Genomic DNA, 60210 nt, shown 5'->3' on the forward strand with positions numbered 1-60210 from the left:
GGGCCCGGGCTGGGCACGGCCGCGGGGACACCTCTTCCCGGGCTGGCACTTACCACACTTTGCAAAGCCTGCAGTGCCCGAGGTCTGGATGAGCCGATGTTCCTCGCGATGCTGAGACCTGCCACCTGGGCACGGTGCTCCAAAATTCACCTTCGGTTTTCTGTCTCAGCCAGGCAATAGATGGGGAAATCGAGACCTTCCCAGTGCTCTTGTCTTGGGCCAAGGGGAAACGTGGTGCTCTCATGGTCTCTGGAGAAAAAAATTTGGTTGCACTGTCTTTATCTTCCTTGGTCAGGGAGGAGGCAAGAGCAATATAGCACTGGGGTGTGTGACACAGCCAGGATCAGCTAAGAGGCACATCAGAAATGGCTCCATCTGCAAAGGGAGGACAGAGAGGTGGTCTTCTCTGTGGGCCTGCAAGATGACTTGCACAGGGGTTCCAGCACACTGTAACTTGGGATGTGAAGATATGGGTGCTCATACCCAGAAACATGTCTGTAGATGTCAAGGGATGCCATGCCCTGACAGGAGCAGAGCTGAATCCCCCCTGAGTTTGCCCTGCCAGCTGTGAGAAAGATGTGACCCTGGGCTTTTTGACAGTCTATTTCACTGGAGATAAAATCATGACAGAAACAAGTTTCAATAGAGGAACTTAGCCTGGAGGCAGCACTCAGCTCTTGTAGGGCTAGGGTAGAACAGGTCAGATCCTGTGGGCAGGAAAAGCTTAGAAGTAGGCAATGAAATTTGGCTTTGGCTCTGGCTCAGGTCTCCCTGGCACTCCCACAATTCTGTCTGTGCAGAGGGGACACCACCTGGATTGGACTAGGGTTTGGGGGAATGGTCCTTGGTTCCTTTTGAGGGCATGGTCAATGCAGAGAGGGCCCCAGTAAGGTAAGAGAGGGTGGGGAGGAATGGCAGTCTCAGACATTGTGCAGGGCAGTCCCGACTGGGAGATGTAAATGAAGCTCAGGCTAATTGCCTCTCCTCAAAGGAGTCCAGGTCCAGGGTGAAAGGGCTTGCAGACACCTTCAAAGAGAGCAGGAGGGCCGTGCTTTGAAGTTACCCAGAGGAGGAGGGTTATCTTGGGCTCTTGCGCATATCCTACGCAGGCGGTTTCCCTTGATGTGTCTGGCATGGCCAACATAAATGTCCCTACACCTAACACAGTAGCAACCAGCTTGCTTCGCTGCTGTCTGGCAGCTCTGATCTCACCACCCACATATACGGACTGCATCTCCAGTCCCACCACATCCCCTGGCCATTGCTCTGGGGGAAGCACTCACATCCTCAGGCAGTTTCCACTCAACATCTGGCAATTGTAATCCACTCTCCCATCTCCCAATGAAGACTGACTTGGTGGGGATCTCAGGCCAAAAGGAAGAGGTCAGCAAGGAGAAGGAGATGCATGGCATCGAGCCATTGAACAGGCAAGTCAGTCTGGACTCCAACAGGGAAGATGGCAGAGCCACTCTCATCCTGACCCTCACCCTCTGCAACGTGAGAAAGATTGAGCTCTCTAAGGCAGCCAAAGTCTTTGAGGTACAGACCTCACCATTCCCTTCCTCCACTGAACCCTTTCTTCTGTCCATGTTGCCTTCACCTCTCCCACTTTGCATGTCCCCCTCTCTCGCCCTTCTCCTGCTGCCTGCCTGACTCATGCCTCCACCTGCTTCCCCCTTTCTTACCGTCCCTGTTTTGCTACAGCTGCTCAGAGAGGTTGGCTGGCCTCTCCAGGTGAAGGAGAGTGCTCTGGAGGGAGGGAGTAACTGGACACAGTCATTTAGAAGAATCATCATTTTATGTAAGGCCTGTTTAGAGCAGATACCAATCTATTATTTCTTTCTAGGAGTTGTGGTGGCCAGCCATGACTGAACAACAGGCCAGCATTTCAAGCACTCAGATTGTGGGGGTGTTAGAAGCCAATGAATTTTCTCTGCATATTTGGCAGGAGATACAGAGAATACAAGAGCTGTAAACCATACAGGCATTATATATTCTGGGCACTTGAAGTATCCCTACCAGGTGCTCACTCTCATCTGTGAAAATGAATGACTCAAAAGAAAAGTATTATATTCGTTACTTATTTTTAATCGTTTGCAATTATTTAATGATTATGGTGTTATTGTACATCAATAGATTTGCTTTCATTCTGCCAGGGTCTTAAGAGTTGCCCAGCCACTCATTTGTTATTTCTGCACAGATGAAATGCTACAGCCAACAGCATCTCATCTTTCATCTCCATCTATCTCTACCTAATTCTACAGTGTTTAATCTTTAGCTCCACCTGTATTTTAGCTCCTTCTAAACTGGACATTATAAGGCTTCATTGCCTAGCATGCACTTCTTGTTAAGACCTCTTTTAATCATCTTTTAAAGACATTGTAAAAGTGTATCTAAACTTACCTGGATTTTCAGTCTTTGGAGAAGCTTCATCATATGAACATCTGGATCTTGCAGATGTTTGAAACTCAGATCCATCACTTGGAAACCAGACGAGCCAAAAAGCCCAAGAACTCTGCTGATGATCTTGACATTTTTGTTGAATGTGAAGTTCACAGTGCTGATGTTAGTATCCTTATCACCTCCTTAAAGAGAGTAGCAGAGGATGTGAAAACTAACAGAGAAGACAAAGGTAAGAAATGTATGCATCTGTTAGCGCTGTTTTGTTTGGTTTCGGAGTAACTTTTTTAGCATTAGCTTCATAATAGTGACTTAATTAGTCTGGAAAGCAGGTGAGTGGGAATTTATTTTTCTTCACTGCATGACGGTTTTCCCTGAATTGGGACCATTCCCACTAGTGTGGAAAGGGAGGCACTTCATCATAGCCACTGGAACTAAGGTGAGAAAAGTGTTCCAGCAAAAAGGGAGATAAGAAGGGTAGAGCAGCAAAACAAGAAGCTGAGGAGAAACTCCTCAGTGACAGGAAGATTGTGCGCTGAGAGCTGTGCAGAGAACTGACGGCTCTGAGGCGAACACAAACACTTGATGGGAATGCAATGATACGGCAGAGGGTCTGAATATTTCATTTGCTTGTAGTGTATTGTGTCGGTTTTGTTAAAGAAGCAGTAGCTGCCTGTTTATGGTGTCCACTGCCATCTGGGTCCAGTAATATTGTCTGTAGGTAGATTGGTCCTTCACTGAAAAAAGCTAAATGCAACCAGCTTGAAGAAGCTTCCAGAGTGCAAGAGGGAGAGAGGGTCAGCAGAAAGCCTGCAGGGTAGGCTGGGAGAACCAGGGGATGAGCTTTTCATAGAGAACAGACCCCCTGTTCTGGAGTAACAGAGCATCAGGCATTTTCCCAGGCACCTGGAAAGCTTGTTTGGAGGTTCTGCAGCTTCAAAGGTTGCACTTTAGGAACAGTATTTCACCTGGTAAAGTGCTGCAAGTGGCTACTCCACTGCCTGGGCTGTATTTGAGTCCCCATTCCTACCAGTCATCAGGATGGAAAGTGAGTTTGCCAGAGATATGCTGGTATTTTTCCTGTTTACAGGCGGGTAGGGGATCGGTGAGTACAACAAGCTGCTGGAGACATTTAATATAATCTTCAGGATGCCAGAAGTGCCCCTGATAGATGAGAAGGCTGAGAGTCCAGCTCATAGGTTGACTCCTCTGAATACAGAATTGCCATGAGGTTTCCCACACTTGACAAGGCCAGGCAGAAATCCCCAGGGCCCTTTTAGCTAATACAGTCCTGTCTGGACAGCTTTGGGTGTTGCTTGAAATTCACCTTCAGGCTAGTGATGAGAGGCAGTCCATGCCAAGCTGTTCTCAGGGACTTAGGGATATCAAAAGGGTATCTCTGTCATCAGGGAAACTGGAGAGCCAAAGAGGGTTTTGGAGCCGAAGAAGCATTTCTTTAGGATTTCCTTGGGACTTGAGAGGTTTGTGCTTAGAAGTAGCAGTTAGTTTCAGGTGTGCTGGGACTGGGATCTACGATAAAAACAAGGGACTGTTAAAAGAGGGTGTGTTTATCGTTAAAGCAGAGGACCATTAGGGACAAAATTTTCTTCACATTTTCCTTTTTCTTATGGTTTTGAACAGTAGTCATAAAAGTAATCAGGCTTATTTTGGATTTAATGATGCTAGAATTAATATACTTGGCATGCAAATGGCCAGAGTCTTTCTACGTTAGCTCAGACTTACACACAGCACTCCTTAGTTTGTAAAGAGTCTTTTCTGGGTGTTTCAGACCCCAGAATTCAACTGCCCTAATCAGTTCATTTGATTTCAAGATGAAAGGATCAGAGAGCTGGTATTTGTGGCCCATAGAGACACCTTAGGTGTAGGCACCAGCAAGAACTGGGGATTTGGAGGTTTTGGACTTAAAGCTCTTCATGGTTTTGGTGAATTCAGGAGTACTAAAGTGTCAGAGGACTTTCAGCTCACCTAGCCCCTAGGTCTAAGGTTGGCTAGTGGCCCATTTTGCTGGTATATCTAATTGAAAGTGACAGTGCATCTTATTGAAAGAGGCTAGCTGCAGCTTCACTTTCTAGTGGGGTTTGCAGATGCCTGTGAGAGCATATTGGTAACTAGGAGATATCTAAGTTGTATAAATATACTTACTGGTCAGCAATTATTTTACTGGGAAGATGCAAATATGTATATTCTGGATACCCCATCACCTAAGCTCCAGCTCCTGGATTAATCTATTTCCCACATGGACTTTTTATTCTTTTCTTCGGAGTTTTTAGGTGAGCCAGACAGGCCTTCCAGGCAGTATGCTGAAGGACAGTGATGGGCAATACCCTGCCCATAGTGGCTTTAACCCAAATTAATTTGGTACTCAGTTGAGAAAAGCAGTGGTTATCTCTGCTTCCATGAAGCAGAGACAGATGCAGCCAAACCGGCATCTGTCAGCACTATGCCTGTTTTATTGGCCAAGAGTTCTGCCATGGTCCTTTCTCACCTCTCCTTTAGCCTGTCTGCCCTCTCCCAGGACTCAGTGAGGGATAGGCAAGATGTGTATGGGGACGTACACTGGAAGACTTATGATCAGGTACAGGTTTTGAGGAGATATGGCCATAAATGGCAGGATAGACATCTTGCATGCAGAACCATTGGTACAGCCAAAGACAAAGGCTCAGCAAAAAAATTCTGGGGTGATGTAAGACATCTGTCACACTAGTATTTCTCCCTTCTTGTCACAGAATTGGCCATGTCTGCATGAAAGAACTGGAATTTCCCAACATCTGTGTGTATTTGTAGCCTTGTACCTTTGTGAACTGGCTGTGCCTGGATATAATAGGGCTAAAGCAAAATTTGCCATTCAGTACAGAGATGCCTGGTCTCTTGTCAAGTATGAAATTAAGGTGACCCCAAATGGACCTTTTCTGAACCGTAACACACTAAGTCTGATCACAGCATCAGTCTGACCTCAGAAAGCAGTATCAACTTTGTCTTTTTTCAGTATTTTTTTAATTCATTGGTTACAAATGCTGGCACTTAAATTAAAATAAGCACACTTTATTTTTATTTTAGTCATAGAATCATAGAATCGTTTAGGTTGGAAAAGACCTTTGAGATCCTCAAGTCCAACCATTAACCTAGCACTGCCAAATCCACCAGTAAACCATGTCCCTAAGCACCACGTCTATGCATCTTTTAAATACCTCCAGGGATGGTGACTCAACCTCTTCGCTGGGCAGCCTCTTACAATGCTTGACAACCCTTTTGGTGAAGAAGTTTTTCCTAATATCCGATCTAAACCTCCCCTGGTGCAACTTGAGGCCATTTCCTCTCGTCCTATTACTTGTCACTTGGGAGAAGAGACCGACAACCACTTCTCTACAACCTCTTTTCCCCAGAAAAGGTCCCCACTTCAAGGGAAGGAAACTGTTTGGAAATTCAGCTCATGATAGAATAATTTCATTGGGAAAAAAAAAAAAAAGAGCCAGAAGGAAAAAACTTGAAGTCAAAATACTTCTTGGCCTGTTTTGTTTCTAGAAATTTCATGTTTTCCTGTTAAAATATTGGTTTCACTTTTAAAGGTATGAAAATTTAAGACTACTTTTTAGACATGATCAAAATATTTTCTTAAATCCAAAATGTAGAAATAAATTTGTTTTGCTGTGTCAAACAGAATGTCTCATTTGGCCTAAAAGGAAATGATTTTGCTTTTAAAAATTGTTTCTACTAATTAAAACTGAGAGATTATCATTGCAAGTTAGTTTCAGTTCATTTTTCATTCAGTTTGCCAGTTTGGTTGGCAAACAAATTCAACTACTGACACGTAGATATGAATATTCTTAGATATTGATGAAAAGAAAGCTTGTAATCTTCAGCAAAATTTTTATTTTCTGTGTCTTTTAAAAATTACTTGATCCTATTTCATTTAACTCTTGCTGCTTTCTTTCCAGTGCCCTGGTTCCCCAGAAGAATCCAAGATCTGGACAAGTGTCACCATCTGATGACTAAGTATGATCCCAGTTTGGACCATGGTCACCCTGTAAGTTTGACATCACTGTTATTTTATTTTTAAAAAAGAAACTCTCTGTAGGAAGGAAAATTTCAGGAGTAAAAAAATACTCATGAAAGGACAGAAAAAATGAAGGATCAAATAAAGGCTGATCTTCAGTGGAATTAGGGACTATAGAATGGATAACTTAATAATGAGAAAAGCTTATGGGTCCTGATTCATCAAGGTGTGTATGATTAACATTAGACACATGTTGAAGTAATTTCTATTCAACATATTCTTTAGCATGAGTTTATATTTCACCATTTAGTTTAAAAACTCCTCTTGTTTATTATTTCACCCCTGATATATTTGAAATATGTCCACTTTGTACTAGCGGTCCACATATCAGTCAAATTCCCCAGCCTTCTGCTTTTTGTGTTTTCTATATTTTGACCTTTCAGATATTCCATATCTGTATTTTTAATTTTGCATATGCCAGGAATCTCATTCAAGTGCAGATATACAGAAGATGGTAATGAGGACAAGCAGCAAAGAGCTAGTCACTAATAAATACCAGATCCTCAGATCCCACAGAGGGGAGTATTATGCTTAAACTTGCAAAAATCATCTAGACAGAAAGTAAGATAAATACATGGCAGCACTGATTAATGGATATAATACCTGAACAGAGATTTAAATGTGACTGGAGAAGCTCAAAAGGTCTAGTGATTTCAGTTGAGGTAAGCATCTAAGTTTAAATAGGAAGCAAGTTGGAAAGATTATAATCCTAATTTACATCTGACTTTTCACAAGGTCTTTGGAGCCAGGATTTTGGCAGTATTTATTGATACTACTTTGCAAAATATTGTTAGAATGTTTGTGATGGGCTTTCCCTTGGATTCGGGCAGTAGGTCTTAGTTATGAGTGGGCCGCAAAAAGGGCTTTACTCATAACAGTTTTGTGTGTGTACTCTTAGCCTTGCCATAAGCAGAAACTCTAAGAGAAGGAAGAGGAAAAATGCACTGTAGAGTCCTGCTCTAGTGATGATAATAGTAAGGCAAAGTACTGGGAACAAAAAAAGAAACACTCGTTTCTCGTCGAAGTTTTCCAACTTTCGTACAGATGAGATATGAGTTAGGTACAGACAAATAAGGGACTCCAAAGGGCCATTTGCTGATTGACAAATAGGTCACAGAACTGTTGTGAAGTGTTCTGCCAAACATCACACAGAAGTGATGCATGAAAAGGAAAAAAAGCACAGACTTTGCACTGAAAAATGCAAGGAAGATTTAGATGCAAGTCAACAGAATCAACAAGATTTTGTCATTCCCTTTTCTAAATGTCTGAATTCTATTTAGACCCTTTTATTAACCTACACAATGTTAGTTTTGTTAGCTATGTACAGTTCTGTGTGGTACAGAAAAACTTTCCAAGACTAACTTCTATTTTTGAGAATCACTTATTAAACTATAATGCTCTAGGAGAACTTCATATCCTCCTTAATCAGGACATCTTTCGTTCTTCCTCACGTCTTTCTGATAGAAGCAATCCAAGTATTTGTCATTTTCCTGAGCTAGCTCTGAGGCTGTTTCTCACAAGATAAATGAATGCACGTTGGGAATTCTTTGAATTGGACTAAGTTCCCCACCTACTTTGCCAAATAGCAGGTATGAGCACTGAAGAGGATGAGAGAAAGCACCAATGGTGCAGAGCTACCGAAGTATCGAGTGGGTATAAATCTACACTGCAGAATGCGGTGCAATGTAGAAATACCTAAACTACCTTGAAACAAGTTAGCTCAGGCACTGAAAATCATTTGTCTGTGGCAGGAGGGAGCACAACGTGGGCTCATTTACTGTGCTGCTAAGCACGGCTCAAAAATGGACGGGTTGGAGGAAAGTACCAAATACACTGATGTACAGGTGGCTCAGCAGAGATTTTGCATATACATTTACTAGCAAATAGGCAATTTGGGCTGTCCATCTCAAGAGCTTCACTCTGTTCTTTACTGTCTCTTTAATGGCCAGACAAGCAAACCAATGACACTGTGACACCAGTCTCTGGGGCACCCTGACACTGGCTGTAGCAGTCCCCTGGGGAGGCTCCTACTGCTCGGAGGGTGGGTACAGAGCCCTGAGAACAGCAAGGACAAAGCTGAGAGGTCACAACATCAATGCTAATCTGGCCCGATGGCTTTTCCACGTGTTTTGCCTTGACTTGTTACAGCCACTGACAAGCAAGGGTGGCATCTGAATGAACACATTATCCGTAACACATGACAAAAATAAACATGCTTTCAGGATCCAGTTCTTTCCTCAGATTCACGCACACAATACTCATTAACTGCAGTGTTACTGGTATTATTGCTACACTGAAAATTATGTGAATAAACCTAAGGGAAAAATTTGGCTTGTAGTATGCAAAGTGGTTCCAGTAAATTCTGAATATTTTAGAATAATAAATATTTGTACAGTGATGCTGATCAACGCTGCTTTATGAGTTATATTAGTAACACAGTGCCAGACTGCAGATTTTATTCCTATTATGAATGATGTAAAATTCAAAGGAATTTGATTTCACATCTCTATTCATATTTAATAGCTGGAGAAGCCTGCTTGAAGCTCAACTTCTAGTAAACACCGAGGGAGGAAAAAGAAAACTCCGGTATTTAATAAGTAAACTGCCCCTTTAAACAGATACCACTGAATCCGTCTTTATCGTAACACAGTAATAAATGGGCAAGGGGGGATTGAGCTGAAAGCCTGTAATTTCTACAGATTCAGTGGTGGCTCTAATGATTTCTAGCCAGTGAGGACCCCTTCTTCTCCCGAAACGCAGGGTACTGTGCAGGCGCAGTGTACTTTCTCTGGCGAGGTGGTACCGTCATGTCCCTCACAGTCCTATATTGCAACCTTCATGCTTGCAGGAAAGAAATGATTCAGAGATTCAGCTCTTCCCCAGCAGAAGTGACACCCCTATTTCAATTCCATTTTTAATGTGATTTGCATTTAAATTTGACTGTAAGTGTAATGGTTTGTGATGTAGTATTTATGAACAACTCCAAAACCATCCCACCAAGCGATGTTACTCTCCTTTCTGGCCCCAAATTTTCATCAAAATGTCATGGATATAACTGAATGCAGGCTTTGGCTTACCCTGCTCATAAGTATTAAGATTCATTGCCTTAGAGAAAACAACCTATCTGAGGCCTAGTTATTCTGAATGTCAGCAAATTTATTTATGCCCACAAATGTCTCTTAATGTAAAACTTTTTTTGCATTATTTTCTAACTCAGGGATATGCCGACCTGGAGTATAAGAAACGGAGGGCATTCTTTGCTGACCTTGCCTTTAATTACAGAGCGTAAGTACAAGGCTGCTGAAGAGAGACTTCAGCAGTTCACATGCGCTTTCAGACGTCTTTGTGTGCAAGAAATACTGGAGACTTAATGTTTTGTCAATGTATCAATGGGGCTATCTTTTAGAAAACAGAATTCAGCCACAGAAGCTTTTACTCCATATGAAATAGACTTTTCCCACAACACAGCAAATATACCTTAAAATAAAAATCTTAGAATTGCATTCACATCTCCTTCAGCACTGCATTTTGTCTTAGCAGAGGTGATTTCTCCATATGGCTCTCACATTCCAATTTTGCGGTTCCTTTTAGGACTAGCTCCTGAGCTGAGGCTAATCTTTTTCAAGGAACTATATGGAACAATGTTTAGGAACATATTTTTGACAAAGAAAAGCAATTTACTATTTTTGTTGTTTGTTTGACAAAATGTCTCTAGCCATGTATATTAGCTACCTAAAAACTTCTCAGGTCTCGTGTGGGTGAGTGAAAATGTTTCTGCCAGAATCACACTGCTGTCTGACAGAGTCAATCAGATGTATAGGTAGAACTGGTTGTGGATTATCAGCCTTGTGGTGTCCAAGAACTGGTGAAATCTCCCATGTCTTGAGAGACTTCTTTTTGAGTACAGTTTTCTCACCACCACCATATATCACAGCTAGTGCAGCACAAAACAGTATAAAAGCACACAGTGAACTGACCCAGAGCTACTGAAGAGGCAACGGTGAGGAAGAGAAGACCGCCCATCAGAGAAGTTAGTGATAGCCATGCAATGTATGCCTGAGCAGCTCTCCGCTGATGAGTTTATGAATCCTTCTCTGTGATGATACTGTGCTGGTCACATCCTCCAGGGATGGACCCTCCAGGCACACACTGCATTTTGGTTGATAGATTGCCTTCAGGTAAGGGTAAGCCTGAAGGCCTCTTTTTTTTTTCTGTAAAGAAGAACATGGCTCCCTTTCTTACCATATCCCTCTGTTTCCTCCCCGCACTGGAACAGAAGAGAAAATGCACACGTTAGAGAGTACCAAGACAAAGAAGTTGTTAATTATGTACTATTTTGCTGTTTCTATCTTCATTACAGCAAATATTCATGCTGCAGGCAAAGAAAATAATACTTGGAAACTGAACTTGAAACCTGCTTTAGACACATGCATTATTTGCTTTCTTCGTTACAGAGGAGACCCTTTGCCACGCATCGAGTACACAGCGCAGGAGACTGCAACTTGGTGAGTTTGTTACTTATACTCTGACTCCTGGGCCATTCCACTGCAGTCCCAGGAAAGACTGGCAATGTGAGAGTTATAACATTTTAAAACCATATTTATCCATCTCAAATTTTACTTCTTGGTTGTGTCACCTTTTTGGTCATTTGTTTTGCAGAAAGCCCTTCTCAGGGCTGGTCTTAACTATTCACTTTCTAGAGCAAAATGCAATTACCATCTCCCTGCCTGCCAATCATATCAAGATATCAGAAGCCAGAAAACATCTGGAGCCTATAACATAACTTCTTTTAACTGACCTCTAATTAACCATAGCTCTGGTGGTGACAGAAATATCACCTTTCTGAATCTGTTACCAGGAGAAAATGCCCACTCGCGAGATAGAAGTTCACTCATAGGATGTGGCTATTCCAATGTTCATAGGACAGACCAACCTTGCTTGTTCTCCTGCAAGTATTCATTGCTTTTAACAGGAATAGGTATCATTCTCTCAAACTGAAGGTAAAAGAAATTTTGGAGTGCCCTTCCAGGATCTATTATTTACACTGTAAAAAGGCCTTTGATGTCACATGAAATGATGGCAAGTTACTTTTACATGGGTGCACCATTTCTTCGCTGGGGCTTTGTTTCTCCTGAAGATTTGCCACTTTAAAAAACAAACAAACAAACCAAAACAAAGAACCCCAAATAAGCAAATTTAATTCAATTCAAAGTATGTTTGCAGACTTTATGTGAAGTATGTGGCAGATTTGAAAGAAAGCAGAGTTCTTATTTCATATACCTCTGTTTCCACTTTCTCCCACTAACTTTAACCAACCTCAGTAAGCAGCAATAATTACACATTTGTGTGATAATACAAACATAAATATGTCCAAATGTCCCAACTAAGAGCAGAGTACCAGGATTGTGCAAGGTGCCACATGTGCACATAATAAGAGAGAGTCTTTGTTCAGAAAAGTTTACAATTTAAATGGAAAGACAGCCTAAAGGTGGGAAAAAGGAAGAATTATGACATTTTATAACTGTGGAAGTGAAAAAGCTAGAGCTTAAGTGATTTGCCCAAAAATATACACAAAGTTTATGTCAATGCCAGCAATTAAATCCATACCCTTGATGTCTCATGCCAGAACCTCAACCACAGGGCCATCCCATCTTTTTCAGTGATTATTTTATTTGAAATAAAATTTACGGTGCCATAGAAAGCTTGAGGGGTGTTGCCCACAATCACATAGAAACCTTGCATCCAACTCATCCAGGCGGTCACATTTTTATTAAGCTCAAGTAGGTTTTTATAATATCTTCCAATTGTCAAAGATTGATGGTCGGTGTCATGCTCATGGTTGCTACCACCAGCCAACAATCTTGGCATGGGATGGTGTGTGGGAATGTCAGTTTAAGAAAATTTAATTTTGTGTTCTTTCCTGTTTTTCCCTTTTGTTGCCAACCTCCGTCATTCCAGCCCTTCTCCACCTAGAATTAGTCCCACTGTGGTAACGGAATAGACCTTTAAAGGAGTATCTGCCCATTTCCCTAGCCAGCCAGCCCCAGCAACCCAGGTTGTCTTGTTATGTAAAGCTGTTTCCAAAATTAGACCTCCCAATGGTTATCACAGCCCCCTGGGGCTGTGCCCTGAGGTCAGCTGCATTACAGCACAACTTAATTGAGCACTGTGCAATTGAACGGGAAATTTGTAGCACAGACTAAATTCCCTTGGTGTTCACTCTGAAGAGTTGTTGGATGCCTTCAGTTTGTAGCAACATGGTTATAAAAATGAAAACTAATCAAGTGAAGAAACATGACTTTCAGAAAACAGAGGGTACAGATGATCTGAGTTTCTGTTTTCAAGCAGGGTTCTTGGAAGGCCCTGAAACTAAGTAGTCATAAAAGACATTTTATGGGTAAAAGCTATATAAGAAAAAAGGAGAATAGAGGACAAAATTATGGGGATACACCTGTCAAATCTTCATAATAAAGCCGAATACCGCCACTTTTTTCTAAAAGAATAAGGAAATTTATGTAAAATATTGTCATTGTCTTTAAAGTCTTCCAAGTGGCTGGCTCCACCCTTCATTATGAGGTTCCTTTCTAGAGTATTTCATAGACCGCACTTTCATCAGCTTCTTTCCATCTCTGGACTGAAGTACCACCAAGTAGCACCTCCATACAGTGAGGCATTACATGTGTTTGAGACACTACATTAGGGCAAGCTAAGTTGTTGTCTGGAAATATCTGCTACTCTATTGACTTTGGAGTGAACTTAAATGATTGCCTAGAGGTACTTAGAGAGGAGGGACACTTAGCTTCAGATAATTCATCACTAGTCTCTGAGACTGCCTACATTTCTGTGGTAGTCAATGTTTGAACACACAGTAGAATGATACTTTGATAAAAGAGACCATATGTGCAGAAGTGTAAACAAGCCTGCTCTCTCTAGACTCCAGTCTGGGGATGAATTGTGTACTGGTTCAGGTCCTTTGCAATCCCACTGAAGTCAGTAGTATTCTGTGGGGAAATAAGCCAGGGCAACACTTGAACTCCAGTCCTCCTCATTTTTTCCTAATTCTTCTATGGAAATGGCCCAGTCTCCTGTGGCTTTTGCAATAGTGACAGCAGCCACTGTTTCCCTCTGTTCTTTTAATTTTTTTTCCTCCTAAGGTTTTCCTCCCTCCCCTTCATTCTGGTTCATTACTCCCACACTGTGTAAGACATTCATACAAATGAAGAGAGCCATTACCAGGGACTGGCTATCACCTCCATAGCAACAATAGCATCACAAAAAAAATACAATACAAAAACAACAAAAGGTCATTTTCTGTAGCCAGCATTTCCAAGAATGATCTCAATTTTTATAAAACAATCTTTATAAAATTGTTAACACCCTAGGGCCATGTCTGAACAAAAATAACTATTTCTATAAGGTTCTTTGCCATCCTATTACTACTTGTTTATTTTGCAACAGCTAAATATATTCCAAACCACAGCTCTAAATCCAAGCACCATCAAGTTTGGGAGAAGCTTGAAGCCTGTGCCCAAATCTGGTTGTATATATTTTTATTCAGCTGGTGTCTTTTCATATAACGGGCTAAATGCTTCAAGAATTTGGCATGTCTTTCAAATACACAGCCCATGCCAGGCATTTTGAGCAAAAGTATGAACCTCTTTGCCTATCCAGATGTTACTCTTCAGTATCAGAAAATGTGCTTTTTTAGGAGGAAGTTTGTAAGAGTCAAATATAGGCTAGGCTTCAGCATGGAGGCCTTTCAAGTTGTACCCCAACATAGAGAGGGAGGCAATACGTGACTGTCGTGGTTTAACCCCACGAGCCGCTCACTCACCCCCCCTCCGGTGGGATGGGGGAGAGAATCGGGAGGGCCCAAGTAGGAAAACTCCCGGGTTGAGATAAAACAGTTTAATAATTGAAATAAACAAAATAGAACAGTAATAGTAACAGTGAGGACAACAACAATAACAGAATATACAAAGCAGGCGATGCACAATGCAACTGCTCACCGACCACCGACCGCGGGCCGCGCACCCCCCCCCCCCCGTTTTTATACTGAGCATGATGTCACATGGTATAGAATCCCCCATTGGCCAGCTGGGTCCACCACCCCGGCTGTGCTCCCCCCGCCCCGTGTGAGCATCACCCAGCAACAGCCAAAGCATCAATGGGCCATCAACGCTCCTTTCATACCAAACCCAAAACACAGCACAGCCCCCAAACTACTGGGAAGAAAGTTAACTCTGTCCCAGCCGGAACCAGGACAGTGACTCATTCCATCCCTGAACTGCGCAACATAGAGAGGGCCACAGCCTCAGCTTTCTCCCTGGGATTTCCCTGGTACATCCAACACCCTTATACCTAAGCAAGAAACACTTCTGAATCAGGATTAGAATCCTATTACATTAAAGGAGGACATAGGAAGGGATAAAACAGATTCGCTGAACGGAACCCACCTTCTGAAGGAAAAGTGAAACAAAAACCCCTTGTGCTTTGCTACACCCACCAAGGCATCAGCTTCCAAGCACCAGCTGTCCTGAGTTCAGATTTTTAGACTGTTCCTGTGCTGGAGGTCTATGCCTCTCTGTGGACCTGTAGATAGGGCAGATAAGTACTGCTTTATGGAGGTGGGTCATGCTATATGGCTTTTGCTTTTCAGGAGAGAAGTCTACAGGAAGCTGAGCAGCCTTTACCCTACTCATGCCTGTACGCAGTACCTGGACGCTTTCCAGCAGCTGGAGAAATACTGTGGCTACCAAGAGGATAACATACCTCAACTTCAGGATGTCTCCAGATTTTTAAAAGGTCAGTCATTATGAACCATGGCTTATTCTAGGGTTCCCTGCATATGTTTGTACACCACATACACACACAAACCATCTCATAGAACCCAAGCTGGTAGGAGAGCTGATTAGCTGTAGAGTTCCCTCATGCAAGATGAGCTGTAGCACAAAGCATTAAAACCAGGCGTATCTAGGGACCAAGCTGTAAGTAAGTTTGTGTTTGCTCTGTGAGTGGCTGCAGTTGGTGTAGCACTAACCAGCTAACTCCAGTACTAGCAGCAGTAGAGTCACAGCAGCACACTGCTCAGCATGACTTCCACACAGGTTTTCTATGGGTTCGGCTGTATTTTATGCATCTATAGCTATGCTGCTAATAAGACCCAAACACAAATGCAGATACCTACGTCCCAAGTCCACTTTTTTCTGATGCGTGAGACAGGATGGCAATGTGTGCTAGAGGAAATGATTTCCAGGAGGTCCTGCTAGTCAGTCAGCAGTTGCCTTGAAACAACACTGCTTCTTTCTGTCTCTGTGGCCCCACTTGCCACATTAAACTCTTTGGTACCTACCGTGTGGCTGACAGGAGAGCAGAAAGGCTGTGGTGCTAGTCTGTAAATGCATGAAGATGTAGCCTTAGATGAAAGGACACATAAGATTGCTAGGTTGACTTACCTGCTGTTAGCTGGGGGCTGACTAGCAAGAGGCAGGAGTGGAAGGGAGCTTGCATCATTTTTATGAGGATGCATGGAATCCCAAGGCCAGGTGCTTTGTGTCAACCAGTTGATTTCCTACCATTATCAAGAATGACTAAAGAAAGGTGGTCTTTAAAGCCTCCTTGCTCCTTCTCAGTGACAAGGAGATGTGCCAGAGAGAGGACAGCTGATCACTATGATGAAATAAATAATAAAAAGTATGGCTTAACTTTAAATAAATTCAATTTAAATACAATATTCAGGAAATCAAGTGACCTGCTCCATGTATCAGTAGGTGAAGCTAGTAAGCTTGAATAAGCTTTCTGTTGCTGAAGAGTTTTCTAAGACATTGCCGTTTTTAGGGAAGATTAAGATGTTCAATGACAAAGTTTTTACTGCACCTGTAGTGTAAGGGAATGGAGGGTTGGCATATGAAAAGCATCTCTCATGAGCACCATCACATCCAGTGGTAGGAATTTTTCTGTGTATGCATTAAGTATTTTCTCATGCATTTTCCCCTCTATTCAACTATCCATCTTACCTCTCTCCTACAGTAACTGGGCTGGTAAATATTTTTTCTTATTAAGTAGTTGATCTCATCTTATCTCATTTACACAGTAGCTGACAGCAGGGAGCTCCAGAAATCCTGTGATGCTGATCTGATTACCACAGATATTAATATTCTTTAAGTGAATCAGGTGATTTCAAAGTGGGAGAATTTAGGATAATGTAAGAATATCCCGTCATAACACTATTTGTATTGCTTATGTTGGTTGACAGGATTTGACTGCCTGGAGTCTGGGCCTGCTCACTTCTTTTGTAGGCTCTGGTTCTGAATTTTCTCTATGCCATACAAATTGTCCTAAGCAAAAAAAAAAAAAAAAAGCAATAAAAATAGTAATTCTGAAAATTCTGCTAATAACTGTTGGGAAAATGTTCACAGTGAGTTTCAACTCATCTACTATAAACACGGGGTGTCTAGTGTAAGCTAATTGTTGAAACTATTCTGACTGGGAATGAGAATCAGGCACTTCAGAGGCATTTTACTCCATTCTGGAATGGGTGTTTAAGGAAAATGGAAAGAATGGCTCTCAGAAGCACTGTCTTACCCTTCTTAAACTGTAGATAAAACCTGGATTAGTTTAGCCTACAGGCTTTGTAAAAGATTATGCATAGATGGAACAAAGTTTGTTCAAAAGAACTGTGTTTACAGCTAAACACAATGGAGATTGAGTAAGCTATTTTAGTCCCATTATATGGGGCTTTGAACTGATATCTTACTTATCTTCAAAGATTCCCTCCAATAAGGTCATTTCACTATGCAGAGTACTTTCTAGAATAGCATGAAGATTGACATTATTGTAAGGTCCCTTTGTAACAAACTCAGTCTGAGTCAGAAGCATCTGCAAGGTCTGTAAAATCTGTGTTAAAAACAGCCTCATGCCAAGCAGCCACTGGGTGAGGAGTATGATTTATAAGGAGTTCTTCTGATTTATTACTAATTTGGGTGGCTTTTACCACCAGCCTCAACAAGGCCAGAATTTTTGCTCCTTACAACTGATCAATCAACTGCGTACTTAGGCTCTTTCCTGTGTTACGTGTGCAGTGCTCAACCAACCAGACCTTAACCAAACTACAGGCTGTGATGTGTCTCCCAAAATTCCTTGGCATGCAATGGATGTATTTCAACTACAGCCTATGTGGAGATGCATAGTGCAGTTCCTCCTGTCACTGATTAGCTCTGGGTAAGCCCCGAACTGTCCCACTCTCCCATTTAAAACATAAATCCCAGCGTGTATCTTTGCTAAATACTGCCCCTAAGGACCGGACCATTCTTTGGCATACGTGGTGATAAGACTTTATATAGAATAGAATAGAATAGAATAGAGTAGAGTAGAGTCGAGTAGAGTAGAGTAGACTATTTCAGTTGGAAGGGACCTACAATGATTATCTAGTCCAACTGCCTGACCAATTTAGGGCTGACCAAAAGTTAAAGCATGTTATTAAGGGCATTGTCCAAATGCCTCTTAACCACTGACAGGCTTGGGGCATTGACTGCTTCTCTAGGAAGCTTGTCCCAGTGTTTGACCACCCTCTCAGTCAAGAAATGCTTCCTAATGTCCAGTCTAAACCTCCCCTGGAGCAGCTTTGAATATAATAAACTATGGGGATACAGAGAGAGAGAGGGATATCCTGGAGAGAAAGTGATCATGTTATAACCAGCCCACACAGCTAGAGAAAATTCCATCTTCTCTTTTACTCAACAGTATCTGTGAACTCAACCAAGCAATTCCTTTTGACTTCAATACAAGTCGAACCACAAGATCTGTCTAGTGTTACCTGGCCTGCTAGTGAGATTTTGAACAGAAATGAACTCTACATCATAAGTAATTCATAATTACTTAAAGGGAATTTAAATGGTTAACCATGTGACCGGTTAACATGGCAAGTATTTTTCTAAAGGGTTAACTACATGAACCTAGGCACATTTTTCTTTCTAGGAAAGATGTTTGGATTTAGACATTCATTGTCCTCCACAGCTGGAAGAAATTACAGCCAGTGAACTCAAGCAAGCTCACACTACAACGCACAGGCCTGTATACATGAGGTTTTTAGGCCAAGCGTTAAGCCTTACAGATCACTTTAGGTCAACTGCTCAAGACCTTCTCTTCAACTCATTTTGATTTCAGAGATCTTTGGGCAGCAGGTCCAATCAGCCACACCCCCAATTCTCTAGTTTGCTTGCTAGTTTTATTGTGCAGTAATGAAATAGAAGTTCAGATTTTGCAGATATTGCCTTCAGCAGATAACTTTTTCCTATGGCTTTTCGAGGCAACTGGCCAAGTCTGTTCCATCAGCAGACTGTCTGATTCACTGGCCTATATTTAAAAGGGCATCTCAGGGAACATAAGCTGTAATTTTCATTTTCCCTCCAGCTCCTCCAACATGGATGCTAAAGCAATATAAATTTCTCTAGACTCTTTCATAGTCCTTCCAAAACTGAGTTACTTAGGGCTTGGTTCTCGTCTAATATATTTTTCAGCTGGTGCAGTTTTCACTTCACTCAGACTCAGAATTTAGCCCAGAGATGGCCAGATTATGAGATTTTCACATTCCTCTGGATTGACTTAGTATGGCATCAGCAGCAAGGGAGTACCCTTCTTGTGCCAGCTCATGGCCAGTGCCTAAGGAAACATAGCTGATGGTCTGTCTATTCCCCCAAACATCCTGCTTTCTTAACTGGGGAGCGGGGGAGAATAGTAAGCTGCTTTACAACCACTTCTGATTCCCTGGTTAACTCTGATGCCTTTGCTCAGCATATAGACAAAGATAAAGACACAATCTCCATAGGTTTTTTGCTGTTGTTCAGCTTTGAGGCAGTTCTGTACCCATTACTTTTTAATTCAGTGGAGCAATAGAAGATAACCATGGCGAATGCTAACCACCTAGTCCCTCACATTGTCAGGTAGAAGCATTCCTTGCTGTCCACTCTTTTTTGTCCTGTATAACTTCAGATGTTTTGTCAATTCTAATTCTTCCAGTGGAGCCTTTTTTTTTGTCTTTTCTTTTCTCTGTCTCTCTTTTTTTTTTTTTTTTTTTTTAATGAGAAAAGTGCTAATAGCCAGACAGAGCAAGACAAGAAACGCTGGAAGAAACATTAAAAACCAAACCAAACCAAATCTTGTAAATGGCTTGGTTTCTGGGTGGGATTTTTTTTGTTTGTTTACATAAAATAAATTAGGTTCCAGGCTTCATGACACAATAGAATATGGATAGAGAAGGGAGAATAAAGCAATTTCTGAATTTTTTTAAAGTGTAGTTTTATGCTTTAAAGAAGATGAAATGTCATTTATGGGAGCTGAGAATGCAACACAGATTTTGAATATAGGACTTCAAAAAGATTATCATTGGCTCCCTTTTAAAGCAGCGATTTTCAATTTTCTTAGCCTTGCAGACCACCAACATGTTTCCCATGGAAATGTAGATTTTGTATTCTGCTGACCGTAGGACTGGTTATTTTGTTAGCTGTCTCTCACAGACCTTTCATAGTAGTGCAGGATGTACTGGGGTAAAACTGATAGCACAATCTGAAATCACGGTGCAAAAGTATTGCATTCTTCTGTCCTGTTCTATGGACACATGCGAAGCAAAATACGTATGATCACATCCCTGGGAGGCTATGTAGTTAGTTCTATACAAACATAATGGTGAAAAAAAACAGAGGGGAAAAATAGGTGAGAGCACTGATGGGAATTCTGGTGTTAAATGGTTGAGGGCCAAATTCCAGCACCCTTATCTCTGATGAGGACCTGTTTGCTCTTTCTCCTGCGTGTTCCCATTCTAAGGAAGTTCAGGCAGAAACATAAAATTGATAGCAAGTTTTACAGTGCTGAGCTAGTTTATACATGTGGAGCACACACTAACAAAGGGAAATGAAGTTGAATAGTATGCTCCAATTCTACCTCTGGGGTATGTTGAACTAGGCCTATTGAGGAACAGAAGAATTGCCCAGACTGGAGCAGACCCATGGTCCACCTACTTCTGTCTTCAACAGTGCAAGCTACCAGGGGTTTCAGTGCAGGGAATAAGAAAGCCTGAAGAAGGGGGCTAAACAGTAACCGAGCACCAGGGAAGAGCCAGGTGCTCTGAGACAAGGGTAGGGGTGGGACATGTCCCATATCTAACTCCTGTTTTCCTTTTACATATGTTATACAGGAAATGAGAGAGGTAATCCAAGAGTTAATAGACTAGCCAGGACTGAAAATGCAGGTTCTGTCCCCTGCTTGATCATAAGGACCATATGTGACCTCAGACACATCACTGACATGCGGGACATAGTAGATAAATGTGTGTAAATGTGCTAAAAATGTAAACTGGGGTAAGCAGTACTCCCATACCTCATATCATTGCTGTGTGAATATGTGTAGAATAGATGGCTAGGTGGTTTGATGTTGCAGTAATTGGACCCATAGCAGTACAGGGGCATGTCAATAATGATAAGCCAGGATGTTCCTACTATGCTTAGGTGGAGGGAGCTACTGCAACAGAGTATGAAGGTCCTCTGAAACTGCTTACCTGAAGTAAGTGTGCCATGTAGTTAACGCTAGAAATGCCTAAATTTGGTCTCACTTTCCTTTGCAGAGAGAACAGGTTTCCAGCTGAGACCAGCTGCAGGACTGCTGTCTGCTCGTGACTTCCTCGCCAGCCTGGCATTTCGTGTCTTCCAGAGCACACAGTATATACGGCATTTCTCTTCTCCTATGCATTCCCCAGAACCGTAAGTTTGATGCCCTGGCACAATCCTGGCCTTCTGAATGTGTTGGGGATGATTCTCTTGGGAACGGCTCTGGAGCTCTATCCAGTAGTCCACAGAATGAAACAATTTGAGAAACTGGTAGCTGAAGAGTTAGAAGGGGAAGTCATGCATGAGAGGGTGTGGGTCTCTCTCTTGCAAAGTCGTCTGGGGAAGGAAAAGACCGGAGAATATCTGGTTTAATCTTTTCATCCTGCCTTCAGTTACCATCTGCTGGGGTTTGATTCCCTGCTGTGAAACTCTCCCAGTAAGTGCTGGCCAGACAACAGCAATTACATTTCATGAGAAATTACAAGTTCGCACAGACGCTTTTGTTGTATGCTGGGACAAAACAGGGGCCTTTCAAAGATGTTGTGACATAGGAGACTAGTGCCCGTGCCATCCCAAGTGAGACAATAGCCAAGGTAGCGGGGGGCAGCTGGCTCCCCATGGCAGAAGGGAATGCTCTGTCACGCTCCCTGCAGAGCCAGGCCAGGTATGGAGGCAGCTACTGCAGAGCAGCCCTCACACTAGCTCCTTTTGGGGGTCTCTCTATCTGCTAAAGTCATTCATGAGAAGTTCATGTAGGGCAGGAAAAGAAACCTTTATTAAACATGAAGGTCACTTGTTTTCCAGAGACTGCTGCCATGAGTTGTTGGGTCATGTTCCCATGTTAGCTGACAAGGAGTTTGCCCAGTTCTCACAGGTAAGAAGCTTATTCTGCTGGCTGTTTAACCAACTGCTCTGGATAGCAGGCCAGATGTGCCTCAAAGGCATGCAGCTCACCGTGCTTGAAATGCTATTTTAAGACTTGATTGTGCCTGAGTCGCAACCTCCAGGGGTGGTGGGATAGCAGTGCCCTGGGAGACATTTACTCCAAGGGAGTGGTAGCACTGCTCCCTATGGACATCGTGTAAAAGGAAGGGCAGGCAGGCAGTGCTTGTGGGACTTCTCTGTGGGAGGGCCATGTCAGTCCGCAGAAGGATGCCAGTGAAGCCTCTGTGGTGCTGTGTGTTTGAGTTGTACTGACTACGCTGTTCCCTGGCTTCCTGTCCTACACCACATGAACCTAACCAGCAACAGCCATCGAGCCCCCAGGCTGGTTCTGTCTCTGGATGTACATTTTTATCTCACATGATACTTTAATTGTGTCCATCACCATGTCATTCATTAGAGTTGTTTTTCCTTTTACAACTCACCAGATTCTCACAGCATTGCTCACACTGGTGAGGAGGCTCCAAAAAGCAAACAGGGATTCTTTGTACAATAAGGGGCTATTTACTATGAACAGTCAGTGTCAGACCCAAGTGAACTCAATGACCTCACATAATTAAAGACTTCAGAACTATGAATGTGCCTCAAAATCGTAGCAGAGGGCAGAAAATAACTCATATTCTCGGCTTATCAATCAGTGGCCAGTGTGGAAACTGTCAATAAGAGCAGAGGGGTTACATGATGTAGGTCCCTGTCAGAATATCTTAAAAAAAAAAAGCCAGTTCACCTCATATAATGTGGTTTATGGTTGTTATCAACTTGGATACATGCCAGTTTCCATTTTGGCCATAAATATTGGTTATTATCAGATTCAGATGAGTAGTACTTAACATATCCTAGTGGTCTATAACTTATTTTGGAAGAAACCTCTTCAGTTCAGTTCAATACCAGAACTGAAGGCAAATTAGAAATAAGAGATTATAGCAATTTCAAAACTTTCAGCTTTCCTCTTTTCCCATCTATAACACAGACTATACAACATGGGATCACATTAAATGAACTTTCACATTTCATTTTTTTTTTTCACAAAGTATTTTCACAGTTGAAATTCACTCCATGAAAATTCTCTTTTGTTCCATTCAACATGAGACGATGAATGGTGAAAATGCCCTAATTTTGTTTGTTTGCTGCATGATATGGCTCCCAGGATAGCTAAGAAGAGACATAGAGATTGCTATTGTGAGAAGAATAATTAACGGGGAGCACAGATGAGAGTAAATAGAATCCTCCCTGCATGGATCTGACCCACTCATAAGGGCTGTCAGAAACAGAGTGAGAGACAGAAAGGTAATGGCAAAGATAAAACCCACCTTGCTGTCCGTCCTTCTCATGCCTCCCTATAAATCTCTGCTAGGGATAGTGCAGCATTAAGGCAAGAGATGGTTAACTTTACACAGAGAACGCTGAGGATTAAACACTCATCTAATGTGGCTCCCAGTGGTATGTAGCTGGGGGCCAGGGAGAGGTAGGCATCCTGGAAGCCATGGAAGGTCATTTTGGGTGACAAAAACAATGAATAGTTCATGCTATTCATGCTAGAAATGATGTGGTCCTCCCCCTTCCCCTCTTTCTCTCCCTTGGGCTGAATAATCACACTAGTGTAACACTGCCTGCTTGCTTATTTGCTTTAGGATATTGGACTGGCTTCTCTTGGATCATCTGAAGCGGAGATTGAGAAACTGGCCACAGTAAGTACAGATGGCAGTTTAATATCGGAGGCAAACCCCAAACGATTCACTGCATATCCCTTACTGTGCAGGGAAGGCTCTTCTCCAGTATCTCAGATTAGCTACGAAAATGGAAGCATCAGCAGGATTGTCTCTTCTCCTTATCCACAGGTTAAGGAGGTGCTGAAGCAGGGGCTGGAGTCCATCTGGGGGAGCCCAGAAGCATGTGATTCCACCTGAGGAAATGCTTATACTTTTTGCTTCTATAAGGATATATTGCTGAAGCTGAGTTTCTACAATTTCAGCCACAGGAGGGTCCCAACTCAATTTCTAGATTCACCTAATAAACTGGATACCCAATGTGATTTCTGCATTTTCTCCTACACAAGGTGCAGGGAACCATCAGAATTTCATTCACCCTGTATTCACTAATCTCACAAAATAGGTGAGCACTTAAAAGCAATTTGAGAGCAGGTACTATCATTTGGTTCTGAGTCACTAGGCTGTATACATCTACCAAAACAACTCATGCAGCCCCTTGCTACCATCTTAACCTGTTCTGAAAGAGGGCTGGAGGCCAGGTGATTTTTTTTCTGATAATGACAGCCGTTTCCCAGTCTTGATGATTTTTTCCAGGGGAGGAGAGGAGCCTTACCCTCCCCCAGCTGGGTGAGGCTCATTCAGGAAAGAGGGTGGATGGGAGGAGACTATCACTCCTGAAATTCCTCACCCAGCCCACAGCCCCACTCATGGTGAAGTGGAATGAGGCACTGTGTGAAGGACTAGGTAAGACTAGCAGTATTTTTAGAGTTCGGAGAGCAAAAGGTACCAGTGCAATTTTTCACAGCATCATACAGGTCCTGGGCTGGTGATGTGAAGGGACTATGTAGGAAGAGGCAGTGACATGTCCACGTTTCCTCTGCAGTTTCCCCTCTCTGGGTCTAGAGAGGCTAGAGGAAGATTAAGATTTATGCCTTTGCTGGGGTTAAAAGAACTATGGGTCCTGGAGAGCCATTTTGCATCGTTACTCAGGTCTTGGTGAGACCGGGTGAAAGTCAGTGGCTTACACAGCATTCCTCTGCAAGCACCCCTCCTGGCCCTGGACTGGCTAGGACTAGATTGGAGATAGGGTTAAGGTCAGAAGCATGATGGGTCTCATATCTGAAATTGTCATAGTATCATCTAGGGTTTGGGGAGGTAGAACAAGGGCACCTTTTTGAAAGGTCTACCTGCAGTTCAGGATCTGTGAGAATACAATTTTGTAAGTGCCATTCAAGTGTTCTGAACAGTAAAAATATTCTGGATTAACATCTCAATCTTCAATTCTCTAAAAGTTAGACATCTCATCTAGGCTTATTGTTTAGGTTCCTTCTTTAGAAAGAGAAGATAAAGATGAACCTGTAACGTATTCGCTATTCTGACATAGATGTCTGACATAAATTCTTGTTTCTCTCTGGACATCCTTGTCACTCTCTGTTCATTATAAAGAGAATGTAGGTAACTAGCTTAGATGACACAACAATATTTAAGCTAACTAGAAGTTTATTTAAAGAATCGCAACTTTGCTTGTTTCTATGGTCTATAATATTTGTAAGACAAACTTTGAAATGCCGTTATTTCATTCAGTCCCTGGACTTCTCAAAGCAGGTGGATCCATGCACAAAAGATGGGAAATTGCCAGAGTTCATGTCATCCACAGAATACCACTAGTACTGTGTCTTGTACCCTGTTAAAACAGTGAGAGCCGAAAGAACCTCTCTAACTAAAAGCCAAATACAGGATATCTAAGGAAACACTAAAAAGAATTCCTCTTCCTCCCATGTCTCATTCTCCAGTCAAAAAGACCTTCTGCAAAATGAGGAGATATTCAAAATACTTTTTCACTGTGAAATAATAAGAATCAAGATTATTAACACAATAAGAATGTAGAATTATTAGTTGAACTGTAAAGAAAGCAGCTCAGGATTCTGGCATACTGTTTCCTTAGCGGTAAATTCGCAGGCTAAAACCAAGTCATCAAATTATAAGACATGTGGAAGAGGGTGGGAGAAAGAAAGAGAAAGAAAATAAGAGGCAGAATAGACAGAACAACATAGAGATTCACATCATTTTACGAACTGCCTGCAGTTCTTTGAGAAGGGTGCTGAGAATGCAATACTTACGGCTAAACTGAAGCCAAGTTCCAGCCCTGTGTATGAGGTAGCAAAGAGCTATGTGTCCCTAAAGGAACCTTGAAGAGTTGTGACACAAAGCCATATTCTTGAAATGCCTCATGTTTTCCATGTTTTTCTTTTGCACAACACCTATCCAGCTGCTCAGAGGTCAGGCTGTGTCCAGAATTGTTCTTCCACTGTCCATTTTCTTAGACGCTATAATAAGGGAAGGGCTAACAGGTAGGCAGAGCCAACAGTTGCTTTTGTCCCACTACTGTCCAGCAGGTAAAGGCAGTATGGTCCTAAGCATGCTTTATTGCAAGAACAGCCCAGAGAGATGTGTCTTTATTTTCTACTGGAGCATGATAAAGATGTAATTGGCATAATCTTAAAGGCCACATTGCTGTTAAGCGATAAGTCATTCTTCAGTTCTCCTGAATACTATCACACAGACAAAGGAGAAGGGAAACTGTCCTTTCAAGTACCTTTCCTAGGGTCTTGAACCGTCTATGGGGGTCTACCTGTCCTTCTGGGGACTATGGGTTGAAATCTGTCAGCTTCCACTGACTATAACGAAGCTCAGGGTTAAGAGGGTGCAGAGTAGTTTGTAAGATCCTCCAAAGAAAGAAGGGGATAGGACTTTATGACTTTATTTACCAATGTAATTATCATTAGCAATTTTTTTTTTTTTTGGGGGGGGGAGTGAGAATGGGAAGGATGGCAAGTTTTGAAAAAACATGTTATAATTTGTGTGTTATGTATGTTGAGAGAAAAATAATTTTCTTAAAATATACAACTATAAAATTTGAAGATACAAAGACACTAAGGAATAAGGATAAAAGAAAATTAAAGGAAAAATAAGAAACTTAAAAATGAACTGCCTGTTGAGACTGTTTTTCACAAGTTTTTCTTATTACCAGCTTTATTGGTTCACTGTGGAGTTTGGTCTCTGCAAGCAAAACAGATCAATCAAAGCTTACGGGGCAGGACTGCTTTCGTCTTATGGGGAGCTTATGGTATGTGTCAAACGTATGGTATTGAAAGATTTCTATAATCCAGTTTTCTGAACTCTCTGGTAAAAGCAAAGTATTGTTTCCTCACATAAAACAGTATGATTTAAAATACGGATTTTTCTTTTGCAAAGAAATTCATTCTCCCTTCCCCGAAGCTACCGAGTAGGGGAAAAACTACTGTGGGATTGTATCTGTCTTCCACTTAAAGAGATGAAATTCGATTAAAACAACCATCTTATAAAGCATTAGATTTGCTTCTTACAGCTCCTGGCCAGTAGTAATACAGCTGACTTCAACATAAAACTCATGTACCTTTCTGAACTACTCACTAGAGGGCAATATTATGCCTATTATGAACTCTGCTACTTTGTCCATGCCATTGCCATTCATGCACATATGAATCAGAAAGGCACTGACTGGACCAAATAAAGTGCGAAGAAAATGTGAATAGCATGGATACTGACAAAAAGAAAATGCTTTATTATTTTACATTCCTAAATACGTTTCAGAACTAATCCCAGCTTGTAGGTAGATGAAAATCTGCGTACACAGGTTTGATACTGCCTGCCTGGACAGATTAACTGTGGAAAGAGGGACTGTACACCTTTCCAGAAAGCTTATGGGTTTCCCCCTCCTTTGGACAAACAGCTGATAGGGGAGATATTAATTTCTCCTCAGTTTCACAGAGCACTGGAGCAGATGATCTGTTTCTAACTGCAAAAGCCCTAAACTGGTATGAGTAGGTCTCAATTGCTTCAGGTCGTGCAGATACTGGATGATTTTTTTTGAATTAGTAAGAGCCAAAAACCACTCTTTTCAAGCATTTTTATAAACCAGAAATCAATTTTTTCAGGGGAGATATACATAGACACAACAGCCTAACAGCCAGCTACATGATACATTCACATGGAACCATGGCTGGATTAGCACAGCTTGGACTCCCACAACTGGAGATAGTTGTATTGTTATGACAATAAACATATTACAAAACTCTCCTAATGGTATACAGGTCAGTCCGCTTCCCAGTTAATTGACAGAAGGAAGAAACAACATGTTGATATATCTCAAGATATTTATAACAGGCGTCCCAACAGAGGGGCAGTTGAGAGTTAACATATAGAAAGGGGAACCCTCCCAGACATCAACCTTCATTTTACCACCTGCTGAGTTAAGCATTGGTTTTTCTCCCAACGCTGGCAATTTGGAGACATTTGTGAGCAAACTCTGTGGTATATGATTTGCAGAGCTTTCTCTCTTCATAAGCTGAGAGATCTGCATGCTTATTAGCCCTCTAGAGAAACAAACGTGCCTTTCTTTCTACATAACAACCTGATCTTGTGCTGACTGCTCATGAACATGAGCAGAAGTGTGCTAGCACTACCACAGCACTCCGCTGTGAAACGGACAGTGAAGCTGTCTTGTTTTGAACAGCAGATCAGTGAGCTCCCCTATAAATTAGGCTCCAGCGCAATGGATTTACTTTACATGTCTATCTGTTCTAGGATAAGGCTGAAGCTACTGTTTTTCTGAGAATCCTTCAGTACTTGCTATATTCACAGCCAACAAACAGGAAACCTAGGCTTGCTTTTATTTACCTGGTAAAACCAAAAAGATCCAATATCAAAGCACAGTTCAAGGCAACATTAATTCTACTCTGCCTGCCTGAATACTTTGTAGTTTTAAATCAAATGCATTTACATGTTAAACAGGATACTAAAGGGCAGAGGTAATTGTGTCTCCGATACTTACGTAGCTTTCACAGTACTATGCACCACAGAATCTATCTGCATGATGTTACCTCCTTTTTCTGTTTAATTTGAACACCGATGAAAGTAAAAGTTGCATCAGAAATGCTCACTTTTGGTGACTGGAGTTGAGCGGGTTCTATGCACTTCACTTTGAGCATCTGAAACTTCTTGTACACAAATTAATTATATCCATGCCCTTAAGTGCTGAAGTTTCCTTTTATGGCTGACTGATTCATCTCACAGATTTTTATTTGGAACAAAACTGAAATACAGAAATGTTTCCATTTAATCATTCTGCATAAACATCTGATTCTAACTTCAGTATAGACAGTGGCAGTGGGAGTAAAGTGCTGAGGTCCTATGCCTAAGCACCTGCTAGCAACTTGAACATGTATACCAACTGTTTCTTTTACAGCTGAAGAGAAGAAATATGTGTAGTGCAGTGCCTATTTCGTAGAAGGGATTTTTTTAGAAATACAGCAGTGGCTAGGCAGTTTTGTTAGAGAAGATCAAGATTGGAAGATAGTGAGGCTCATGATAGCCTTCAGTTTATTGCAAAGCTAATTTTGCAGTCTTAGACTGGCTCTTGAGAAGCTCTAGATAAGTTTTGCTACTGTTTGGGAGAAAGCCATTGTCCATCCTGATAAATATTTGCCAGTCTTCTCAGTATGGGCCCAGACATGGGCCTGTGCATGGAGGCCCCAAACTGAATTCCATATCGTTTAGCTGATGAGCATATTTGGCACAGGCAGACTCACTGCAGCTCACGTGACGGAGGAGACTCACTGTAGCAACCTGCACAAAGGCGGGGTTTCCTCATCACTGAAGGCTTCTGAACCAGGAATAACAGGATGATTTGGTCACTGAAGAGGCAATAAAGGCATGAGTTACTAAGGCTAGGTGGCTGACTACAAGAAGATAACCCCTAACCAGCTGGAGAGGGTGAGCAGCAGTATGCCCAGCTAATGTTATGTGAGAACTTAGCATCAGCAAGGAGCCTGGGAACATCCCTGAACTGCAGCCTGGGCTGACTGTCTGTGGGTGTGTGACTGTAACCCAGGGAACCACATCCTGACTATGAAATCTTCAAAATGTTTTGCTTTTCTCCACAGCACCCACTCTGAGCAGTTTGAACTCAGCTTCAGGTAGTTATTTTCTGTGGATGAGCTGATCCTGCCCAAACTCAAGGCATAAGTTGGGAAAAAGGCAGAGAATGAGAGATAGAGCTAGACGCCCTTTGCATGAGACTTGCACTTGCATCCATGTTATCTAAGAAGTCATTTAGTGACAGCAGCTAGGCATCGGAAGGGACAGGATAACCATACCCAAGTCTAAATTGAACAGTTGTAATGGGTCTGACTGCTGGCCAACCTTGCCTCCTCTGAACTGTAAGAATTCCTCCCCAACAGCTCTTGGTATTGCACTGTTTATTTCACTGTATTCTTTCAGCTGTTCTACATTATCCAAAATGCTTCTCCTGTTAACACTCAGCTGGACTCTGTCCTACATACTGTAAAATCTTACGGCTCATACGACACTTCTGGCAGCACTCAGTGCTACATATGCTTTTCTTGCAGCACAACAAGTACTTAACTTGTAGAGGTCTTTAAGGCCATCCAGTTTCAAGCTGAACTTCCACTGAAATCAATGGGATTTCAGTTCTGCTTCAACACTGACAGCATAGCGGGACCCCTGTCAGGTTTTGAGTTTCTGAAATCTTTTCCCATTAGTCCCCAGAGCTTCTAAGATTATAAGAGCAGCCTCACGTTTGTGTATACCATCCATCTTAGATCGTATGAGTGCTCTCCAAGGTTTATTCTTCAATTACACACTGCAAATGAAGAACAGGAAAACCACCATCTTTTACCATTTTATATTCTTGTTCTTTTTTTCTTGTTTTAAAAGCCCTGTATTAATTTCTGCACCAGGTCTGCAGCAAATTGACCTACCGGTTAAGGCAGGCCTCCAGTGATGGCGAGTTCAGGCTCAGCTCAGAGAAATATCTAAAAATGTGCTTAAGGGTACTGTCTGAATTTTTCCAGTTAGCAGTTTGAGCTGAAAGTCTTGTGCAGCGTCACCCACTCTTACCAGTTATTTACAAGTACCATGGGAGTTGGCATTTGGATCATAAAATAGTGAAGGGAGCCTTCTGAAGACTGGGGAAGAAGAGAGAAAGACAAACAGGCAGATTTCAAAGAAGGGATGGGTACTAAAAGACTGTCCCTAGGTAGATGGGGCTCACTGTCCAGGCTGAAGGTGGAAAGAAGGGTCTCGATGTTGACTGACATGAGTTGCCTTTTTCCTTTTTGTTTGTACCCAGGACACTTCACTGAAGTGGCCATGGCACTCACCAACCTGGCCAACTGGAGGCCAAACCAGCTTTTAGGCACATCTCCGGTGCAGTTCAAATGTCAGTGAAGCTGAGCTAGCTTTAAACTATCTCACTTGGGTTTCAGGGACAGACAAACTGTGCAGGAACTCACTTTAAGCCTGAGCTGCCCTGCCTTCCCAGGACCCTATGCAGGTACTAAACAACCAACACCAATACCTACGCAATCACACTGTCACCATCTCTGCTGCTGGCTGGTTTAATGGTATCTCCAGTATGTGTAAACAAACGATAGATGTGCCTATGGACTGCAGTGTGGACATAAGTGGCTTCCTTAATCCTCCTGTCTGCCTGAGGGGACAATGTAGAAGAACCTGAGAAGAACATATAGAAGAACCTCTGTGGGCCCAAAACACAAACACGCACACACAGAGTATAGTACATATTTATACCTAGGGATTCAGGGAAGCATTTAGGCTGAATGGGAGCTGTGCAGAAAATACCAGGAGTATTCCGTCTGTTCTTCAGTGCAGCAGGAAATGTGAGATTGGTGACATGGGCTGGGGACTTTAAAATAGTGCTGCACAGGACTGTGAATCTTCTACGACACTAGTTGAAAAAAGCAGTATGATATTATTTTTTCTTCTAGATATGCAGATTTTGGGGGGTGGCATAGACTTTCCCCTCCCTGTCTGAGAACGTGGCTATGGTACCCAATTGTACATCACTGTAATACAGGAAATAGATCTTTCTTTTTTTTTCTTTTTTCTTCTTTTTAAAAATTATTTATTATTTGGTTTATTAACTGCTAATTATGAAAAGCAGCTTTCACCTGTGAAAGAACAGGACGTGATACTACCTTTAAAAATTCCGCAAAGAGCATTTCACAGCCCAGTAGGCACTAATTCTTGCTATGTTCATTCACCTGCTCTAACCTGTGTTGTTCCCATTACAAAGTATGCTTTATCAAACAAGCCAGAGTACAAGCCTTTTGATCCAGAAGTGACTGCAGTTCACCCCTATCAGGATCAAGCCTTCCAGCCTGTCTATTTCATAGCAGAAAATTTGGAAGATGCCAAGGTCAAGCTTCAGTAAGTAAAGCCTTTGTGGGTATTTTCAATGAGGGGGGGCATACCGGCTTGAATCCTAATCTCAAATATATCTACCGCTATTGCAATAACCATGCCAGGCTACCTCACTGCGCACTTCATCCGCACAGTGACTTTTTTTGCAACAAAATTAAACGTAAGATTGTTTATCTCAGAAAAGCTTCTTAGAAAATCATAACTATATATTGTTATGCCCTGTCCCATGCTTCATCTTAGCAACGCCTCATTTTAACAACTTCTGAAGTAAATTCTGTAACTGAATAACGAGAGTAGAGTGCAATTCCACAGTTGGGGTGCCTATGTGCTAGTCCACACAATAAGAGGTCATGAAGAACTGATTTACCCAAGGTCACACAGAAATTTTATAGCAGACTCAGGAATTAACATGGATCAGCAGGGGGCTTAAAAACAAGATTGCCTTTCTCCTCTAATTATATCTGCAAGAATGCAGAATCAGCATTCACAGGCAATCTAATTTCTACAAAGTAGCTGACTGCAACCTCAATAACATTATTTCAAATTAGCTTGAGGTGTTTCTAAATGCATTTCTTTGACTGTGTTATGTTATGCAGTAAGGATTTAAAAAAAAAAAAAAAAATTAAAGTAAGCAGGGTTTAAATTCTGGCCTTCATCTCCAACAGTTAGAACAACATGACCAATTCTGGCTAGAGGCAGGAGGCTTGTTGTGGAGCTACTGGGGAGCATGTAGGAGCTGAAATGAGGGATTTATTAGAGGAAGAGAACCTGTTTCTCTTCCCCAGAAGCACTGTCTGCTGGGGTTATAGCAATGACAAATTAGGCCCCTCATCTTAAATCTGAAGGTTCACATTAAATTATTAATGTTTGTAAAAATGTGGCTGAGAACTCACTGGCAGAAGAGAGAGGATGTTCAAGAGCATTTGATTCAGGCAAACCCGAAAAGAACTTAAAAGGACAAGTAATACACCATTCTCAGACTTGAAGTTTTTCATACATTTTTTCAAGATAGTTGCACAGCCAAAGCTGCTCAAAATAACTGAAAGCACAAGAATCTGTCAGAATGGAAAACATAAGGCAATATCAGTACAGGGGGTTCCTTACCAGCATGTACTTAATGGAAACATTGTCGAAAATGGCAAGCAGTCATGTTTTTTTCTTTTAATAGAGACAGCAAAATAGCCCAGGATGCCTAGTATCAACAAGTTTTTAGAATTTTACACGGAAAGAGCTACTCCAGGTTATTTCTTAGAAGTGAAGGTGGCAGACATGCTGTGTTCTTGCATTCCTCAGCTTGTGGTTGTAATAACTCTGAATTGTGTTAACGTAGAGCTGTAAGAGCACAGACGGGTCTGAGCCAGCAACGCTGAAAAGCAGGCACTGCAGATCTTTTGGGCTGCAAGTAGTTCAGCCGTGGGGAGGATGTAGTGCACCAGACAACATTAAGGAGTAACAGTGAGGAGGTGTCACAGCAGCCTCTGCTTCCCTATAAGTCCATGCCTACATACTGAGAAATTAAGTCCTGCAGGTTTTACACTTAGGGAAATGGCTTCTGAACTAGCAGCTCTGTCTTCTTCCCCCACAGAAACTACGCGATGAAGATCAAGAAGCCTTTTTCTCTGCACTACAACCCGTTCACCAGCAGCATAGAGGTTATGAACACACCTCAGAAAGTCAAGAGGGCACTCCGTCAAATGAAAGAGGAACTGAAAAACCTCTGCTTGGCCCTTGAAAACCTCTCTTAAAACTACAGCAGTACATCTTACCTGGCACTGAGATACTTATAGACAGTTCCAGCACTTGAAGATTTAGTGATGAAGTTGTAGTTGCATGCAAAAATCTTTAACCCACAAAACAGCTCTGTCAAGCTAATCTTTTCACTGTAATTTAGGCTGCTGACTTAGCCACATTAATGAGTTCCTATTGAGTATGTTTCAATGATAAACAAGGCCAAATTACTCCCATTTTTGGTAGGTGATATGAGCTACAGATGTTTAAAGTGTATTTATATGTTATTATTCGACTCTTACAGTTTGCTTTATTCACCTACCACCTTTTCAAGTTACCTGTCACAAAATAGCACAGTAACTTTTCAGCCACACAGTCTTTTAGTTGCTGCTTAAATGACATGATCACAATCTTTTAGGTTGGCTAGCTGCCTACAGTTCGCGTAGCAGCTAACTTGCAGCTAGCTCATTTCTGCTAGTAATTACTATGAGCTATTGTGCTCACAAACTATGAACAATGTGCAAAAGCAAGAGTTTGTAAGAGGAACCCTTTACTTCTGCTCACTATTTATTTTTAGGCACTCATCTCATTCAGTAGCCTTCAAATATGGCAAAATAATTTCCTGTCATATTTGAGATCACAGAATATTTGCCCATTGACTAAAAAAAAACCAGAAAATGATAGGCCTATGATACTCTGGCTCTGTCACATACAAGGATGCTTAATTTGAAAGGGAAATTTGGATTCTGGGAAGGCAATTTGGGTATAAGGAAGGATTTTCAAAGAAACCTTTAAGAAATAGAGTCCCATGGGTTTTTCATGGGATTCAGATACTCCTGGAGACCTTTAAAAATCTTTGTTTCTTGTTGATGTCATGATGATTGTAGTAATAACCAAAAGGCTAAATCTACGGAACATCTAGTAGATGTTCCATATAGCAGCCATATAGCCTTGCTATGGAAACAATATCAGATACATGCTCCAACTCATCTTGCCTCCCTCTCCAGTCCCTCTCTGAGATGTGTCTGAAGTTTGTCTATTGTCCGCAGGTCATGTTTCCCAGAATCAATCCCATAATTGCCTTTTCCAGACTTTCATGCTCTTCGTGTCCCCTTCCTTCCTCCACCATCCACAAGCAGACACTAGTTCAGGAAAAGAAGACAAGGTTCATGCCTAGAAGGATTCCCTCTCCTCTTAGCAGCAGTGCAAGCAGGCAGGGTTGGTGCAGGTTACAGGTGTGGCATCAGCAGGGGCAATGTGGATCTCATGACTCAAGCTGTCATCCACAAATGTCAAGGTAGATTTATCCTACACAGCTTAGAAGCTCTAGTTATTTTTTCAAAAGTGTATGTCCACGTGCCAGGCTCTAAAGAAACTGTCTTATTGAAAGTTAATGGGATTTTGTCTCTTAAATCTTCATGTCTATAAGCACTTTGGAAAATTTTCCCATGGGCAGTAATAGAGTATTCAAGATCTAGGGAGCTGCTGCAACTGCTCCATTTTATTAAAATGTGGTGATGCCTGAAAAATTTGGAAATATCTTGGCAAAAATGGCTATGAGACCCCTTCCTCTCAACAGCAGGAACATCCCAAGTTTTTTCTTTTTTTCATTTAAGTCCAGGATTCTTCTATTCTACTCCAGGAGAACACTTGCATATCATAAACCTTATTTTGCTAGAAATTCAGACAGGGAGAGAGCTGAAGTGAGTTCCTTTGCTTCCAGTATATTTCTGCTGCGATGGAGGATGATCTCTCAGCATACTTTTACAGATTTACTTCTACTTATCCTGCTGGTACACACACACACAAATACCATTTCCCTTCAGAGCAATTTGTTTTGTTACATATTGTAATAATTTATCTGTCTACTTCCTGCCAATTGGTGCATAGGCAAAAATGCTTGATAGCTCACAACAGATTGTTTTCAGAAGTATTATTTCCATCAACCAGTTGTTTTACAGTGAAAATTGAACCATGAGCTCCAGTTTTGTGTGTTTTCTTTTTCTCTCTTTTGAAGTGGAAGATAATGCCAGAGCGGAAGAGCTATCAAAATATTTTCTATACATGGACTCTGTAGGCCATAGGGTCTTTTTCATGTATTCCCTCTGAAATGGTTGAATGTGGAGTTTAGGCTTGAGTTTGGCTATTGCTCAAAACAGACCTATATTTGGAAGAAATGAGAGACCTGATGGATTTGTTTTGCCCAAGGCCTCACACTTTCCTTGGAAGGACTCCAGGCCCGCCCACACACCCTTGTCTTTTCCAGTTCCTGTAGCAAGAAGAGAAAAAGAAACCATTTGGAGCCAGATTCTCCCACCCTTACACATGCTGAGTAGTACCTGATCTCTCGAGCAATCCCAGTGACAGTACCAAGCCTATTTAAGGTTCTGTACACAGACAATAACAGCAGGATTATGAAGACCTCTATGGGTGTACTTGCTTTTTTATTGTCTTAATGACAGTCAGCCGACATACACATCTAGGGTAGGCTACAATGAGGCTTAGCAAAGCTTCAAAAGTAATGAATTTGGCTACTTGAACTTTTAAGAAGCATAAATATTTTGCCAAAGGAGGCAAATCTGTCCCTCCTTATTCAGGCAAAACTTACGCAGGACAGCCATGTTTGACACTCCCCTCTAAGGAGGTCCAAATTCTTCTCTTCTGATTCAGTGTAGTGACAAAGCAAAAGCCTTCAGGGTTACATCCTTATGAGGTACACTGGTCATGCTGCTCTTCCAATAGTCATTCTTTCATTTCCTCACAGAAGCCAAGAAGTACCTCATACTCCTGTCAGTCTAAGGCAGGGGTGAAGGGGAAGGCAGTGATGGGGCCTCCCGATGAAAATAATGGCACAGAGGAAAAAGCACCAACCAGTAAAAATATGTCTTTTTGTCAGTTTGCATTTCAGCAGTTTCACATTAATCTTGCACAAGAAGGCTCCAAAGCCAAGTAAAACACATCTTGTGACTTGAAACTGAACTGATGAACTCCCCATGGGTCCTTTGCTTATCCCGATAAACTTATTTTTCCTAGATGGAGTGCATTTAGAACAAAATAGTGTATGTTATTAAATCTGTATTGTGTTGTTCTGTTATACATGGGAGAGTTAGTAAATTCAGTTTGTGGGTTTGGGTTTGTTTTGTTTTTTGGCTAACCAAGTCTGTCCTCTACCAATTTTGGTCCACCTTCAAGCCTCCAGCTGCCTCACTGCTTCCCTGCAGATTTACTAGGGATGCCAAGGGTACCACTGTGTAAGGAGAATACACAGTTATGCAATTTGGGGAATTTGGCAGGACAGGAAGGGGAAATTTAGGCAGGCCTCCCACCCACTCCCATGAGAAATAGTATTGTATTACAAGGCAGAGCTGTCACCCTCAGAAAGACCTTCTCAATCACTTCCCTCTGGTTCCCTTAACATTTCGACCTTTATACTACCTGGTGAACGTAAACCTTACTTAACCAATTAAAGAAATACCAGAGGGGAAAAAAAAAAACCTTCCACGAAAGGAAACTTCATTTCATTACACTCAGTGTTCCTTGTCTTTGCTGATCCATGAAGGAAGAAGCAAACAAAAAAAGGCAAACTTCCATGGAAATGATAGTGTATTCCTGAAGAGACCTAAAACATGAAATTGGTCCGTGTACAACTACTACACACATGGAGATCACCTTACACCTATCACTGAAATGTCATAACTTACCCAGTAAATCATGACCATCAATTAACCACGCACCGAAGTGTTATATGACTGCTTGAGGCTGGAAATGAAGCTCCAGGAAAAACCCTCTGGTAGCTTTGCTTTACACACATACTGCAAAAACAGAAGGTTCTCTGGAGCCTGCTTCTGTAGATATCCTACAGCATGGAGAAATTCCAGCTGGCAAAGAAACAGAAGGGTATATACATACATCGCTAGTAATCTCACCCACCACTAATCAGGAGTTTATACGTGGGCTTTGAGATTCAGTTAGAGGACATTACTTCACAGCATTCTTCAGCTGGCGCATGATCAGAGATTGGCAGAAAGGGTTACTGGCTGTATCGTATTAAATATACATTAACTTTGGGTAACACTGGTGGCTGAGGCCCAAAGTGAAAGCAAATCTCTGGCAGTCTCTCCCACCACAGGAATTCCTCAGGGGAAAGAAAGTCAGACTAGAAAAGAAGTCTGGCTGACAACTGGCAGAGCAAAGGGACAAGGAATGGAAAGGACCAGTAGATAGGCCTAAAACATGTTTGTTTTGCATATGCTGTTTCATTATATTTGAGAAATATTTCCGTTTGAAAGGGAGCTTTTTAGCATACAGGAGGAAAGTTCGTACCTGTAAGAGTGTAGAGGAGTCAAGGTCAGTTAAGACTTTTTAACTGTGCCTGAGTAGTGTTAGCCTTATCTGAGGCATTTACTTTCAGCATGGGGTACAAAGATTGGAAAGTAGAAAGAGGTCTTTGGGAAAAGAAAGCTGAAGCTGACCAGGCCTTGCTGCCCTGCAAGACACAAGAGTCCTAAATCTTAAGTGAAGGCTACCCTAGGCGGGGAGAGCAAGCAGCTGGCCAAGCACTGCCCCTCCAGCAGAAAACTGAAATTATTATTGCTACAGCTGTATGCTAGGTGCTGTCTTTTACTCTGCTTAACTGTTTTCTTTTTTTCCCTTTATTTAAAATGTTATTTATTGATCCCTTTGACTTGTGTTTGCAAATGGGGAAAATTAGCTCACTGAACTTGAGAAAGTTCAAAATTATTTTCCCAGGGTTTTAGGTGGAAGTTGAGCAACAAATGGACCCTCTTAAGCTTAAACCTGGCTCTTGCCGAAGGCAATTAAGACCTGGCAAAATGGTTACATTTAGGTAAAAGAGGTGACGGCTGCCAGTTGATGTATCCAAACCAATTCTCAAACCATCCACAACCAGTAGCGTTAGTCTTCAAGGTACACCTTTCACAAAATTACCCATGATTGATTTAAACATAAACTACTAAATATAAACCAGCACATAACACCTGTCAGGTAGAATAACTAGAAAAATCCTCCAGTTTGGAAGTTCAGTATCTGAACTGGCTGCTTTGTAACAATTATGTGGCCTATTTCAGCTGTCGCTGAAGTTGTGGAGTGTGAGCATGGCATGTAATAAAGCAGGATACGCTGTTGACTTTAGTGGAGGCAGTTTGATCCCACTTACAGACTCTGAATCAACAGCAAAATTTCTGTTGAGCAGGCTAACAGCTAAAATGTGGAAGTAAAAATAAAGGATTCATTTACAGTCATATCACTGTACAACATTTAGTACTTTCCTCTTATATTTACTGACAGAGAAAAAAAACCCAACTATCAGTATTATGGAAATATTCCTTGAAGTGGTAGACTGGCACACTGTAAATACTCTGATATAAATAGACAATTAAAATGAAGTCGTAGAAGGAAAATATCTATTAATTTGTTAATTAACAAATGCTGTCTTTCAAGAACATCTCACAAGATGACACAGATGATCATCATTATGTTTTGTACAAGAGTGTTAGAAACACTCTCAATAGAACCCGTAAAAAAAGAAAAAAAGGCCTGTTTTTAAGTATTTCCTGAACGAATCCCAAAACTGATGGGTTAGAAATGGAATGTGTGTTGGATGATGATATGAATTTTGTACAGTGTTTAAGTCTTGTACTGCAGACATTTCAATTTGGTTCTGACTCTTGCATTAGTTCATATTTCTTGGTCTAAATCTGAGTAAACAAAATGATTTCACTCAATTCTTGTGTCTCTAGTGTCCTACAAAGGCAGGCTTTGTAACCGAATCTGAATTTTAGCCCCCTTTATGAAACATTGTGTTAGCTGCAGGGAGCTTGAGGAGTAGGGAGTTTCGAAAATTAAACTTGCTAGTCACTGTTGCTTGTTGCAACTTTCTTCCAATTACCAATCTTTATCCCTGGGCAGGAAACAAGTCAAAGGTTACCAGAATGGGCTTTCTATTACAAATGTATCATCCAATAGCACTGTCAAGTGCATACACAGTTTCATAATAACTCCACTCCATCACTAATGTGGTGATGGCTTTACGATGATATTGCCTGTTTGGGTTGCAGCCAAACATTCAAGCTCATTTTCTCAGTACTTTGTGATACATCATTAGTTTCTGCATTGCTATCTTACTTGGTTAAATGGAGTTAAAGATAGATAAAAAAACAAATTTGCATGGAGAAAATTGACTTTCCTATTGCCTTGACATCTCTATTTGTCCAGGAACCAGACTGAAAACATGAAGCAAAGAAGCAATGATGTCATTATGCAGAAAACTAGAGAACACCTCACTCTTTACTACTTAAATGGCAAAGATGGGCTGTACAAAGACTTTCCTGATTAATTTCTGCAAAATGTTTTTCACATTCCAGCAGTTTACTAAAGCCTTTAGGTGCTGACTAACAGCTGAAGAAAATAAAGTTATTACAGAGGACTGCTGGGCCCAGTTTGATTCCCACTAATGGCTTAGTTCCGTATCCTAAGCTGATGTAAAATGGTATTACACCACCAGTTTCAGAAGACCTGTCTTAGGCTATGCTACATGGCCCACTATGTTGCCTGAGAATTCAGGAAAGGAAGTTCAGGTTTTGCGCTTTCTAATATATCCGTTTTGAGATTATGGAGTCCTGTTTATATTTGTGTGCAAGACAGAGTAAGATAAATGATATCATTGAGGAAACATGGGACAAGGAGAAATAATTCTTTACATAAGGAACCCGATTCATAGAAGTGAGGAAGAATGTACTCCTGTGGCTGAGGGCACCAACAAAACCCAGCAAGAACTGTTTTGCTCTGAATGCCTCCTACAACACCATCACAGAGTCTTCTGCTAGCAATTTCTCTCCAGAGAAACAGATTCAGCATTTGTCACATTACCAGATTTCCACCCTCAGTAAAGAAGTTGTTATTTTCGGCATGACATGAAAATCTTTCACTAGCAAGATCTCGGTAGATGAAATTAACACATCTTTAAGGTCTTTGGTACGCAACCCATTCCTCTGCTATTTCACAGTATTGATCAGTGCAAGAGAGGAGCAAAAGGACAGCAGGTGAGCATAAATGGGAGAGAGTCCTAGATTCATGGCAGTCCTGTGCTTGAGGCAAGGCAAGGGGTGAGGGATCTAATCTTGAATTAAAGGACCACTTTTCCATAAAGCTGGAGTGGAAAAGCACCTGCAGTGCATTTACTGCCCCTCATGCCCTAAGCTTATCCTGTGCTTCTGCCACACTGAAAAATAATATATATGCTTTGGTGTTTCCCACCTCCTTGTAAGGCAGAAGCTGGGGCCAGAAGGGAGCTGTGACGCTTCAATAAGTTTCTTTGGGCAACAGGAGAAGTAGGGCAGGGAAAAGTACTGAAGAGAGCATGAAGACTGACTCATGTCCCACAATACCTGTGGGCTGAATGTTATCCTGAAAGCAGAATCAAATGATAGAAATGTTTTTCCTCTCTCTGCCAAAAAGGGAACATGAAGTTATACACATGAGCATTGCTCCTATCAGAACTGTGTCTGGAATAATGAACGTGTTGCTGAACAGAATCACAGAGGTTAGAAGTGACCTCTGGAGACTGTCTAGTCCAACATCCTACTCAGAGCAGGGTCAACTAGAGCAGGTTGCTCAGTATTGTGTCTAGTCAGGCTTCGGATATCTCCAAGGACAGAGACTCCACAACCTCTCTGGGCAGCCTGTTCTAGTGTTTGACCACTCTCACAGTAAAAAAAGCTTTTTACATTTAAATGGAATTTCCTGCATTTGAATCTGTGCCCATTGCCTCTTGTCCTTTCACAGGGTACTGCTGAGAAGAGTCCGTCTCTACCTTCTTTACTCTCTCCATCAGATGTTTATATACATTGATAAGATCCCACTGAGCCTTCTCTTTTGCAGGCTGAACAGTCCCAGCTCTCTCAGCATCTCCCTGTATGTCACATGCTCCAATCCCTAAATCATCTTCATGGTCCTTCATTAGACTTGCCCCAGTATGTCCATGTCCTTGTACTGGGGAGCCCAGCACTGGCTGCAGTTCTCCAGATGTGGTTTCACCACTGATGAGCAGAAAGGAAGGATCATCTTCCTCCATCTGCCTGCAATGGCCTTCCTAATGCGGCCCAGGATGCTGTTGGCTATCTATGCCTCAAAGGCAGATTCCTGGCTTATAGTCAACTTGTCCACCAGTACCCCTGGGTCAGCAGGCCTTTTCTGCCAAGCTGCTTTTCAGTTGGTGGATCCCCCCAGCCCACACTGGTGCATGGGGCTAATCGTCCTCAGATGCAGGATTTTGCACTTCACTGAGTTTCCTGAGATTCCTGTTGTGCTATTTCTCCAGCCAAGAAGTCATTGAGTTCCTCAGCCTTTTCCATGACCCCATTCAGCAGCATGCCTAGATTTTGCCCAGTTTTTTGCTGCAGATATATTTGTAGAAGCCCTTCCTGTTGCCCTTTACATCCCTCACCAGATTCAACTCCAGCTGGGCTTTGATTTTCCTAACCTCATCCCTGTTGATATAATGTGTCTATATTCCTTATGGGAGATTTGAAACTAATTCCACCTCTTCCATGTTTCTTTTTTATGTTTGAGATTTGTCTGGAGCTCCTTGTTTCATCCACGCAGGCCTCTTGCCATCTTTCCTTGGCTTCCTGCTTGTCAGGATGAACCACTCTTGAGCTTGGAAGAAGCAATCCTGGAAAAAAATATTCAAGCTGTCTTATGAAAATGTAGAGGATGGGGGAGGTGAGACGGAAGGAAAGAAGAAAGAATTCTACCGCCTACCATTAAGGCAATCTGTAGTCATGTTAGAGACCCAAGTTCATGTGCTTGCTCCAGTGGACACCTAATTTACCACGCAAAGAGAACTACCCTAATAGAAGGCAATTGAGGAAGGCTTTTTCTGTAATATCAAATAAACTGGGTTTTTTGGACATGTTCTCTGGATGTGGAAAGCCTCAGTTTGACTTTGTGTCACATCAGACCACAGAGAGAATTTTGCATCAGTATATCTGGATCAGCATATCTGGATCAGTAAATCTGGATCTCTAGCCTATTGACTAACAGGAGGCTCAGTCCCCCAAAAGCTTTTGCCTTCAGCCATATAAGACCCAAATCAGACCATGCCAATCATCTTTGGCATGTAATTGAGATGTCTGAGTAACACTTGTTTTTCAAATCCCTCTGTGGTTTATGTGTGAGGAAGCACATCAGACGGTACATCTCCTCCTGATCATGCAGAGTTTCAGACCTGCAGGGGGATTCCTTCAGTTTTAGGGAAAAGAATGATAAGGTTTTGAATACACCTTCTTCTCTTGGAATCTGTTAAGTGCCATAGGGCACTTCATACTGATGGGATGAAGAGGTTACCAATAATATTCTTACTAATAACATGTTCAGTAACCGAACTTTTAGGTGGTGTTCTGATTTCTATTATTCCCTGAAGCACAGCATTGAAATGCAAGAGAGCTGCTGTAATCCCAGCATGTGGAGAGAAGACCATGGAGGAGTTGGGACTCCAAGGTAATACACTGCCGAAGGACTTGTCAGTTGAGCTAGCAGGTAGAAGGCAGTGAAGGAAGCTGCAAGTAGCTCTGAGGATTGCGGTTGAGAGCAGGCAGATCAGAGGAGTTGCCTATATAAACGCACTGGTACTCTAGTATCATAGGGCGATGATTTCATTCCTACTTGCTTCTCTCTTTATCCTAGAGGAGAATCAGACTGTCATATCCCTTTGAGGGGTACCCTTCACCTGCTATCACACTTCAGAGCTCCAGCAGATTTTCACAATCTGTTTGGCTTCTGTGGCTGCCCAGATCCTGCTCAATCTGAATCTGGAGGATTCAGACTATACTGTCCTTGTCAGCTAGACTGCCCACAGTCACCTTCCCAGCCAGTGCTGTAATTTCTTCATAGGGACAGTGTACCTGCGTGTCGTTCAGCTCGGTGCTATTTGCCGTTTGTCCACAAGGTGGTAGCGCAGCATTAGCATTAATGTAAACATGGTAGCTCGCTTAACTTTTGCCCAGTTACCTGACAGACTCCTACTACTGGACAAATGGTGACGACCACCTTCCTTTTGCTAACTTTCTAATCAAAGAACAGCGTGATGTATTAGGCCAAAGACATATACACCGGGATAGTAAATATTTGTGAAAATAAAGAAGAGATACAGAAATCTATTCCATGCCCCACAGGACAATTTGGAAAGAATGAGTGGTAGGGATAAAATCAAGTAACCCAGTTTTGAGATTTTGACTTGTTTACAGAACTGGTGAGACCAGATATTATCAAATGCTGCTCAAGGGGATGAAACTGGCTGGGCTGCAGTGGCCCCTAACATCACACTTGAGTGGCTTTCTGGCTGCACAGTGTGGTGTGGTAGAACTTGTCCTTTCAAGGCCCATCAGAACGCATATCTAGCAGCGTGTAGGACCATCTGTTAGTCATCTCCTCAGTGAAATATTCAGGCTCTTTTCTAAAGCTAGTTTAGGTTATAGTTTTGCCTTTGGCAACACTACTACTGGCTTCAGATAGTCCCATCTACAGGCTCCTCCCACTTTCCACTGCTCATTGCTGCCCGCCACACCTGGCAGCATGACTATGACAGATCAGAAAACTACTTCAACATTATTATTCTCTCCCTTACACGTACTGCTTTTTTCCAACCAAATTTCAGAGGTCTAGTTCACAACACAGGCTCATGAACAGTTGTGCTGCCACTAACGAGAAGGCATTGTGCTTGCAGCAGAGGGTCAGGAGTGGGAAGGAACACATTAAGTGTTAAGCCAATGAACACTTTTTGTAATGGACCTGTGGCTGTAGTTCCCCCGTGGTGAATGAGCTTTCTTGCCAGCATTTGTGTCTTATTTTTCAGTCTGTTGTACCAAATGAGGTAAAATGTCCTTTAAAATATGTATTTCATATTAATGTTATGGAGATGACTACTTAGAAAGTTACTTCATAACAAAATATTTGTTAATTTTTCATATTATTATTACAATATAGCCAAGTTAATTAATACCTCATGAGGATTCATACATGCTCAAAACGTCTTCGTACTCTTAGGTCACAAAACAAAAGTCAGTTTGAGAATGATTTTTAGTAGTCAGCCTTCTGTTCAATTGAAAATCAGAGCATTCATATAAACCCTTTGAGCCTACCCCCAGTGAATTGTGCTCAACCCTGGGATATGTAAACTAATCAAGTAGTGATTTTTGTTGGAGAGGAGGGGGTAGGAAGAGAGCTTTGTCTCCTAATTAGTGTGGTCTCATCTTCATATCACATCATAGTTAGTGCTGATTAATTAGAGCACTCTCTAGATTGCCTAATTTGATACCTCCTTTAGCAGGTTACCAAACAAAGTGGCTCTAACCTCAAACCCAGGCTGCTAGGCTTCTTACAGAGGGATGAAAGGACAGACTGTATTAGTATCAAATAGATCAAAAGAAGGTTTTCAACCTAGTTGGTACCAGAACCTAGTACTGGAACAAAATTCCCTTGTTTGAGTCTATTTACCAGTAGTTCTAGGTGGTCTCCCATCAAAGTGCTGGAAAGTCCTCCTTAGTGTCATAGTGACTGCCCACAATCCTTACAACCAAGACAAAGTGTTGCACAAACTACACAGGCTTTTAGTTCCCCAGGGCATTACTACATACCATGGGTCTGACTATAATTCTTCATCTGTTACTGTAACTGTAGTAGGAGGCCTTTATTTATGTCAGAGTACCCTTATAGTGTGCTGATAAAGTATCATGAAGTATTCCAAGGAATGGACATAGCTGTCTCCAAGATATGGAACTGCTGTTCCAGTCTAGTGAAACTATCCAGTCGAGTGAAAATACTTATATTGACGGAAACATTTCTGCCAGTACACTCGTTGCCACCACTGGGGATCTCACACTCCTGACAGACAGAGCCTGGCAGGAATTTGGAGCGTAGATGGGGCCTAGATCAAATGAACAATTTGGAGTTAGAAACATATAGCAATGATCCTTTCAAAATGCTTTTATTTACAGAAACATTCAACTGAAATAAAGTCTCTTAACAGGAGGTCTTGATTACTTTTCCATTTCCAAACCACACATCATAATGGGGATGGAATGTGGTTACCATAAATTGTTGGTTTACAAATCATCACTGACTTGTTAGCAACAGCTAGGACGTTAGAGTTAGAGCAACAGTTTGGATGTGATAAAATAGCAAGAGCCCATTTTTCATGGCATCGTTGGAATGAATATAAATGAATTCTTCCCAGAGATTCATTGTGGTGGTTGTGGTAAATAGCAAACTGCATATTTCCTGCTCATGTTGAAATCAATGGGAGTTTTATTATTGGCATCAGGAGAAGCAGGATTTGACCTTAATAGAAAAGAGAAGAGGAAAAGAGAAAAAGATGAGGAAAAAAGAAAAGAATGAGACTGAGAGTTCTAAAATGACGAGCAATTCAGATGCTTGACTGGAGACACTTCAAAAGAGGAGTCTGAAAAGCAGAAAGTACCAACAACCTGAAACTGGGGCCCCTTTTCATTTGGATTCCCTTCCAGATTTTCCTTTGAATTCTCTGCTTGTGAACTTTGAAACGGAGGAATAACCAACACTAGTCACTGCTGAAAATGCAGATTTTCAAATTTTCCTTTTTCTTGGAAGTGTTTCTGCCTCTCTAATGGCACTGAAGAGTTCTCTTACTAGGTTTTGGATGAATCCTATAAAAATCAGCAAAGGCATTCTTTCAGAGAAGCCAGCACAAAATTTCTTCCATACTTGTGTTTGAGTCATGACATAGATCACTATCAGTCACTTAACCTTGTTCAAGCAAAATCCACATCTGCTAATAGACAGAATTAGCAACCTTGCATCTGTCATACAGGTACATCTTTACAAGAGAACTTCTGCATTAGAAATAGAGGAAACAAGCAGCTCTGGCCCAAAAGAGACCACTACACTTGCTTAACTAGTAGACTAAATTACTCAAATTTATGGATTTCTCCTCAAGTACTCTATAAAAATAGACTAAAGCAAACAAAATAACAACGTATGCATTCTCGCCGCATGGTACAACACATCACAAACTTATTTCCTTTACCAGGTGTATTCAAAGCACTCACCAAGGTCACAATTCCTAAATATAGCGGTTTAAATAGTTAAAAGAATGAGTGAAATCTGGTCCTCTCAACTCAACAGCAAAACTTCCAATGACTTCACATAGACCAGATCAGATGCTTAGCTGAGTAAATTTAATATCAGCGGGGCTAGGATGATCTCTATTAGCTGAACATGTAGTACTTACCTATTTAGATTTTAACACAACAAATATATAAGCATCCTTCCCAACATGTAGATGCCCTTAAAAAATAGCTAATGGGGGATGCCAATAAAGATAAGAAGAGCAAATGCAAATACTTCTGCCCAAAAGAAGTATTGGTCCATTTGATTGATGTTCTATCCTTCAATACCCATAACCCGCATTTCCTGAAATGCTGGTCTATATCCAAGGACTCTGACCCTTAATGTTCACCAAATTACTTGTCATGAACTTCCTTTTGGACCTTCAGACTGGTACACAGGTGTTGAAAGTAATTATTCTGTGCAACTACTCCTGAGCACACTGGTAAAGAATTTGGATAATGTATGAGTGTTTCAAACCAGGTCCTGAAGCAATGCAAAGCAGGATGAATTTAACCTTTGCTAACAAAAACCGAAATTGCAGTATACATTAAATGGACTCTAACATATGGAGAGAGAGAAGCCATGTCCAAAATCACCATGTTTTTTTTTTAAGGTAAAGGGCTAATGCAGTTCATTCTTTCCCATCTGATATTATTTTTTGGTTCTCTATACAAAATTCTCATTAGCTGCAAGACAGCGCTTTAAATAGCATGTGTTGTCCCAGCCAGATGAGGAAGGTTTGTAAAGGAAAGTTGTGCCTAATAAATGTCATTCTTCCTTAACAGAGTCAGACATTGTTGAGCTCTAACATGTAAGAGCAGATGATCCAACTGAGATTATCACAGGAAATCCAAGAGGAATTTAATCCAATCCTTTGAACTTTCAATAAGATTTCTTAACTGTGAAGTACACAAGGAACTATGTTGACTATTGTCATATTTGGCTAAAGACCCCTCATCTTACCGAAGCATTCTCTAGAAAATGATCCTTTATCCCCAAAGTGTTTCTGATGTTGTTTGAAAGAGACAGCAAACACAGTTGAGACTGATTTTGGAGGAAGGCTATATTCTGTGTTCTAGAAAATCCTAACCTGTCAAAAAATTCACCTCCCAAAGACAAAAGGTAGTTAGTGCTTCTCGGAAGATGCACTTAAATTTATTAGCTTCGTTTACTTTTTGCTTGGACAACTTACCTCAAATCTAATCACTGGAGTACACCAGGTCTCTACTGAAGAGGTACCCATTGCCCATTTCACTAGTTTAACAAATTTGTTTCTCATTCCTCCAGAGTGGAACAGAGGTCTTGGGTCCAAAATAGCAAAATACATGCATTTCATAACAAGACGACTTATCTTCCTCATCATTTCACTGCTCTGTGGAGGATTTCAGAAACAGCATTTCATATCCAGTTTCACTACTTTCCCCATGACAACTTGGATGTTCAAAAGAGAAGCATTCAAAGTGGTATCTTGGAGGTGTGTTGGTCTCCTTTTTTGGAATTGGGTTTGATTTCACTAGTTTGATTTAATTACTGTGAGTATTTAAACTCTGGCTAAGTCCCAACTACGGTTTTACTAGGTGGCACAATATCCCAGACTCATTATGAATAAAGGTTCTGCTATTACAGGAATTTCAAAATGTTTCAGCATTTCTCTACACGGCAGACAGAATGGTTTTGTAATGTAAACTTACCTAACCAAAGCCGCCTTGCTTGCACACTGGTAGCTGTCTCATTGTGCCAGCAAGGAGCTTAGTAAGGGCTACCTTGCCCATCTTGGGAGAGTTTTACAGCCTCTTCTGAATTCCCTGCTCCCATGACCACAGTCTCCCTGCTGGCACTCATCTGCAACTGGAGGCCAAGTCTGCCGCCTTGACATTTCGGTGGAATCAAAGGTCACTCAAAGCTCACTCTTAAGATGTCCTAGTACGTGCCATAGTAATACCAGTTAATAAAGTACTTTCCCGACCTACATCACTTTCGATTAAGAGCAGAACACCCCAAAAACCAGACTTGGGACTGCAGGAATTACGGACCTGAATATTTAGAGGCTGTGCAGGGCTTACATGGCAGACCAACTTGCCTTTGAATGTACTAAGATTCAGGCATAACAAAGTCATTTTCTCTATCAAGATGTTTAGGTGTAGTTTACCCTAATTCTGTACTTTCTGTATGTTTATTTGCCAGTAACTGAGGAGTTCACGTAATGACATTATTTCAGGATTACCCTTTTATCCACAAGCACTTCCACATCCCCACCTGCCCTTTTAACTATTGCTTTTTCCTTGGACTTAATTCTAGATTAGGGAACTTCCACATTTCAGCATTCTGGGGCTTAAGAGAAACATGGAAGTGCTTCCCTAAAAGCCATAGTTAATGCAGGGAGCTACTCACAATCAAATGGTAGGCTAGGAGCAGGGTGCATTGAGACCTTACTTTTGGGATATGCCCAGAGAGGCACTGAGGGGTCTTCTCAGCCAGCACAATCCTGAGAATGCCCATGAAGTTGACAGACTCTGTGGAAACTCCTGTGGAGATCAGAAGATGCTTCAAACTGAGTGCTTCTTACATCCTGCTTGACGGATATAATAGCAACTGTTCAGGCATCTGGTAGCCTTTGGCTATGTGCTTCCTAAAGAGTGTATAGTACTGCATACTGCTTAAAGAGCACAAAGGCTGTTGGTATGTGGTTTATAAACAATGCACAAGCCAGAATGTGGTATTCAGAAAACCGATGTGTTTCTAATGTATGTAGACATTGTTGTTACTAATATCTAAATTATAACCTCCCCATACCTTCCAAACTGAGTCCAAAGCACCTATCCTTGCCAGGGACAACAAAGTAACTCAAATTTGGAGTTTCTCGGTCAAGATAGTTTTGAGTCATGACATTTCTTTAAAATAAACATTAGGAAATTATCCAAAAAGTGAGATCACCCCACTTTAAAAAAAATCTTCCTATCTCCCAAACGTTTTGCCTAATATCAGTCAAGTTTTCCTGAAAAATTGTGGTCTGACATAGAAGTTTGCCTGTGCAATTTCAGGTGGATTAATTTCAGCTTGGAAAAGTCAGGGTGGGATTCAAAATCAGGCTCCTAATGGAAGATCTTGCATCAAACTGAACTGTGGAAGAAAGAAGCATCTCTCCATCTTGTATTTTCTCTCAGCCAGAGCTAACAATAACTTTGCCTCTGCTACTGAACAACCGAGCCAAAAAAACAGAAAGACAAAAGCCAAAGACAAACCAAAAAGACAAGAAGCAGAGACAGCAAAGAAGACAGAGAGAGAAAAAAATCTACCCCACACACAAACATTGCTCTGAAAGCTCAAAGATAAGAACAACAGCCTCTGTAAAAGTCTCTTTCGACATTAGGAGATGACAGAAGCAGCAGAGATGGCAAAGCACCTAACCTGACCTACTGTCAAGAAAAGCTAATGAAAACAAGATGGGAAAAATAAGGGAAGTTTGTCACTTTAAAAGAAAAAAGTAATTTTTAACACTGACAGTATGCAAACCAATAAAATATTCAGAAGTTGGATCAGGTCCATATCAAAGTAACTTAGCCTATAATTACATGAGAATCAAAAAATGTCAAAACAGAATAATAAAGATACTGTGGAGTGCTTTGTCTTTTGTGGAGCAAGCCCATCCATACCACCAAATAAGGGAAAAAATTAAATGGGAGTTCAGCATAATGATTATGAGAAGGGAACCATAATGGATAGGAATGGGCAGAAGTGGGAAGAAGAGAAGAAACAGGGCAGAAATTAACAGCAGTGAATAGTGAGTGAAAAAAAAAGAGGCTGCCTTGTACTAGACAGATACCTGAGAAAGATCTGCAACAGACACTCATGTCTTGAAGAAATCTCCATATCTAAGTTTGTAGAGGAAGATAGTATCTCCCATCAGTTCAACTAATACCATTGGAAAAAAACAAGCATGCCTTCAGAAATATGTGCCAACCTTCAGGTATGAAATGGAAAAAGGGGTTTATATGCCCTAAAGGTTGTCTGATTTTCCAACAATATAAGCTGGAGTAACAAACATATCGTCTCTTCCCACAAAACTGATTTTGCATGTGTACTTAGAACATCATAGCTATATCAATACTGTCACTAGGAATTCCCAGAACAAAGAGTCAGATAGAAATTGATCCAGCTACACTGAGTAAAGTGAATGCATATCAGTTTTCATTAGTCGATAAATCACTTCATGATCTGGCCAGCAGCATGCTTAGTCCTAATTGCTTGACAGGGAATGCTCCCAAATGTGCTCATCATTTATCTACCTTTGCTCCTATTGAAGTGAGTGGAATCATTAACCTTTCACTTTGGTGGGAGCAGAACGGGGCCAGCCCCAGGTGCTTTGAAAATTCTTACTTATTTCAAAGAAAAAAATTCTCTGCCTTATAGGTGTAAATCTCCCAACATTTAAAACTCAGACAGTAGAGTGCCTGATTTAACTCCTTGTTTGTGGGTACAATGACTATTTCTAATATTTCATCATCAGACTTAGAACTGTATATCAAATGCAAAGAAATGGAGAACAGGAAGTCTAAGCAAAGTAAAGTTATTCTTAACTACTATACCCAATGGCAAATGGAAGGATCAAAAGGCAAAAAAATCCCAACCAGATAAAACCTCCTATGCCTTCAGATTGCACATTTATAAAAAAGGGACAGCAACCTTCTCTCCCCCAGAAGCTAGTCCTTTTTCTTCTTGCAAACACCTCATTTAATCTTGGAGCATAAATAATAATCCTGAACTTCCTGCATTTTATCCTAGATCTACTACTGCAGTCAATGGAGTTTTGAAAGCGCGAGGAGCACACACTGGGCTGGAGCCTTGGGCTATAAGATCTAAGTCCAAGTCTATGCCTTTTTCTATGCCTGAAAAGTGCCCACAATTTTATGGGTAACCTATAAAAACAATTGAAGTAATTGTGGTAGTCTTACATTGTTTAGATTGTTTGCTTTCCGCTCCCCAACCTCGTAATATGAACAGAGCTATTACAATGATCTATTATAGTTGGGGCTAGTCTCGCTATAGAAAATTCTGTACAAGCTGAGAACCAAAATGTAGTCACAGCTCCAAACAGCTTGGGGACGAGATGAATTCTTTGTCTATCCTGCATCCTAAATGCATCCAAATTATTCTTGTATCAGTATATCTACGTGGACCACTTAACTCCCTCTTGAACTCTCCTTAGTGCTTTAAATTGCTTGTCAGCCACATGTGAAAAACCTCTACCTCATGTAAAATTTACATTCCAGAACTTTCTATCACTGATTTCTCTCAGCAGCAAGGTTTCTTCTGATCTTGGTGCCACTGGAACAATGGGACCGAGCTGCTCCTGCCTTTTGCACAGATACTCAGAGCTGTATGTGGAGCAGAAATGTAGTCAGCCCCGGGCCAGAATTTCAGCAGTCCCTTATTTAGTGCACCAGCATGGGGGAGGGCTAGCTGAGATAACAAGGTAATGTGATTGCTGCTGCTGGCAAGAGGACAGATGTCAACATTGCCTCTCCTTTTCACGGAAACATACCTGGCTTTATGAAGAATAGGTTAGCAAATATTTTAATACAAATAGTAACCTCAGCTGAGCTGCCAAAGGAGGCTCCAAAGAGACTGACTTGTTTACAGTCTGGACCAGTGCCCTAAAACCTGACATGCTTATTCAACAGAAAATTAACCCCAAAACGGGTATCATCATTACTGCAGGGAGAAGCTCCAGAAAGATAATATCCTAACTCTCTCCAGCTGAACTCAGGACATTGTCCACGTTTTATCACATCAAGTGCCCTTGTAGTCATTCAGAATAAACAAGCAAATAAAGAAGTGAGGTATATCGCATGTGATAGCTTGGGTCACTGGGACTGCATAGATGTTTGGATGTGGCCCAAACCCCTGCCTTCACTTGAATTACTACTGGAATCTAACTTCTTGCATTGTTTTAAGAGACTAAATTGTTCTCTCTATGTACTTTGGTCATCCCAACTCAGATGTTATCTTTTCCTTTCCCACTCTAGTTTTTGGCTACAAAAAATATACACGAAGAAGAATGGCGAGAAGAGACTTTTTTCTTCCCAGTTGCAGAGTCTGTGTGTCTATGGTACCGTTCTCCTCCAAAGACCTTTGACAAAGATTGTCATTTATGAGGTCATTTGTTTAAGAGGTTACTAGTGATTCTCATGAAAATGAATGCTGGTGTAGATTTGACCTGGGAAGCAACACTGGTAATACCAAACTGGTGTAGGTAAGAAGGGATAGAAGAAATTGTTTCCGAAGTGATGGATGAAACCTTCATAGGGAATGGTCACTAATCTGGAAAAGTCACTCTGCAGAGGTGTCATAATCTTTAGCTATCAAATTTCTTGGAAGATGGAGAGAAAGACTTGTCCTGGAATTATTATGCAAAGGCCTGTAATGCTGGATTTACCAATAGAGAACTCGGTCAGCTTTCATTGCATAATTCAGTTAATTTTGAGCAACCCCAAGGGGGAACAAGAGAGAGAGCTGATGTGGGACAGGTAAGAGCCAGGGCTTTCCTATGTGACCTGGTAGCAGATCTCTGTGGGAGGCCATGCATTGCCCTGCATCCTCCATGGAGGTCAGTGGCAGGCACTAATGTGGTAGCTTCTAGGTCGAAACCAAAGAGAGTGGTGCTTTTCATGCCTATTACTTGGTATGTCAAACTCCATTTCTCTGGGAGAAACTGATCTCAGACCTCCATATAACCTGGAAGTGAAATTAACTGGATTTGGATTTCATGCAAGTATTCATGGGTCATGAAACTTTTACTGACACTAGAAAAAAAAAGGATTTCTTCTATTCCAGGCTATTGTCATTGGGATCCGAACTGAAGCCATTCATGAGATGTCAATATTAAGAGACTGCAGTTGTGATCTAGAAGAAAGGGTGATCGTAGGGAGTTATTGCTTGGTGTGGTCAAAGGTGATATTCATTTGTGATGGCCGCTCTTGATGACCAGCGTGGAGGCACATGACTGACTTCCTTGTTCAACTACTCTATCAGCGAACTTATAGTTGGACAAGCAGGCATCCTGGGGCTGCAGCAATATGTCATTTCTTTTAGGGACAGAATAACAGTCTCTGTCAAAGTGGTGGACTGTTGTTAAGAATGCAAAACTGAAGCAGCCTGTAGTTATCAGGTCACAGGAACTTTGAGGATTAAGCACATAATCCAACTCGTTTTTGGTGAGACCTGAAAGCACATACCCACTTCCACTGAAAATATCTGATGGCACCTCCCCTATACTGGAAGTTTAATAGAATGCAATGAAAATGGAAAGGTTTCCCACAGTATCATACAAAACTTTTAAAAGAATTGTATCCCTTTTGTAGAATTCTGTAACTGTTTAAAAACAAAACCAGAAAAAAAAAAGCATTGCTTCCTCTTCTGTCTGTATTTTTAGAGTACTATCCGCAGAAACTTATTAGAGCCAACCCTACTAAATTCCTTACAACTGTCCCACAAGGGTGGTTCTCAAAGTGAAAAAGAGAAAAATGCTGGCGGTTTATGTAATGTCTTTTTCACTTATACAATCTGAGAGGCTATCTAGGAAGTTTAATGGTATACAAGTCTCTGGTGGCAAGAATCAAGCTGGAGAGCTTTCTCTACAAGCTCAGCCTTGTTTATCCGCGTGTCCTCCTGTACACCCTTGTCCCATATCTCTCTCTGCTCCTGAGAAGGCAAAGCAAAACCACATTCCCTTGAAAAACAACAGAGTGAACTAGAATGCAGTATTTGGATGACTGCAAAAAACCTTATACATTTTACAAGAGCTGCTTCTGGGTCTGTTTTGCTGGAAGCAAATATTTGCCTACTAAAAAGTCTGGTCTGTTCAAGTGGCATAGTAAAATGTTCCCTAGCTAATCCTTGCTCAATTTCCTGCCTTTCCTATAAGTAGCCCACGTTTCCTAATCTTTCCTATTTAAACTCACAAAGGGGCAGAATCCCCTCCCATCTCCCTTGCACCATACATGGTCTGGAACTCCGGACCTTTAAATGCCTAACTCATACCCCTCTTGCCATTCAGTGTATTAATGACTCTGTGCCCCTGTGCTATTTTCCCTCCTCACATGTCTGGTACAAAATGTTAAGCATCCTTGTGACCTTTAAACATCCTGCACAGCTCTCCATCTCCTCTTTACGTGATCCAGACTCATCTCCACCTCTTGTTAGAAAATCCTGTGCATGCACCTGGCTTGATTACATCAGCATATATGCACACAGCTGAGCTAACACATTTCAATGAATCTACTGCAGAAGCAAACGGAAATGAATACCTCTCCTTCTGTCCACAGTCCAACAGTTGCTCTACTATGGTATCAATTTCGCGTGAAATTAGGGTTATCTGTAAATCTATTTTCACTGTTACCTGAATGCCATGATTCAGGTGGGAGCTAGAAAGAACAATACTAACAAGATTTTGATGGTGGCCGCTAAAACCTGAAACTATTTCAGTTCCTTGTGCTTGAAACATCACCCCCTATGGGTGTTAATTTTTTTTTCTCCTTTTCTGCTAGATGAAGTACCTAAATATTCCAGGAGTAATGTGTGAGTAAAACAAGAATTGCACGAGAGATCCGAGACACATACCAGTCACTATAAGCTACCACAAAATTTACCTTAAATGCAGGCAGCCCAGCAGCTGTATTTCCCAAGACCTCTGCTAGGACATTGCATTTTTCAGTGTTGTTTTACTGTACATAAGTGGGTGATAGCTGTTTCTTTAACCTGGACAACGAGCATGCAGGAAACACCAGGAAGAGGCTCAAGGATCATATAAATGTACATGCACAGCAATACATTTGATCTGTAATCTTGAGTTTGACTGTAGAGCATACACAGTCCTTTTTCCTTCAAGGGTAGAGGGCTACAGGATTGGAGGGTACTGTAAATAACTCCTGACTACTGCTGAGCAGGACGAACCAGTGAACAGAAGTGTGGGTTCATCACAGGCACCAGTCAGCTGAAGGAGCGCAGCAGTGTAGGAAAACAAGTGTTATTAGGAATAAAATGTCTGCTCTGGATTCTTGTTCTGAACTTGACACCAGACTACCAGGAAAGTCTCTGTGGGAGAGTTTGGAAGACTTCAATTCATGTCTGGTGGAGCAAACAGCAGTTGTAAAATCTCAAGAGATGAAGGCCACCCAGAGTGTGTCAGTTTATCAACTGGACAGCTGCGGTGTGTCTACAAATGCCAAACCATAAGCGTATTGGCAGGGGAAGCAGGAACTGTGGCCAGCACACAGAGAAGTGGCTCCTGAGTTTCTGAATTGCCTCCCTCTCAGAATGCACTTATGGTCCAGGCCAGCCTGCCAGCTGCGACAAGACCATGCAGCAGGCCAGTGACATAAACACACCTCACACCCGGCTTCACAGCCTTTGGGAAGATTTCTCTGATACAGAGGATGGCAATTTGGGAATATTGTAGCACTCTGCTCACCTCCCTGCCTTGGGTAGGGTAGCGAGACAGTGACATTGTAGCTGGAAAGACCGTACACCCCTATTGCTCCTCAGCTGGAGAAACAGCCCTTTGGGAGCTACGAGCAGTGTAATACAGCGACCTTCTGGTGACAGAGAAACCACTGAGGGACTTGATCAAATGCTCTAGGATCATGGGAGTGTGAGCATAGCAGTAAAGCTACTTTTGCACAAACATAGTGGTCTTACCACAAAAGAGAGCCCTGTGTCTTAAATGCAAAAGAGTCGGTTGTTGCTGATGGCTGAATTTTCCACCCACAGGAAAAAAAAGCTGGAAAGCAAAACGAATTAGTGACGAGAGGAAGGCAGAGAACCATGTCTCAAAGAACAACTTGGGCTACAGTGACAAGATAACCAACATCAACAACAAATACCCAAGGAAAGTGGATGCGCAGTAGATTAAATATTGAATGAGGAGTTATCCAAAATATATATGATATATTATATCAGCCTTAGATGACCTTCAGACACTGTATAAACTGTGATACTTATGATTATTGGTATTTATAGTAGTAATAGTAAAAGCATTAATATATCAATAGGCTCTGAAGAGATAAACTCTATTCCTAATGGAGTTCTAGTGAATCCTAATGAATTCCACCTAATCCATTCTGAGGACATTAACTAGGGCTTATTTTGGCTGGATTTTAAGCTCCTAACACTGGAAGTAGGGGCAGAGGATTATCCAGGCTTCTTAAAATCCTCTAACCAGTGAAGAGTTAGGCAAAGGCAGGGGGTAGTAGGTGCTGTTGTTGCCGGTCCTCTGCTATCCTCACGGCTGGTTTAGTAGGCTGTTACATATTCTGGCCTAATGTTTCCTCTCGCTTTCCTATACTTTCATTGGAGAAGGATACACACAAGCAGACTGGGATGCACTCTGGAAATGCCTGCAGTTCTGAGATTAAGGGAGAGAGGAGGGTGTCTTTAGAGACTAAAAAAAGATCCAGTCTGTTTCCCCACTGACTCTGCTTTCCTTGTGAAGGATCAGTGTCTCCAGAATCCTTGCAAGTAAGATGGACACTTCTTCCTTGCAAATATAGGGAAACAGTCTCAGGGCATTATATCAACTGGGAACCAGATACTGGTGGCGCTGACGTAATGGAACTATCGGTAAAAGTTTGCAGCAATTACTCAAATGTCCCAAACTCCGGCTTACGGTGATGAACATGACTGCAACATACCGAACAACACAGACTGATTTAAACGTGTTTCCCAGAGATGAGATGAATCAACACTTGATCCACATCAGGGGGGTTGGACTAGATGACATTTAAAGGTCCCTTCCAATCCAAACCATTCTATGATTCTATGGTCTCTGCGGTTGCATAGGCATTCTGGAGCTGTAAATTTGAGAGATAGGTGTTGGGGCCCATTAGGGGACAGATGGTGATATGGGATGACAGGTGACATCAAGGTGTGTGCTAGTGAGAGAATGAGGAGACCCCTACTGCAGTTCTGCTTTTCTATTCCACCATGCCTGTGAGTTTTTGTGTATTCCTTAAGAACAGCAGTGATGCCTGTTCAAAAATACTGCTGCTGGCCCAGGCAGCTCCTGCAGGTAGATGTGAGGGAAGGCGGGCAGGGCTGAGCAGGCACCAACTGTGACCGTGTACACAGTTGCCAGCTGGCACCATGGCACTAGGTGAGGACCTGTCACCAGAACATTCTGTAGTTTGCTCGTCACTGAGTCAAGTGGTTGTGAAGAAGACGTAGATCACCTAAATAATGTGGTCCTGCTGCTCAGCTGGTGAATCCTTTCTGCTCTCCAAATCAAATGGAAGTGGGACCATCTGGCATAGGCTGACTCTACTCATCTTACTCCCTGGATCTTTTGTCATAATCACAGGAAAGGATGAAAAAGGGGGAAAAAACAACCACAAAACCAACCTCGCTTGTTTGACTCTTTACCCATAAATACCACACCTATTAAAATAATCTTTTGGCTACTGAGGTCAAAGTGAGCAGTGAATTTTGCCTGAAAAATGCAAACAGAAGGAACTTCTCATTTGAAACTTCTATGGCAATATCCAAGCACAGCCTTGCAACAAAATCTGTCTTATTAGTTACAGTGCACAGCTACAGATTTTATTAAGACAGCTCTAACAGGACAGGAGAAGAGGGAAAGGGTTGATGATTAGTCATTAACGAGATGCAGCCACAAAGAAGATGACAGCTATGACTCTAGCATGTCTTGCTAAAGAAAGGGAAGTATTAATGTCATTGCAAAAAGCTTTGGCAAGCCTCCATTATGAATACAATACAATTCTGACCACCCATGTGCAACAAAGATGTATTGAAAATGAAGCAGGTACAGAGAATGGTCACACAGCTGATCAGAGCCTGCCTCGTAGAAGAGGACCTAAACCAATGGATTGTTCAGCCTAGCAAAACAAAGGCCGCTGAATCTCCCAATGGTTGTGAGTTCAGCAGACATAAGGGAAGGTATAAAAGTAGATACAGAGAAGAAATTTCAAAATCCAAAGACAGTAACAGTGTCAGTGGTTGTAAATTGGCTAGGCCTAAATTTGGGCTAGAAATTAGGCTTCAAACTTTTGGACGAATGAGTGGAGCTTTGGTGCTCCTCTCCCTGCATTCCCTACTCTCTGTCCTTCATGGTCTCCTCTAGTTGCTATTGCTATTTCTCCCATGCAAATCTGATCCACCAGCACGAACTGGTTATTGGACCGAATGGTGCCCCCATCTTCCATGGTTCCCAGGAAATTACACTGCGTGAGCACTAGCTGTCCTTCTGTGCACTAGGAGTGAGCAGGTTTTGCCCTACGCTATCCTGTAATCCATAGTAGAGTCGAAGGGATCACATTCTATCCCATTCTGTAACAAAGCACTTAGGTTTACAAAGCAAAACAACACTTTTTTTTTTTTGCAGATATGGTAAAATAACAAGTCTTAACAGCAAAGCCACTATGTCTTCCCCTATAACAACAAAAAAGACATAAGGAGAATCAGATTTTTAATAAAGACATAGAATTCTACATAAGCACTGAAGATAGGCTGGATGCTTTAAGATTATCCACCATCCAGTACAAAATTTGTTTCCTACTAACTGCTCCATACCAACAATTGAAATATCATTCATCCTTTCTGTGCACTGCTTTCATCCCAACCACACATTACAAAATGTAATACTAAAGATAAGAAACCATCAACAGCAGCTTCATTGCTTTTAATACATCTGCTTTCTACTTCTCTAAGAACCAACACCAACATCTGGATTAATCTTTAGTTATTTGCAGTAGCAAATCCTTATCGTTAGTCTGAATTCTGGCATAGACTCATATAAACAGAGACTAGCGTAAGAATATTAAAATGCATTTTATTTATCTGCATGGGAACTTGCTATTTTGCTCATAAACATGGGAACTGTCATATTTAAATATTTCTCCAGTACAGTCATAAATCTCTCTTACAGCTGAATGTCTGAGTCTAGCTTTCTCTTTGAACTTTATCTTGCCTTTATGGAAATGTATTGTCTATGGTTCTTTTTTTTTTTTTTTTTTGGTTTAGTTGCTTGCATGTAGTTTCGTCTACTGTCTGTGTTACAGATGTCTGCAACTTGTTCAGTATTCCTATGTTACAAACAAGAACTATATCTACAAATATAGTTGAAACATAGGTATATACAAGGATTTACACTGGAAATATTATATACTCATCATCCTGATCCCAAGTCCAGTGAAGTCAGAAGCAGCTTTTACCCACTCCATTTACTTTTAATTAAGCCTTCTAAAAGAGATTGGCCTGAGGCATGAAGCTTGACCTGCTGTTCACAAACAGAGAA

At 41.6% G+C, this 60210-nt stretch overlaps 1 protein-coding gene across 1 annotated transcript; it reads left to right on the plus strand.

Annotated features, from left to right (window-relative positions):
- The first annotated feature begins 1341 nt into the window (after nt 1-1341).
- Nucleotides 1342-33757, plus strand: LOC104069913 (tyrosine 3-monooxygenase-like). The gene is made up of 12 exons (XM_009584608.1): nt 1342-1539; nt 2458-2632; nt 6357-6445; nt 9693-9760; nt 10930-10980; nt 15135-15280; nt 21093-21228; nt 21880-21949; nt 23649-23705; nt 26758-26853; nt 31885-32018; nt 33598-33757. Exons 1-12 carry the CDS (start codon nt 1342-1344, stop codon nt 33755-33757), a joined length of 1380 nt encoding a protein of 459 aa, XP_009582903.1.
- The last annotated feature ends 26453 nt before the right edge of the window (nt 33758-60210 follow it).

Source organism: Fulmarus glacialis, unplaced genomic scaffold, assembly GCF_000690835.1.
Source record: "Fulmarus glacialis isolate BGI_N327 unplaced genomic scaffold, ASM69083v1 scaffold14749, whole genome shotgun sequence".
Lineage (NCBI taxonomy): Eukaryota > Metazoa > Chordata > Aves > Procellariiformes > Procellariidae > Fulmarus > Fulmarus glacialis.

Coding starts and splice junctions, on each gene's coding strand:
- LOC104069913 (XM_009584608.1), top strand. CDS start 1,342: ATGAAGACTGACTTGGTGGGGATCTCAGGCCAAAAGGAAGAGGTCAGC. Junction 6,446..9,692: donor GTTTGGACCATGGTCACCCT/GTAAGTTTGACA, acceptor TTTCTAACTCAG/GGATATGCCGACCTGGAGTA. Junction 21,229..21,879: donor CCTATGCATTCCCCAGAACC/GTAAGTTTGATG, acceptor CTTGTTTTCCAG/AGACTGCTGCCATGAGTTGT.